General features: G+C 37.6%; 4 protein-coding genes and 1 non-coding gene across 7 annotated transcripts; 3 read left to right on the top strand and 2 right to left on the bottom strand.

Moving 5' to 3' along the window:
• Nucleotides 1-23437: 23437 nt before the first annotated feature.
• On the top strand, nucleotides 23438-40119 carry LOC122076652 (mediator of RNA polymerase II transcription subunit 17). The gene is made up of 8 exons (XM_042642064.1): nucleotides 23438-23634; nucleotides 23727-23916; nucleotides 24324-24437; nucleotides 31919-32004; nucleotides 37810-38206; nucleotides 38286-38759; nucleotides 38847-39167; nucleotides 39655-40119. Exons 1-8 carry the CDS (start codon nucleotides 23546-23548, stop codon nucleotides 39979-39981), a joined length of 1998 nt encoding a protein of 665 aa, XP_042497998.1. The 5' UTR covers nucleotides 23438-23545; the 3' UTR covers nucleotides 39982-40119.
• A 2828-nt stretch (nucleotides 40120-42947) lies between these two features.
• Nucleotides 42948-48587, top strand: LOC122075704. The gene is made up of 4 exons (XM_042640841.1): nucleotides 42948-44157; nucleotides 47585-47749; nucleotides 47860-47911; nucleotides 48002-48587. The coding sequence occupies exons 1-4, from the start codon at nucleotides 43901-43903 to the stop codon at nucleotides 48089-48091; spliced, it is 564 nt and encodes a 187-aa protein (XP_042496775.1). The 5' UTR covers nucleotides 42948-43900; the 3' UTR covers nucleotides 48092-48587.
• A 1869-nt stretch (nucleotides 48588-50456) lies between these two features.
• On the bottom strand, nucleotides 50457-50528 carry TRNAM-CAU. The gene has a single exon. It is a non-coding gene; the product is annotated as a tRNA-Met (tRNA).
• An 8203-nt stretch (nucleotides 50529-58731) lies between these two features.
• Nucleotides 58732-63302, top strand: LOC122076963 (F-box/kelch-repeat protein At1g55270-like). Of its 3 annotated transcripts, none has more exons than XM_042642643.1 (3): nucleotides 58732-59597; nucleotides 61806-62571; nucleotides 62677-63302. In XM_042642643.1, exons 1-3 carry the CDS (start codon nucleotides 59571-59573, stop codon nucleotides 63063-63065), a joined length of 1182 nt encoding a protein of 393 aa, XP_042498577.1. In that variant the 5' UTR covers nucleotides 58732-59570; the 3' UTR covers nucleotides 63066-63302. The 3 variants fall into 3 exon arrangements, with proteins under 3 accessions (XP_042498577.1, XP_042498576.1, XP_042498575.1); XM_042642642.1 differs by having other exon boundaries at nucleotides 58745-59253; nucleotides 59335-59597; nucleotides 61806-63302; XM_042642641.1 differs by having other exon boundaries at nucleotides 58745-59597; nucleotides 61806-63302.
• Nucleotides 63303-64475: 1173 nt separating this feature from the next.
• LOC122075801 (probable ethanolamine kinase) lies at nucleotides 64476-69628 on the bottom strand. Its single transcript, XM_042640971.1, has 11 exons — nucleotides 69237-69628; nucleotides 68927-69018; nucleotides 68545-68651; nucleotides 68190-68295; nucleotides 67295-67417; nucleotides 67050-67141; nucleotides 66290-66374; nucleotides 65703-65808; nucleotides 65529-65595; nucleotides 64923-65015; nucleotides 64476-64841 (listed from the first exon to the last, which is right to left on the bottom strand). The coding sequence occupies exons 1-11, from the start codon at nucleotides 69368-69370 to the stop codon at nucleotides 64713-64715; spliced, it is 1134 nt and encodes a 377-aa protein (XP_042496905.1). The 5' UTR covers nucleotides 69371-69628; the 3' UTR covers nucleotides 64476-64712.
• Between the last annotated feature and the right edge of the window lie 2461 nt (nucleotides 69629-72089).

Genomic DNA, 72089 nt, shown 5'->3' with positions numbered 1-72089 from the left:
TCACCTTCTCTCAGCCACTTAATCCTTGGCTTTTCGCGTCATAATTTTTCTTGAAGAAGAACCACCTAATTCAGATCATCTTTAACCTGCAACTCCTGACTGAAAAGATCATCATCGAGACCATTGGCCTTAATGGAATGCTGGATGGATGGAAGAGTTGCCATTCTGCTACCAACCTCTACATCAATCATGGGAAAAATCAATATAGCCCAGTCCCAAATTTCCTTCTTCTTGAAGACCCATTTGCAACCAATAATTTTCTTCTCTGTTCTCGGCTTCACAAGCTCCCAAGTCTGATTTTTATGAAGAGATTCCATCTCCTCATTCATGGCAATCAACCATTTTGTAGAATCAATTGAAGCAACAGCTTCAGAATATGTTGCAGGCTCACTATTTTCAATTGTATCTACAACAGACAATGCATGAGCAACAAATTCAGCATGCCCATACTTTTGTGGTTGTCTAATATTCCTCCTTGGTCTATCCTTGGCAATGTTGTACCGCTCTTCTTCTTGATTCTCTTAAGCATCATCTCCTTTAGTAAAAGTAGGCAACTGGACTAAAGTAGATTGTGCTTTGTTTGAAGATGAACCACCAATTTTAAACTCTACCATCTCTCTAGATTTTTCTTGACCTTCATCACAATGAATATGAGCTTCTTTTTTAGGATGCAACATAGCAGATTCATCAAAAGTAACATCTCTGCTAATAAGAAATTTTAGAGATTTTGGATCAGGACACCACAACCTATATCCTTTCACTCCAGATCTATACCCAAGAAAAATGCATTTCTTAGCCCTAGGTTCCAACTTCCCTTCATTTACATGTGTATAAGCAGGATATCCAAATACTTTTAAATTTGAGTAGTCTGCAGGTTTACCTGATCAAACTTCTTCTGGAGTCTTGCACTCAATAGCTGTGCAAGGAGATCTGTTCATCAACAAGGTTGCTGTGTTAACTACTTCTGCCCAGAACTCCTTGCCCAATCCTGCATTTCATAACATACACATTGCCTTTTCTAATAAGGTTCTATTCATACGCTCTGCCAATCCATTCTACTGGGGTGTTTTAACGATTGTATGGTGTCTTGCAATACCTTCATTTTTGCAGAACTCATTAAAGTCACCTTCACAAAACTCTAGGCCATTATCGGTTCTCAACCTTTTAATTTGTTTCCCGGTCTGCTTCTCAAGCAAATTCTTCCACTGTTTGAAAGTGACAAATACTTCATTTTTGTGCTTCAAGAAATAGATCCAAACCTTCCTAGAGAAATCATCAATGAAAGTAAGTAAGTATCTTGCACCAGCCCCCTTTGAAGCAACCCTAGAGGGCCCCCATAGGTCTGAATGAATGTAGTCCAAAGTTTTCTTGGTCCTGTGAATAGCAGTACTGAAACTAATTCTTTTCTGCTTCCCAAACACACAATGCTCACAGAACTCCATTGCTCCTGTACTCTGACCACACAATAAGCCCCTTTTACTTAATGATGTCATCCCTCTTTCACTCATATGGCCTAACCTCATGTGCCATAAATTTGTGACATCTGATTCAGACATAGATGATGAAGCTGCTGCAACGGACCCAGTGACTGTAGTACCCTGCAACACATACAAACTGCCAACCTTGATTCCTTTCATCAATAAGAGAACTCCCTTACTGATCTTCATGACTCCACCTTCAGCTGTATACTTACACCCATTTGAATCAAGAGTGCCTAAACTGATGAGATTCTTCTTCAAATCAGGGACATGCCTGACATTGGACAAGGTTCTGACAATGCCATCATACATCTTGATATTGATCGTTCTCATTCCAATAGTCTTACAAGAAGCATTATTTCCCATCAACACAACTCCACCTCGAACTGATTCGTATGTGGAGAACCATTCACGATTGGGACACATATGGTAGGAGCAACCAGAGTCAAGAATCCATTCATCCTGTGATCTAACTTTATCATCAGTCACCAAAAGCATATCAGACCCACTCTCATCTTCAGCAATACTGGCTTCTGCAGAATCATCTCTTTTCTGTTGATTTTGAGCACCACCACCTGCTTTCTGCTTATTTAAAAGCTTATAGCATTCAGATTTAATATGCCCATTTTTCTTACAGTAATTGCAGGTTAAATCTTGTGCTTAGATTTTGATCTAGCCTTCTTTTTGTCACCATATGAACCCCTTTCATTCGTTCTCCCTCTAGCTACCAAACCAACACCATCAGATTTATTGGTAGTTGTCAACTCATCATCAATCTTCTGCTTGCTTTGCAGATTCGTTTTGACATCCTCAATAGAGATTGTCTCTCTACCATAAATCATGGTATCCCTAAAGTGCTTATAAGATGGAGGCAGAGAACATAACAATAATAGGGCCAAATCTTCATCGTCTATTTTAACATCTATCATTTTCAAATCAGTAACAATAGAATTGAACTCAGATATATGGGATTTAATAGAAGTACCTTCACCCATATGAAGGGTATACAGTTGTTGCTTCAATCTCAACCTATTGGTGATGGATTTGGTGAGGTAGAGGTTCTCTAACTTCACCCATAACTCTGCAGCCGTTTTCTCTGAGAGAACTTCCTGTAGAACATCATTCGAAAGACACAACTGAATAGCTGAAAGGGCTTTATCATCCAAATCGCTCCAATCATCATCGGACATAGTTGCAGGTTTCTTCGCCTTCCCAAATAGGGTTTTCTTCAAACCCTGCTGCGTGAGAACAACCATCATTCGAACCTGCCATAAACTGAAACTGATGTTGCCGTCAAACCTATCAATATCGTATTTCGTTGAAGCCATGGATCGAAGTAACCAAGAGCTCTGATACCAGTTTGTTAGATCAAACACCAAGAAACACGAATAAAGAGAGACAATAGAATCGTACGACACAGAGATTTAACGAGATTCACACACCAGGGTGGTGTGCTACGTCCTCGGGCGAAGAAGAAGATGATTCACTATGCAGAAGAGAGATTACACCCTAGCAGCGGCGAGGAAGAACTCGCCCTGAAACCCTAGCTTCGTGAAAACCCTAGAATACAATGACTCTCAACAAGCAACAGTACATTATATATATATACTCCAAATAGCGGTTCGACCCATCGGGTCACGGTCGATCCGGTCGAACCATACCGCCGCACCCCCATACGAGATCAGTGATGGGCTAGGCCCAAGCCCTCTGCTTCCATCACAGATCTCAGAAAAATTCCCATTCGGGTCGCCACCAAAATATGTCGGATCGGGTCAATCTTCAAAACGGGTCAAGAATTCGAGACAAACTTAACAATAAGTCCTTGCATTCATATCAAATTCTTAAAAATTTTAATCATCTATTACAAATATGATCAAATCTGTTTCAAATAAAACTTGACATGCGAGGAGAGGGCTTTTAAAAACTACATGTCCATAAAACTTTAGTCCAATCCAATCCTTAACATGACAATAACATGCATTTGACCATAACTTAGTTATGTGGATCATTAGACTGGAACACCTTCTCTCACTAATTATTATTGACACACTTTGATAGAATAGATTTATTTAAGTGTTAATGGATATAATAAAAGGGGAAGGGGTTTGTCCGTTGGTGGACTATGGAGATTTAAGGGCAAAATAAGGGGAGCAGACCAACAAAAAAAAAAAAGTGGGGAGGGGGGGATATATTGACTCTTCATCAAATAGGAGATGGGGAGAAATATTCGATTTCGATGGTCAAGGGCCCAATTAGCTAATCAGTGGATCAAAAAACTTTCTTCCTAATAAGGGAAAATATTTTCTTAATGTGTTCATCTCTCTCATCCTCACATCAAAAGATCTCGATATCCTCCTATAAGTCATACTATTTTACGACATCTCATTGATGTATTTTTTTATGGCATTTGATCAGAAAATCTACTCCTAAATATTGAATAGAACATTATTCTTGAACCAAATACACAAGCAATTTCTTTTCTTTCTTTCTTTCTTTTTCAAATAGAGACACATTTTTATGTTCTTTTTTAATAAAAAAAAATACAACACATGTAGCTGTCACATTCTAAATCTCAAGAAAAAAAAAGTGGTGCCCATTGAAGGACTCACTGATCTTCCATGGATATATTAGAGTTACTAAGGAAATTTCATCCTTATCTCCTCCACAAGATTCAAACCTTTACTTCTTCTAGATTTCATGATAAGTGTTACATTTTCATGATAAGTCCCAAGATATTGTGGACCAATTATTTTGGATTTACATCACATGGCATCCGCCAATAGCCAATATCTCATATATTATCTAAGGGACAGTAACAGATAAGCTTTTACTTCCCAAATTCAATAAAACCAATTTTAATTAGAAGCCCCAATGAATGATGACTGTTTGCTCTGTATGATTATATAGAATAGAATATGGTGGGGCCGGGGTGGGGGGAAGATGGGAAGCACCCATCACTTTGGAGACGAATCACTCTTTGATTGGTTGGCAGTGGGTCTTAAAAGGACACATTTGGCCCAACCCTCAGAAGCAGTACCAAACCACAGATAAATCATATCACCCTCCTCAGGAGACTTGGGATATGGATTATTAGGCCATTAGGGCATGCGGGAGGATTAGGATAAGGTGGTCCCACAAGGCCTGGCTGGAGCTGATATGTCTCCAAATCTGTTACGTGACAGCTTAGAAAAATGATTAATAAGAGGACAATCAAGTATCTCAGAACTCCACGTGGCAAAGAAAACCTCCACTTGAATCGGGATCCTTTCCTAATTATTGATCGTATTGATTTAATGGTTGTGCTTTTACCAACAAGAACAAAGATCATTAAATTGGTGTTTGGACACATTTTGATGGTCCAAATAGTTATGGGCCGACCTGAACATTTAACGCTCAGAAACTGAAAATTTTCAAAAGCCTTACACAATAAAATTGACCCGGTCCGGCCCCAAGATTTTCTCCTTTCCTAAAAAGAATGAGAAAGTTTTTCAAAACTATCCAAATCCAGCAGGAGAACTACCAATAATGTACTCTTGACTTTATCATATTATGATTATCTAAAAGATTACCATTTTTTACTCTAAATAATAATCACTTTATGCCTTTTTGTTTTTCTTTGAGGAGGTGGGGTGTGTAGGGGTGACAATACTCAATACCTAACGCGAATTCATGAAATCGATAAAAATTGATGAAAAAAACTTGGATCAAACCAAATCAATCTTTATTTGATTTTTATTTATTTTATTAAGGTATGTTAGGAGCCATGACACTGATTGAAAATCAGATCACATCGAACATAATGATATCTTGATAGAAAATCAAACTGATAAAAACATGATTAAGAAGTGAATTTGATTATCGATTGTAGAAAAGTATGAAAATTTTGTTATTTATTGAAACTTTAGCAATGAAAACTCTGAAATAACCTAGAGGGGGGGTGAATAGGTTATACTAGTGGAATTTAACTCTTTTTGATGTATAGGTCACAAGTGTGACTAAGTTAAAAGCGATTCTGAATAAATAAGATAATAACACCCACAACACAAGATTTATAGTGGTTCAACTCAATTTAAGTCTAGTCCACTCCCTACAAGAATCCTCTTGTAAGGTATTCCACTAGTTTTCCCTTTCAGTACGATAGGTAGGGAAGAAAACCTTTACAATCTTTTTCACAGATAAGAATATCCTTACAAATCTCCTTTACAGGCGGAGAGACACATTTACAATCTCCTTTGCAGGTAGAGATGCACCTTACACTCTTTTAAGGATAAGAGGATCCTTACAATCTCTTAAGGATGAGAGGGTCCTTACACAAGCCTAAGTACAGTCTAGACTTAATGTAAAATAGAAAATGGACAAGTGGAATAAAAGAGAATTACCTCCGGTGTGGTGCAAATGAAATATGCAATGATGATACAATGAATGCACATTTTGAAATCTTCTTGATGTTTGTAATGTAAATGCCAAGATGTAGATGAAGACTTGTAGATGGTCTTGAGTTCCTCTTGAATATAAAATAAAGAACTTGAACTCAAGAAATGGTGTAGACCAATTCTCACTTCTAATGCTCAAATAATGCTTCTCTGAAGTTGAGATTAATTGTTAATTAATGAGTAGTATTAGAGGTATTTATAGGTGAGCTTAGTGAAGCATTTTAGGTAGGAAATCAAGCTCTAACGGACGTATTCTGGGTTTACCGATCGACCGCTATCGGTAGCCGATCGATCGCCAAGAGCCGTTGTAGGAAAAAAATAGCCGTTGGAGTACTTCCAGACAGGCACCAGTCGACCGGGACTTTCAGCCGGTTGACCGCCTATGGTCTCGGACAGGTCCGGTCGACCGGGGCTTCCAGCCGGTCGACCGCCAATATGACATACTCTGTTTTGACAGAATGCTGTCATACTGACCAGTCGTCAGTGTTTTGACCATAACTTTTTGGTCCGACCTTGGATTGACTTAAGATTAATTGCGTTGGAATCACAACTCAATTTCCTACAACTTCTATGAGGTTTCATCTCCTGATACCAACTCTAAGATTATCCAAAATACCCTTAAGTCAGGTTAATGTGGTTTTCACAGAATTTCACTAGAACATATTTTTCCTAATATGTTCCTCACCACTTAGAGACTTTTCATACTTGGTCAAGGTATGCTCTATGGTCATTCTAGTATGATGCAATGCACATGCATGTGGTGAGTGCACATATATATATATATATATATGTGAAAGTTACAAATTATATTAAAAATGACCAATCTATCCTAGTGGTCTTCTTCTTCACTTGAACCTTCCACTCTTTGGCACTTTATCTTCTTTTCTTCTTGTTTGCAATTCCATGTCTTTAAGCTTCATGTCTTGACATCTTGAAGCTTAAATTCTTATGATATCTTCTTCAAGCATTGATGCCAACTCGTTGATACTCTTCATTTGATGACTTCAATCTTCATTTCTTCATTTCATTCACCAAATTCGACCTTTGATATGAAGTCTCTACAAAACAATACTTAAAGGAAAATTGTGACATATCTTCATATGTTTGTTATCATCAAAACCAACTATAGGAGTGTGGGCATATCCCTAACAATCTCCCCCTTTTTGATGATGACAAACAGATGATTCTCAAATAAAATATATAATCAATTATCAATAAGTTGGAGAATCATTTCACAGTTTCTCCCCCTTTGTCAACAGCAAAAAGTGGGGTATTAAAAATCTCTATATTGTCTTTTTCCTATTGTAACCTTAACAAGGAGTGTGGGCAAAATAAGCATGTAGTCAAGACTAAAAGGGTATGCTTATAAAAATAAGCATGTAGTCAAGACTAAAACATGCTCCCCCTAAGCATATGCATCATGTAAAAAAATACATTCAAAAAACGAGTATTAAGGTGAAGTTCCCCCTAAAAATATGTAATAGATGTCAATAAAGCTAACATACATTCAAGCAAGATAGATCATTAAAAATTCTAAGATGGTTGATGATGCCAATCATTGCCAATTTTGACAAACATTCTACTATTTTAAATCTTCCAGCAAATATATCTATCAGAGAACCTTTTGGAGTAGGATATTTCATCCCTTCTCTAATGATATCAAAACAACTATCAATGCATCATCCATCTTTTACTTTGGCTTTTTAAGTCAATAGAATCAAACATATATTGGTCTCCATAATCTCATGGGTCCATCCATGTTACAATCAAAATATCCCTTCGGTTTCGAAACCCTTTTGGGTGTGTGAGGTCTAAATGGTGTGTATGCCCTTTGTGAATCATATATTTCATAATGTGCAGGTGGCCTATAAGATTTAAAATCTCTTTGAGTCTTATATGGTCTATAAAGTGGATAAGACCTTTGATGTGTTTGTGGCCAATAGGGAGCATGTGGTCTAAAATCCCTTTGAGATTTGAAATTCCTTTGAGGTCTATCATGCCTCTTGGAGGGAGTGTAATAATACGCATAATGGATGTTATTCCTTTTTGGAACTTGCCTTTGGTCATAATGGAGATTTCTTCTCTTTGGAGAAACTACATTTTCTTTTTCTTTCCCTTGAGGTGAGGTTCCACCATCATAGCCAAGTCCTTCTTTGTTTTGAGGACTTTTGCATTGGGATTCTAATAATGTATCCAAAGTCTTTTGACCTCTAGTAACTGTATGAAATATGGTAGTTAACTTTGAGTTATTCTCCTCAAGTTCATACATTTTAGATGTCAAGGATTCTATCCTCTTGTTGAGGGAAAGAACATTCTTTTCCAAATTAGACTTTTCAGTCTCAAGTTTCAAGCTTTCTTCATATAAAGCTTCAAAAGCTTGTTGAAGATCATCATCATTAGATTTATTATTTGAAGTATCTAAATAATGAGATTGAGAACTTACCTCTTGTTCTTTGTCTCCATGAGCCATTAAGGCAAGGTTTGTGATTTCATCGGAGTCACTTTCATTTTCATCCGATGAGACTTCCTTATCATTCTCCTCTTCACTTTCTTCATCTAATTCTTTGGATGCTTTGAAAGCAATGAATTTGGAATGTGCTTTCTTGAATTCTTCATAGAGATCCTTTTCATGGGTAAGAAGTGAGCCCATTAATTCATATAGACTTATCTCGTTCAAGTCTTGGGCTTCATTGATAGCAGTTGTCTTTAGTTTCCACTTGGTAGGTAGTGACCTAAGAATTTTCCTGGCCATCTCAGAGTTGGTATAAGTTTTACCAAGTCTTTTCAAGGAATTTACAATATTAGTAAATCTAGTAAACATGTCAGAAATATTTTCATATTCATGCATTTGAAATAATTCATATTCTTGTATAAGCATGCCTACTTTTCTTTCTCTTACCTCTGTAGTACCTTCATGTGTTACTACAAGTGTGTCCCAAATTTCTTTGGCGTTTTCACACATACTTACTCTATTGAATTCTTCCTCATTTAAAGCACATTGGAGGTAGGTGAGAGCCCTAAAATTGTATTGAAGAAGTACTAGATCATCAGCTGTCAATTCTGATTCATCCTTTGGCACCATCTTTCCATTTACAATTTTGGTGATGACATATGGTCCTCTTTCTATAGTTCTCCAAACAAGAAAATTATATCCATAAATAAAATTCTTAAATCTACATTTTCAGAATGAGAAGTTTTCTCCATTAAAGTATGGAGGCCTAGATGCATCCATTCCTTCAGGTGGTCGATTAAATGTAATCATGATCTTTGACTCACTTTAAGACAATTTAGTCTTATATATTGAGCTTCCGCTCTGATACCAATTGAAATAACCTAGAGGGGGGGTGAATAGGTTATACTAGTGGAATTTAACTCTTTTTGATGTATAGGTCACAAGTGTGACTATAAGTTAAAAGCGATGCTGAATAAATAAGATAACAACACCCACAACACAAGATTTATAGTGGTTCAACTCAATTTGAGTCTAGTCCACTCCCTACAAGAATCCTCTTGTAAGGTATTCCACTAGTTTTCCCTTTCAGTACGATAGATAGGGAAGAACACTTTTACAATCTTTTTCACGGATAAGAGTATCCTTACAAATCTCCTTTATAGGCAGAGAGGCACCTTTACAATCTCCTTTATAGGCAGAGAGGCACCTTTACAATCTCCTTTGCAGGTAGAGATGCACCTTACAATCTCTTTTAAGGTAGAGAGGCACCTTACACTCTTTTAAGAATAAGAGGATCCTTACAATCTCTTAAGGATGAGAGGGTCCTTACACAAGCCTAAGTACAGTCTAGACTTAATGTAAAATAGAAAATGGAGAAGTGGAATAAAAGAGAATTACCTCCAGTGTGGTGCAAATGAAATATGCAATGATGATACAATGAATGCACCTTTTGAAATCTTCTTGATGTTTGTAATGTAAATGCCAAGATGTAGATGAAGACTTGTAGATGGTCTTGAGTTCCTCTTGAATGTAAAATAAAGAAATGGTATAGACCAATTCTCACTTCTAATGCTCAAATAATGCTTCTCTGAAGTTGAGATTAATTGTTAATTAATGAGTAGTATTAGAGGTATTTATAGGTGAGCTTAGTGAAGCATTTTAGGTAGGAAATCAAGCTCTAACGGACGTATTCTGGGTCTACCGGTCGACCGCTATCGGTAGCCGATCGACCGCCAAGAGCCGTTGTAGGAAAAAAATAGCCATTGGAGTACTTCCAGACAGGCACCGATCGACTGGGACTTTCAGCCGGTCGACCGCCTATGGTCTCGGACAGGTCCGATCGACCGGGGATTCCAGCCGGTCGACCGCCAATATGACATACTCTGTTTTGGCAAAATACTGTCATACTGACCAGTCGTTAGTGTTTTGACCATAACTTTTTGGTCCGACCTTGGATTGACTTGAGATTAGTTGCGTTGGAATCACAAATCAATTTCCTACAACTTCTATGAAGGTTTCATCTCCTGATACCAACTCTAAGATTATCCAAAATACCCTTAAGTCAGGTTAATGTGGTTTTCACAGAATTTCACTAGAACATATTTTTCCTAATATGTTCCTCACCACTTCGAGACTTTTCATACTTGGTCAAGGTATACTCTATGGTCATTCTAGTATGATGCAATGCACATGCATGTGGTGAGTGCATATATATATATATATATGTGGAAGTTACAAATTATATTAAAAATGACCAATCTATCCTAGTGGTCTTCTTCTTCACTTGAACCTTCCACTCTTTGGCACTTTATCTTCTTTTCTTCTTGTTTGCAATTCCATGTCTTTAAGCTTCATGTCTTGACATCTTAAAGCTTAAATTCTTATGATATCTTCTTCAAGCATTGATGCCAACTCGTTGATGCTCTTCATTTGATGACTTCAATTTTCATTTCTTCATTTCACTCACCAAATTCGACCTTTGATATGAAGTCTCTACAAAACAATACTTAAAGGAAAATTGTGACATACCTTCATATGTTTGTTATCATCAAAACCAACTATAGGAGTGTGGGCATATCCTTAACAAACTCATATCAATTTCTTACTTAGAAAGCCAAATGATATACGAAAGAAACACATATCCTTAGGGATGAATCACAATAGAGCTTAAGTGATTTAGACTTCGACTAGAAGTGTCGATTATGAAGTAAGAAGATCACTTAGCAGGTATTTTCTCATGCATTTTCATTCATCAATTTCAAATCAGTAGATGGTTTATAAGGCAATTCTAACTGTTAAATAGATTTCTAATAATAATAATAATAAATTAATTAATAAATAAATAAATAATAAAAAATAAAATATACCATTAAATAGATAGATTGAGAATAACCAAGTGGGTTGGTTAATATTATCAAGTATATATTAAATATTTTCTTGGTTGTCCAAATCTTAATAAAAATCCACATGTGGATTATGTGACATAGGCATATGGTATAATGCTTTATGACTAAACTAAGCATAAGTCAATGATTATTAATTAATTAAACTGCCATGTGACAGTTATTAGGACCTTAACCTTTATTTTCCCCTTTTCTTTTGGAAAGTGGGTGGGTGGGTGGGTGGTCGGTAGGATAAGTAAGATGATTAGTGATTCGGTGTGAAGATTAGATATGATCCTAGCTACTGTTTGCCTGCCGCGTATTTCATTAACAAATACATTAATTTTCCATTCTTATTTAAGGTTTATATCTATCATGATTTCTAATCTTATTTAAATGGTTGTCTTATCTACCAAAATAATAATAATGATAATGATAATGATAATCTATCATAATAGTAGTAATAGTTTGTGTATTTTTTTATTTAAAATTTCAAAATTGACTAGAAATAAGGTGAATACTCATTCGTGGGTTGCCAAGTTGGTTAGGGTGAATTGAGGATTGTGTGGACAGGCGCACGGTCCCACGTTCGATTCTCTATCTGTGCATCTATGATTTAAGTAGAGACCGTGATGGTGGATTGTTACGCTGGTCTTCTCAAGAATTAATTGAAGTGTGTGTAAGCTGGACCAAACACCTTGACTAACAAACATTCACACAAGAAAAAAAAAAGAATAGAAAAGATCATGAGAGGCTTGCACAATAAACAACTATATTGCAATTCAACTTGTATTATAATTGTGGCAAGATTATTTGCTAAACCCTAACTTAAGGGGAAGGGCCATGTTAATAAGCCACCCTCACCCTTTGGATACTTGATGAGCCACAACAAGAGGGAGCACCTTGTTGGGTCTTGGCTGACGCTGAGAAGGGGGTGAATCAGTGTGTCCAAAAGACACTGAGAGGGGGGTGAATCAGTGTGTCCAAAAACTTTCCCTCAGCTAGTTCTTTACTAGGTCATTGGCTGATGTGACTCACTTTCAGTCACAATCTATTGATACTGCCTAAAGCTACTATGTGAACTATTGATAACTCTCGTTGCTGCACGAAGCTTACTCACATAACCTATATTGCTGCTGAGAGCTGACTCACAAACCCTACACAACAATCATTATCATATACACATAGTCGTATGTACATCCACACTGCACCACCAAGTGGTCAGGTCTACCAGATGTACATACCCATCTTACGGGCATGTACTCCAATCCACAATACAATACTAGCATGCACAATCACAATACAAGAAATACGTGCTTCGATCTGTTGTCTACATGCACGGAATAATGCCCACTCTCTGACTTAGCATTTACTCAACACTAATTATGACTGCATCACAGCCAAGGGAACACGTTCTCAATTTTCACCCTTGATTTACAAAAGTTAGGTCTTCACCCAAATCTTTCCAGAATAATCTGAGAAGCCACACCCATAGCAGATATGTTTAGGTAGTGGTAACTACTAAGGAACACACTGTCCCTATGTCCAGTACCCACTGAACACCAATTACATAGATAAGGTTGGGCTTATAACAATGCCTTGCAATGATATCCCACATAGCATAGGTCTATAGCAATATGACCTAGCTAAGCATACAATGGAAATTCAGTAAATCAACAGCGCAGGTCAATGAGTGTAGAATAGCTTACAACCCTGTAATGTCTCTGATCACTGGTTTCCAAAAATGGGACCGAGAACTCTAATGGTCCGCTGGAATCTTCAATCTCCCCTAAGTTGATGAAGAAATTGAAATCTTCAAGTGCACTATGGAACCTGAATCAGTCTGTGTCTGAAACACTCTGGCAGTAAGTGTGTGATACAGATACTCTCCCTCTTCTTTACCTCTCTTTCTTTTCTTTTCTTTTCCTTCCTTCTTTCCTTTCCTTTCCTTCTTCCTCCTTCTCTTCTCTCTTCCCTTTTCTTGGCTATCACCAATGAAACTTATTGCTTTGGCTTCCAGCAGCTTCCCAAGTCTCTAATGGAGGTTATGGATCAAGTACAAGAGATTATAGTTTTTGCATTCAAAGCCTAAGTCTTCTTCGAGTTTACACCCAAATATTCAGCCACTTCTACAATTCTCCTCTTCATTTTCTTCCCTTAGACATGTAGAACTTGGAGTGATGAAGAATCTTCAACTTGAATCACTCAAATCGGAGTTGGGATGAGGGAGATATGGCTATTTGAAGTAGGGTTAACCAGAAAGCTAGAAATAGAATCTTCAGAGGTTGGCATAGGCCACACCAGCGGTATGCGCAATAGAGGGGCAGATATGGCCGTAGATCTCATCAAAAGGAATCTCATAATTTGAGCCATTCGATTTAAATAACGGACAGTAAATACAAACCGTAGATCTAGGATCTAATGACGTCATGCTGATGCATGATGTCAACGCTTGCATCAGCGGTCAGAATTGTTGTTGACATCTTGGTTCAATTGACGAGATTCACAGTGGATTGTTAGGTACGTCTCATAAAGTAAAGGTGGCATCCAGCCCCTGGATTAAGATCCTCAGATCTGGGTAAAACCAGATCTCATGAGATCATGGAAAATGGCATCTATCCATGCCCCTCTTTGCATGTGCGTAATACCGTAGCGCACCTTGATCCTATGCTGCACTAGCATATGGTTCTTGATAAATCCGACCAATGGTAGAGCTCGTGCAAGCATATTAAGTTTTTGATCCAGTGCCAAATTGTGTGCACTCTCAGATGGGAATCAAGCTTACGTGGCTCACTTGACCCGTCCATTAAGGATCTTTCTGATTCTTTTAAATAGCAGTTAAGCCTTTGCTCCCATAAACTTTAATGCCAGAAACCTTTTATCAACTCAGACCTTTAAAATCTTAAAATTACACAAAAACCCCCTGAAATTTCAAAATTAAAATCCAGAAATTCCACCCAACACCGAGAGCATCTGTTGATTTTCTGATTAGGATTTTTGAACCGACTTCACGGAAACACATGTAACTTTTTTATGCGATTTTCGATCGAGACGAAACGAAGTGCGTTGGAACCATGACTAGACGCTCTACAACTTTTCAGAAGACCCGATCATCTGAATCAACCATGTAAAAAGACCAAAATATCCATACACCTTTCTAATGATGCATCTTCCTCATATAGAATCAGAATGTGATGAAATCAGAACCGTTGGAAGGATCAGATTTTTCATATCGTTATATGGAGAAAACTTCTTTTAAAAAATTCATCTTCTATATCGAAAGTGCCCCCGAATTCCATAAATGCCATAACTTCTTCATACAGTATCGGAACGCGACGAAATCAAACGCATTGGACTAGATAAATTACAATCTATCTTTTTCATGAGAAACAGTCTTCCAAAAATATTTTTTCACTGTCGAAAATACCCCCGAGTATAAATAGGCCAATTTTACCAGTTTTGACCCAGAAACCCACACCACCTACTAAGGATGTATCAAACCACTCCATGTATACCATGTGGCTCTATTATCTCATAGGTGACACTGGACACTACCATGTCGTCATTTCCATCCACGTCACCCAAACTGGCCATGTCATCGCCGTCACGTGGTCTGATTGCCAACAAGGACAACCATAAACAACACACCTACCCTTCAACTTTATAGCAATTTAACTTGTATCAAAATTGTGGTAAGACTATTTGCTAAACTCTAGATTAAGGGGAAAGGCCCTGTTAACAAGCTATCCTTACCCTTTTGGATACTTGATGAGCTACAATAAGATACAACACCTACCTTAGCCCTGACTCTAAAAGCCCTATAACAACGACCCCTATGACGTCAATGGGCATATCCTAAGCGCAGCCCTAGGCATTTTTGGGTTACCTTCGTCCTCAATGTAATGTAAGGCCAATGAACCGCTTACCATGCTTATGGAAAAATGGTTTTTCTTCAAAGAGAATAGTTCATCCACCATTCTAAGGTTCACAAACTCCTATAGGATTTTAATATGTTTTCAAAATACCCTACCAATATCCCTCACCCCATCTGGAGCTCCGAGGTGAATGAATTACTGTAGCCTTAGTAAAAACTCGGTCCATTTTTTATATCAAACAGCCGAGGCTATATTTTTTTCAACTTGTGCTTGGAGAACCTAAGCCCTCCTCAACCCCCCGGCCAACTTCTTCTAGGCTTGGGTTTAGGTTTTCATTTTGTGGGCTGGGCTAGGATTCTATGTAGAAGGCTGACTTGACTGAATTAAGTGGGCTATTGGCATAGTCTTATATACACCAGATATGAAGTGGCAATTTCTCCCTATTTAACAATTTTTAAATATTTCTCAAAAGTTTCTCATATGTTTAGCTATTTTTGAAATTTTTTTTAGATATTTACTTCATAATGTGACTTACTCCATTAAAACTTGTCATATGGCAGATAGTTAGGCCTTCCTAGGTGGACCAATCAAGAAACCAAGGCCCATTGTATGCCATGTGCCGTGCGTGTTGCTACTTGATGTTGGATATGTATGTCCATCAAACCCGATTTATTAATGTTTATTTTCATTTATTCTGCCAACACTTGATACTTCCCCCACTGGCCATGCTAGGAACTCAGCTAGCTTGAAATTTGCAGAGTAGATGCAGTCCTTGAACATGATTGCTTTGATTCCACAAATTTTTTTTTTTTTTATCAAAGTTTTAAGATTGATTAGTGTCTTGAAAAAAGAAAAAGAAAAAAAAGCCACTTTAATTAAGGGAATGAGTTACCCTTAACCATGGGGAAGGAAAGTAAGCCTTTCATTTCACCTATGGCTATCATTCCACTTCGATGATTGTTTTAAAATAGTTGAAGGCATTTCAGACCTCCAACATCTCAGAGTGAAGGAACAATTAACTATGACGGTAGATTCATGGGTGAATCCTTCACCATTAGTGAAAGAAAATTTTTGCCTTAATGTGTTTAATTCTTGAATGGCTTCTAAACCTACGGGCTAAAACGTAGTTGAGACTTGAGAGTTGAGACCTATAGTGCCTAAGTGCCAAGGTTAGGAACACGCTGGCCAATACAGGTTATTACTTATAAGGGCCTTATCCTGGTCCGACCCAATTCCAGCCCTAGTTAGGCTTACAAATATGTCAAACTTAGGCTGGCCCTGAATTCACTTTCCCGGGGCTTTTAGTGGGCAGTGGGCTTGGTCTCCTGGGTCTGGGCTGAATCTGCACACATAAGTCGAAGCCCAAGTCCATTGGAACAAGCAGGATATGGCCATCGGCCCATCAGGAAGCCATACTGGAGCTTCCTACTTCTAGTGGCCATTCTCTTCTTAAATGTATGTTAGCAACCTCTCTTCACAGGAAATACCTTTGTTGCCCTCCGATGTAAGAAACCACACCTTATTGGTATGCTCTTCTATGCCACTCGCTAAAAGAATGATTTCTCAAACAACATATAGAAACCAGGACATATGCTTCATCAAGTGCGACGGATATTGCACACCCCTAAAAACGTATCATAATTTTTCGAAAAGATGAGACCATAACTGTCCTTTCCGTCACCTAGAAATGCATCATTATTTCCTTAGAAAGATGATGATATAGGGCCACAAATTTACTTGCCTTATCTATTTATCCCACTTAAACCTACAATCATTTAGAGCGTAAGGGCAAAAGCTTTATTTCCTCTAGGTTAAATGGGGAAGGAGTGTGGATTCTTCGTAGTGCAATGAGTATTTCGTGGTTAGGAGCATCAGGGCACACACTCCAAGGTGCTCTTAGTCGTCTGGATCCTCATTGCACCGGTGCAATTCAGTAGAGGATATATTTTTTTTTCATACAATGGACAGGATAAAGACAAATATATTATCTCGACCTTAACTATTTGTATAATGACTAATATAATATATATGCATTTCATACATCGTACATATGCTAATATAATGTACATTTCGATTATTAACATCATCCTTAATTGAAGTGCATAGGCTGAGGTGGGATCTCCAAACGGCCAGTTTGGACCTCTGTTAGTTAAAACGGGAACGGCAAAAAAACATTGTTCGGTACGAGCATGTTTTAAACGGATCAAAACGTGAACGGGACGGTCAAAAATACGGTCAAATACGGTAAAAACGGGAAAAAATAAAAAACGGACGATACGTGTTTTAAACGTTTATATTTAAATAATACGGTATCAAAAAAACGGCAATATATAGACATAAATTGGCATAATAATTCTCTAAATACCTAGATAACAATAAAAAAAAATAGCCCCGTTTTAAACGTTTCTATTTTAAAACGTTTATATTTTTCAAAATCCGTTTTTTTACTGTCAAAAAAACGGGACGGCGTTTAAAACGGCAAAAAAACTTTCAATAGCCCCGTTCCCGTTTTTTACCGAATTTCTGTGAAAAATTCGGCAAACGGCGTTTAAAACGGCAAAAAAACGGGACGCCGTTTTAAATTCGTTTTAAACGCGAATTAACTAACTAGGGGTATGACCGAAGATATCTTCAACATCAGAAGCTAATTGTTGAAGGAGATTTTTTTGGGGATGGTCTTCTAGTTCAAGGGCAGGCAGTTAAGTAGTTGGGTAGCATAACTTTAAGGAAGGTTGAAGGTCAAGTGACCCCTTATTGGCCCTTTGTGAATCTCTATCTGGCTCCCATATAGGTCTTGTGTAAAAAAACAAAAGGAGAAAGTTTTCTTATCAATACCTAATTGCACAATATGGCGATCCATATTAGTTCTATACCATGTCAATACCATATTGGTGAAACAGTTCAAAGAAAAGGGTAGCTCAGTTGGCAATGACCAGCTCCTCATAGTAAAGAGGAAAAGATTTCAATTCTCCTTGGGGCCTACCTATTAAGTGCTCGATCTTTCCAACATAAATGAACAAAACTCCTTGAAACCCCGCCCCATCCCTTAAATGAGCAAGCGATATAGAGGAACACACCAATGAGTTGCAACAAAATGGTTTCATACATGAAAGGGCAACGACTACCAAGGTTATTTCATGTGAAGAGGAGAGAGATAGAGAGAGTGTGCTAGTATACTCTTCCTTCATAATTCAGAAACCCTTCACCCGTTGTTGGTTAAATTTCAAATAAAAAAAAAAAAGTTAGATATATTAAAAGTATATTATGAAAATTTACCAGGATGCCACTAACCTCTTCTATTATTACATTTAGGTTTCTATGAAAATTTATATTTTGGGATTATGTTAGGGTGCTTAAGCACCTACAGCCCTCGGTTGCCTTTTCAATGTCAAACTATGCTTATTCCTACTTCAAGCTACCTGCATCGCATCATCAATATCTTTGTAGAGCAACACCAAATTTTATTATGGGGAAGCTAATGGAAAACCAAAGCTTCACTAGATCTCATGAAAGCGTTTATGTCTTTCAAAGGAGAAAGGAGGACTGGGGTTTAGAGACCCTTCATTTCACAACAGGGCCCTTTTGTCAAAGGTGGTGTGGTGCTTATGGACTGAACCAGATGCTTTTTGGGCCAAGCTTCTTTATTCTATTTATTTTTTCAAATAGTGATTTCCTCTCTGCTACGATTAGAAATAACCCAAGTTAGGCATGGAGAAGCATTCTAGATGGGAGGGAGGTGTTGAAAATGGGTTTAATCTGATGTATCAGTCAAGGAAATAAAATTGATATTTGGCAACATCCATGGATTCCCTCTCTTCCAGGTTACCGAGTTCAAACTCTCCAACTCCAAATTATGAGTTCAAGAAAGTCTCTTAGCTTATTGATCATAACAATCAGGTTTAGAAACAAGATCTCCTTGGTCCTCTTTTCATCTCTACTGAAATAGCTGAGATTTTGAAAATCCAACTTCCTTTGTTCCCACGAGAAGATTTTCAAACTTGGGGCGCTTCTTGAAATGGGATTTTTTTAGTACAATCAGCTTACCACTTGTTGTCCAATGTAGAAGCTGAAAAGATGTGCTTAAAGCGTCATCTTCCTCTCCTAAACTTTGGCAGCAAGTTCTGGAACAGGTTTGGAAGCAAATTTAGAATTGCAACTCTCTCTCTCTCTCAAAAATAAAATCTTTTCTTTAGAGAGCTTGTGCTGAGGGCCTTGCTTCTTCGGTAAATGTCCAGTGAAGAGATATCTCAGTTGATCCCCATTGTGCGTGATGTGTTAATATCCAAGAATCTACTTCCCGTATTTTTTCTTACCGTTTTGCACATTGTGGCTTGGTAGTAGTTTGTCTTACAAAGCCCCAGAAGGTGATGAGGTTTCCTTCATGACTGGATTGATATCTGGAAAGTGTTTTCTTCAAGGGGTAAGGATACTAACAAGGAGATAATATCCCTATGTTCGTTTATCTGTTGGCAATTGTTGCCAGCTTGAAATGATTTTCTATTTAGAAAGCAAGTGTGGTAGCTATTGGAGGTCATTTGATTAGTAGAAAAACAATTTAAGGAGTTTTATCAATCCATCTCCCCTCGTCATTGATCAGTTCCTATAGTTAGAGCCTCGTTAACTGTCTCTCTACCTCATCAATGGGATCTCCTGCCTGCATATTTCTATAATATAAATTGTGACACGAGTCTCCTCCATAGGTTGATGCAAGGAGGTATAGGTTTTATCATTCGTGATTATCAAGGGCATCCTCGTTTTGCCATCTTTAATCTTGTTCAATTTCAAATGGCTTTAGTGGGCGAAGCTTTTGCAATTCGCTCAGCTCTTTTAAAAGTTATTTCTGAAAATATTTCTTATATTATGTTGGAGTGTGACAACAACTACATGGTGACCTTCCTGCAGCATGGAATCTCATCAGCCTTTTGACTATCAAGCCCATTTTAGAGAATATTTGCATTTGAAATCCTCTTTTGAATCTTGTATTTTTTTTTTCTTTCATTTCTAAGGAGCCAAACAATTTAGCCGAGTCTCTAGCAAGGAGGGCTCTGTCTATGACTGATCTGACAGTTTGGCTCATTTCCGATCCTTGGATCCAAGTCTTGTGAATAAATCTATACTTTAAAAAAAAAAAAAAAAAAAATCTCCTTTGGGCGGAGAAGTCATTTTTCTTTGTTACAATCAACTGGAGCCAATTAATTTTCAAGCTATTTTCTTTAGAGCCCAAGCCATTAATAATGTGGAGTTAGCTCAGAAGGCAACGAATGGGCAGGTAGGATGGGGTCGAGAAAGTAAAAGAAAACAATGGATTAATAATCATTATCCTAACATAACCTAACCTAACCTTAGAATAAATCTACCACAAAAATCACTAAAACAGACAAGGTTGGCAACTTAACTAGGAAACAAGAAAACAAAAGCAGGATCTGAATGATCTTGAAATCCATAGGTATATCAAATTAATCAATTATCAATACAGGTAGGTGATAGTGGGAACTAAATTCCAAATCATCCATGCATTGACCTGAAATCGTTGTGAACCAGTTGGAGTTCCAAACCACCATGGCCAGTGGTAAGGCCATTTGATCTTTTTCATTTTGGGTAAAGGTAATCTAATTATTCAATCACCATGACATTGACCAATTAATTGTTAGGATTCTATAGTGATATGGGGCTAGTCCCACACTAGTTTTTTTTTTTTTTTAAATCCCATGTTAGTTATGAAAGGAATTTAATGTGGGTTGATATAAACACCTTACGAATTTGGTATGTACAAAATCAACAAGAAAAAAAATTATATAAGAGACAAGAGATTTATGTGGTTTACCAAAATCGCCTACATTCAAAAAGTGAGGCCAAACTTCCATTACTCAGAAAAACCCATTGTGCATTTCTTTTAAAGTGTCTCTTGGTTGCTACATCTTTTGGAGATTCAATCTTGTTAATGATTCTTTTTACTATCTTAGAAGACCCAATTTTCATGAACACTTCAACCGCTTGAAGATTTTTCACTTTCGCCACATTAGTGGACAATCCAACTAGACAACTGAACCAGCCAATCAATCAGTCTAAATAAAATCTATCTTAGCTAGCATCAAGTTCCTTCATTTTATAAGTCAGTTTCTAAGGCTGAGTTCTCTCGAGGAACGTACTAGTGATATCAAAGCAGTCGATCCTTGGTCCCAACCCCTATGCAGAATGGGTGACCTAGTGCAACAGTAAAGTTGTAAGAAAGGTATATTATAGAAGAGATTTTGACGTGAGTTGATATGATATTGGCTTCCCTCATCTTATAAGCCTATCTAGAGAGAGTTGAAACTTTTTTTTTGGGTAAATAGAAGTCTATTGATTTGCACGTGTGAGACACATGGAAGATGAATTACAAAGATCCAACAACTACGGAATGGAACTCCGCCAGACTTTCGTACATTGTGTGGACAAGGCTTTCCAGTCTAGAAAGTCTGCAACCGAGTTGAGCCTTTGAAATAGAAAGAAGTGATAGGCAGTCAAAATCCAATCCGAACCATTTGGATGGTAGGCCTTAACAAGTTGGAATCATGGATTGAGGAATCTGTATCATATTGATCATATCTGCAAATAAGTATTGATATTTCCGATGACCAATATTCGAAATTGATACATATCAAAGATGTAGTGGTGATACAGTAAAAAAAGGTGGGGTTTTTTTGGCCAGAAACACTTTTTTGTACTAGAATCAGCCTGATTCGGTCGCTTCACATATGTATCAGCGGAGACGAATACCATGAACTAGAGCCATGGGACCGTTTCCTTATATCTTTAATGGGAGAGTGTTTCCTATGACACCAGTGTAAGAAGGAATATGTAGAGCACAACAATGGCTTTGCAGATAACAGAATCATCTACATTGGACCATGGTGATCCACATGGTCAGATAAAGAGTACATAGAAAAATACGAAATTAAAAAAAAAAAAAAAAAAATTCCACGTGGGTGGGAAATCGTATTACAGGGTTGTGGGAAAGTTTTTCCTCATCTTTAATATGAGATAAGCACACACATGACAAGTTCAGGTTCAGGGTTGGCCTCCAAATCCTCTGCATCTCATGCAGTGTTGCAGTAAGCATCCGGTGGATGAGAGCCCTTTTGAGTGTGCCGGGATGCTCACTGCACCAGTGCAATGACTGCAAAGGATGTGGATTCCTGGGAGTGTCCTACACTTCATGGGCTTTTTGGTGTGGGCTTCAAAATTCTACAAGATCCATTACCTCCCAGCATTCCCCATCACTGGGCTGAGTCTATAAACTTGTACATTAGGCCCACTAAAATAAAATCTCTCCATATTCTTGGTTTCTAAGGCATTGATGCTGATGGGCATCTTAGATAGATCGTAAGAGTGCAATTGTACATTACAATTCTATGTTTGGCTGTCTGGATTCTGGAGAGTTAAAGGAAGAATATAATTTTGTAAAGGTTTAAGTTTTCCTTCACCCAGCATGAAGAGAGATTGATTTTTATTATTATTATTATTATTATTATTATTATTATTATTATTATTATTATTATTATTATTATTATTATTATTATTATTATTATTATTTTCTGTTTCTGGGTAGAGAGCAGAGATCATATGTGAGGGCCACAATCAAGAAAATGGAATAAATAAATAAATAAGATTTATAGGAAGGAAAGAAAAAAAAAAAAAAAGGTCTCCAGAATTTGTCATGGCTTCCACGATGCCTATTCACAATAGGAAGTGAAACTGGCAGTAACGAAGGCCATCAAACTACTAAGAGCTTACACGGAGTTCAAAGCCCATGCCCCGTGGATCCTCTCCAGCATGCTAATATGTCCCGTGGATCAAAATACTTTAAATTTATAATGAAATCATGATTTATCATTGTAAAACAAAGATAACTAATATTAAAATCAATGGATAACTAATTATCAAGAAGATAATTAATATTGAAATCATAAAATGAACCCTATTTTCAAATCATTCCTTTAACTATCCAACTAATTTTGTATAATGAACATCAAGATTAATAAAATCATTTTTACAATTTACATCTCAATTTTTCTATTCATAACAAAAATGAATTTTCAATCTTCCATCTTCGGTTTCTCTCCCAAGAACCTTGGTCCTTAGCCATGGCGGAGGACAAGAAGAAGATAAGTGAACAGGCAATGGCACTAAGTGAGGGGTTGTCCCAATCTATTTCCTATTTTACCCATATCGTTTTCCATTATTCTGAAGATTCCTCTGTCCCTATCCAATTAATCTTGAGAATATCATGGGTAAATTTGTCTTTTGAAATGACTTAGGGGTTCTGGAATTTGCACTACGAATTCCAACTCTTATGTCGGGCTCTCGTCCTGCTTCAGTGTTCGAGCTCCCAAGTTCCCAGCTCGCTGCTCGCGAATTCTAAATCTCTGAAGAAAGCGAAGAGATGGAAGGAGACATGGAGATCTCGCTCGATAAGCTCCCAATCAAACGACTTGACGCTATTGAAGAGAATGGACTGGAAAGATTTCCTCCGTATGACTCTTCTTCCCTGTTTTTGTTCTCGCATTGATTCTTTCTTGTTTCGTTGTTTTCCGCGTAATTTTGATTTCTGTTCTTCGTTGCAGTGATGTAGATCACGACGAGAAGTGGGTTTCCTTGATTCGGCGTATCGACTTTGCTTGGGCAGTAGAGAAAGACTCCAAGAAGCAGAAGACTTCCAAGGACGCTTCGACTCCGTGGCCATGGCAGAGCTTGGTGGACAATTTGAAGTTGGCTCATCAAGAGCTCTCTGTCATTATTGATCTCATAAACACGGTATGGCCGATTTGTTTATTTGATTGCTATTCATTTGTTTAATCTCGGTTTGCATTAGAATTTCTCATGAATTCGAAGATTTCATGTTTCAAATTTACTGGAGATAAAGGAAAGTTCTCTAGGGAGTACGGTTCCGTAGTTAACTGATGGGAAATGAATTAGCATTTTCTCTGGGAGAATGTAGAGTTTCAGGCTAGATCCCCCCGGACTTTTTTTTTAATTGATTTAGGTTTTAAGTTCTACTTTAAGTTTTAAAATGTTGGAAATTGGAGTTCTGAAGAAAGTTCAGTGTCTGAATTGAGTTTCGAATTGTCAAATATTTCACAATATTTATATAGATAAATACTTCTGTAAGCATGTAAAATTGTGATGTTTTTTATAATTTATCATTTGACATTTTTTCGTAGGTGGAAGCTAATGATGCAGTTACTGTGGCTGGCATGACCAGGCCTAAGCAGTTGCCAAATGAAATTCTGTCTGACCTTGCTGTATCTGCGGCAACTAAACTACAATGCTTCCGGGTGCACTTCCCTTGCATATTAATAGTGGCATACTTTTCTAATTCTTTTTGTTGTGTTTAATATATTGAAGGTTAGAAATACGCTTTAAAATCTTAAGCAGAATTTCAGGTGCGTTCAAAATTTCTTAAACAATTGAAAGTTGGAGACTAATATATGAGAACTTTGTATTAATATGACATTTGATTGTCTTGTAAAATTTCTTGTCAACTTATTATCACATACTCCTTGAAAGGCATGAAAAATAGACCCTTATGTTAATAACAAGATCATATCAGTCGATTGCATAAAAATTTAGTGTTTGCTGTGCATTGCGTGGTAGGATCTCTCTCTAGCTGTGGATGGTTATTTAGATTCTAATGAAGCTTCCTGCTACTGGACTTAAATATCTCTATTTTAGACTTAGTCTATCATAAAAAATTAAGGGAATGTACTTATCAAAAAGGAAAGGGAAAGGAAAAAAAACAACGAGATGTGGACCCTCTCCTTTACCTTATAACCTAAAAGATGACAAAAAAAATATAATTTGAGGTTTTCTCTTCACTTTGTCAATACTCTAATTGTTTGAGTATAAATGTATGATACTAATTAGAAGATAAATCTTCTTTCTGCATGTAGCTACATCTTGTGGCATATTATCTATAGAATGAGATGTTACATGCTACAATTAGTGTCTAGTGTCAAAATTAAGACACTTTGTGGCCAAGTCCGTTCCACTTCCACTTGTGAGATGAAAGAGTATGTCTTCAGGCTCTCAAATCTCCTTAGAATGATTAGGGTTCTTGCATTCAGTTTGAACATTTTTTTTTCATGGAACATGAATCTGCCAACCCCCTTTGTTGTAGCTAAGAAAAGATTGGTAGGCCTAGTTTGATTCAACGTTTGAGTATGCCATTGAAGTCCTTTTGTTGTTTCTTTGTGTATGAAGTTAATTGCTTTCTGTTGTCTCTGTAAGCCTTTGTTGATATATGCATAGGCTTCAACCGTTGAAGTGCTGATTGCCAACCATTTCCTTGCTCTTGGTTCTCTTAGGGCCCATTTGTTTAGAGGGGATTTGCTAGGGTGGGATAGTTGCACGAACTATTCCACCCCAATGTGATTTGAGACTGTTTGGTTTTTGGGGGTGGGATTTTGGGTTGACAGCCATTGAACATCACTTTTTGCTTGTCGGCTTATGTGGCACTGTATTTCTCCCACCCCAACCCCTCCCAAAGTCCTACCAATTTGGTGGGACTTTGATCGAAAACTTGTGGGAAAACGGTTGAAGATGACCAAGCATTGCCTTTATGAACTACGGGCCACCCCTGCCGCTGCCACTTACCGCTGCCAACTTGCCATTGTTACATTTCCATATTTCAACAAATTTCTAGCATAAACGAAGGCTGCCGAAGAAGATGCCCTTCCAATGGAGGTCATGACGGCCACAGATCAATGCATTACAGCAGAGAGTGCTTCAGGAATAATATCAGTTGCTACAAGCATGTTCTCTGACCATTTTGGAACATTTGTTTTCAGCCCCTTGCATGTAACCCTGATCATAACCTTACTTGTCTTTAGACCTCCCATCTTCACCTTCACCTTCGTAACCACCCTTATTCAGATCCGACTTCAATGACGATGCCAACAAGTCCAGATTTTCACCGATACTTGACACCGTCCCCTTCAAAACGGCTGTGTTTTGGTTTCGTGGGTAAACACTAGAAAAATTTCATTGCTGACATCGATGTCGCTGGAGCTCATGGTCACATCGGTTGGGTCGTAAATGAAAATGAGCTTCTTGTTTGGGTTTCGAGTGACGACCGTGAGATCGAAGAAGAAGACGATGTCGACTGTGTGCTCCGGCAACTCTTTCCTTCTCTCCATCTCTTTCCTTCAACCAAACGAATATAAGAATGGGAGAATGGGAAAGTTATGGGATAATTTATCTTTTCTAGAGCAACCAAATGCTCCTAGGGTGGGAAAGATTAACTTTACCTCACTTTTACTTCCCTTGCTTTTCACCCCACTAACATGTGGGTTCCATACTGACAACATTCCCACCTCCAACTCCCCTCTAAACAAACAACCCTCAATAAAATCTTTTATTGGTTTTGTTTGTGAACCACACAGTGATGCACTAGCACTTGATTGGTTGGACCAGCATGACCGGTTTTGGAAACGCAAACCCAGAAGGAATCGGTCCAACCTGTCTCTTTGGTTCAATGAGGGTTGGAAGTAGTTTAGTTAGTCTTTGTGTCTTCTATTTATGTTTTAAGTTGGATACATGGGAATATGAGATAAGAGTTAGATTGCAAGTTAGTCTTAGAGCTAGTTAGGAGTCTTGTTTGTTTTTCGTTATATAATTAATTGCATGTACCCAACATTAGAAGAGAGATTTGAATAGAGAGTGAAATTGTTTTGTTGGTTGCTGCCAAGAGCTGTGAGCGCGTGACTCTTTCTCCCTGCAAATCTAAGTTCATTCTCAGATATCTTCCCTTCTCTAACTGGCCCTCCACTAATTTGGTATCGGAGCCAAATTTTCCTCTCGTCTTCTTCTTCTGGTTATTCGTCCTCTTTTTAGGTTCATCCCACTTCTCTCATTTGGACTTTATTTCTTCTCTTATTCTTCCGCATCTCATACGGATATTCTGTTATGTTATTTTCCTGCTATGAGTGAACTTTTCAAACCTCAAGAGATTCGTCCACTTACTCTTTTTTGTCTCTATTCATCTTCAAACTAGAAGCATAAACCATCGTACCCTGGGTGACTGGAGCTCTAGAAGATCAAAGTTGAAGGTGACCTTTGTCATGGGTTCTACACTGAAATAGGGGCCTACTTCTCCTTCTTCCGCCAGATTTTTTGTCAAAAGATTTTCTTTGATTTGAATATGGTGAATCACTCCTTTGTTAATTGGAGTTGATAGATCCGTGAATTTGGAACATTATCCCAAATTTCATAAAACCTCCAACGAAGGATTTCTTCATGAAGAGTTGTTATTTTTCCACCAATGAAAAAAGGAGAGAAGAGTTTCAGAGTTGGGAAATGGACTTGAGCGTATTTGGTTCCCGTCAAATCCCTGCTCTCCAGTGTACAAGAATCTGGAGTTGGAGTCCTAGTCAATCTCGAATGCTGTCCAGCTTATCCGCCATTGTTTTTCCCCCCTTAGAGGTCGAAGACAGCCCAACTTCTCACCCCACAATAAGTTCTCGTTGACCGTCTTGACAACAGGATTCAGGGGTGGAAGTCTAAGCTGCTTTCCCAAGCGGGAGGCACCACACTCATTAAAGCCTTTTCCTTCTTCTCCAGATTTACCCTCTTTTTTCCCCTTATTCTAGTCTATCATTTTTTCTCACTTATACTTGACACTCCTCTTGTGTTTTATAGTTGGACTTCCCGTAATCACGGTACTGCCAGCTTATTTATTTTGACTTTTAGTTTATTTACGATTGTCCCATTATTGTTATAAACTTCACTTTATTTCCAAGGTTTACCATTAACTCTTTGATTTGAGTATTCTCTTATCCGAGTGGGCCCAAGTGAACCCTAATAGAGTTTTCAAACCCCGGGATTGCCATCAATTTGGAGATTCTATTTATATCTTAACCTTGGTCGCCAATAGTGAGATTCTCCAACAACTCAACTCCAATAAAGGTGAAACTGATACAAAAATTGACACCCTCACTGAACGTGTCGATACCCTCACCAGAGATGTCAGTTCCATCCATATTGTGATGACCTCCATGCAAGCTTCTATTAATTGACTGATGACTTTTTGATAAAGAAAAGAGTCCCATGCAATATTGGGATTCTTCCAACTCCATCCCACAGAATCCACCTCGTGGTACACCACCACCACCACCACCATATGGAGTTGGTAAATTTTATGATTATGTAGCTAAAAGAGTAGTGAAGGTAGACGTCTTCGATTTTTATAGGGATAACAACCTAGAATGATACCTTGATTGAGCTCATTTGGAGATCTTTTCAGATGGTACAGGTTGATTGAGGCCTGAAAGATCTTATTTGCAAAGGCTAAGCTGAAAGGCACGACTCGAGTCTGGTGGATCAAGCACCAACAATAGAATTGGGCTCGAGCAATTAGTTTAGTCAATACTTGGGATGAGATTATCGAAGCCATGAACCGGGGATCCTTGCCTACCAACTACAAGCAGTGTATGCACATCAAGTTTGCACAGTTGAAACTAGAAAGCATGATAGTTGAGGAGTACGTCGCCGAGTTTTATTATTACCCACTTGATTTGATTTGAAGTGGGATGAAGAGGTATTGGTGGCATAGTTCTACAATGGTTTGCACCCTTAGATCAGTATTGCAGTAGTATCCAGTCGACTGCCTACAATAGTGGATGTTTTACAAGTGGGCATATCAAGTAGAAGAAAGTTTGAAACATCCATACACTCGAAGGAATTTTATAAATACTTTTCCTAGGGGTGAGAGTTCCGGTCAACAACAGTCTTCTCCCCAGGAAAGGTCATTCAACAAACCACATACTACTGGTTCATCTACGACATCTTCATGACCTAATCGACCATATTCTCCACCTCGACGTGGTTCCAATAGACCTCCTGTGATGCTAAAGGTTGTCATTTAGTGTTTTACATGCAAGGGGTATAAACAAGGATTAAAGTATCGGTATCGGTCGTCGTATCGGTGGGTCAAAATTAAGATACGTATCGGAGGGTATCGTATCGTATCGGAGATACACTAAGATACGCTAAAGATACACACATAAATGGATAGAAAACATTTTTTTAAACACTTTTGCATAAAGAATTTGTTAAAAAAAGCTATTGATAACATGTATTATGCATAAACACTAAATTAAGGGTATCGTATTAAGAATTCAAGGTCTGTAGTTGTCCCATAAATGTAAAATTCTTGTTCCCAATCTTGATTTCTACTTTAGTTAGAGATAAATATGGTTGACAGCAATTTTGGAACAAAAACCCTTCAAAAAATCGTTTTTTTTTTTTTTCTGAAAAATTACCCATATTGGCCATTATATGACCGTAGCACCGATACGTATCGATACTCACCGATACGTACCAATATATATATATATATATCGATACTCACCGATACGTGTTGATATATACCGATACGTACCATCGATACATACCGATACGTATACCGATCGATACATACCGATACTCACCGATACGTACCAATACATACCGAAACGTACATTTTACCTCAATTTTATATTTTTCATAGAGTCGTATCGAGGCATGTCGTATCGTATCGATGTGTATTAGTGGTGTATTGATGCATATCGGTATGTATTGTAGTATATATATCGATACGAAATGATTTAAAAAATTCAATGTATCGTATCGGTGTGTATCGTATCGACCGACTAAATTTAAGATACGTATCGGAGGGTATCGTATCGGTATCGGAGATACTTAAAACCATGGGTACAAACATATTAGTATATAGTGTCCCAACCATTTGGTAGCTTACATTGATAAGGATTCTTTTATATCATATGTTCCATAAGAGCACTTAGGTTTTGAGACGGTTTATTTGAAGGCGGAACGTGAGCTGGGTGAAGTCAACGACAATGACAGTGATATGGAGCGACACCCCTGTTATGTTCTTCGCCTTGTTTTGACCACTCAGAAGGTCACTAAGGATGAAGGTTGGCATCGGAATAGTATATTCAAAGCCCGCGTGAAGAGCAATGACCAATTATGTAGCATGGTGATCGATGGAGTTAGTTGTACTAATGCCATCTTTGAAGATGTTTGTAAGTTGGGATTGTAGACAAAGCCACATCCAACTCTCTACAAAGTTCTGTGGGTGAACAACACTAATCTTGAGATTATCGATTGGTGTTTGCTCACCTACTCTATTGGTGGATTCATGGATACAATACAATGTGACGTCCTCCCTCTGAAAGTGTATCATATTCTTCTTGGTTGACTGTGGCTATTTGATAAAAAGGTATATCGTTATTGTAGGTATGTGAATACCTACTACTTCAAGCACGACAACAAAGCAATGGAGTTTCTTCACGCTAAAGATCTCTCCGATATTAAGCTAAAAAAGTTTGTGGGATTGTTCCTCTTATAGTGTGTTGACTCAGATGGCCTCCTTAGTCCTCCAAACTCAACGGAGTCGAGTTCTTTTCAGAGGAGGAAAATTGATGCAATAGCACTTGATTGGTTGGATCAGCATGACCAGCCTTGGAAAGCTGAACCCAGATTGAACTGGTCCAACCAGGATTTTTGTTCCAATAAGGGTTGGAAGTAGTTTAGTTAGTCTTTATGTCTTTGATTCATGTGAACATGAGATAAGAGTTGGATTGCAAGTTAGTCTTAGGGTCTAATTAGGTGTCTTGTTTGTTTTTCTTTATATAATTGCATGTACCCGATGTTAGAAGAGAGATTTGAATAGAGAATGTGAGTGTTTTGTTGGTTGTTGCCAAGAGTTGTGAGCGTGTGACTCTTTCCCCCTGCAAATCAGAGGTCCTTCTCAGATTTCTTCCTTTCCTTAACTGGCCTTCCACCACCCTGCTAAGCTTAGCTTGATGGCACTTTTATCTGCCAAATGGAAGCTCACTTAGTGCTCAAATCTTGTGAAAGGTTTTCCACATCACTCTTAGTTCATTGAGAAAGTTTCAGCATGAAGGCGTAATGGTAATGGCACTCGGCATAGTAAAGCTTTGAAAATGGTTAAAAGATCTGTAACTGAAAATCAGTTGGAGAATAGTTTGTGCTCCATCCAGATGTGTATAGTCGTTAACTATGAGATTCATTTTTTCTTTGTATCAAAGGGAAAAAAAAAATGTAATTGTCTCATTAGGCCTGATAAACTCAGGTGTGCATGTTCTTAGCTGACATTTGTGATTCCTGTTGTAGTGAATAGCTATTGTTCATTCCAATGTCTTATAGACTGAAGCAGGAAATTTAGACCACTCAAACTGCATTTTGTCAGACCATCCTGCACCATCCCCAGGACTAGACCTAGGTCAAGATTTGTTGAACTAACAATGGATTTACTGATTTTGATTTTATTTGAACTGGACTGACCATCAATAAATGGTTGAATCACTCAGTTGAAAAACTTAAATTTTCTTCAGAAAGTAGGGACAATACAGCTTGGACAGAGGCTGTCAAGTTGTTAAAACAACGAAGATACTGTTAGCATGCCCATTGATTAATGTGTAATTTTTCCTTAAATGTACTGTCACAATCTGAAAATTTTGGACTGTGATGCGAGACCACTCACTGCCTGGCCACAGCAGTTCTAGGTCCAGTCAGTTTTTATAACATTGACTGTAGATTGGAGAAGATTTTTTATTTATTTTGTAGTTTGTAATAGTTAATATGTTAGAATTCATGACATGGCCTTGACTGGAAATTGACTTTCCCAGTTACAATTTAATGGTTTTTCCAATAAATTTTTTCCTTGGCTTAATGAAATGCATTGTGTTTAGCTACTTATTACCTCTCGGCTCTTCTTGTTATTTTATATCTGTAGCATCTTGGGAGATACTTTAAGCAGTCTGCCAATGCTTTGGAGCAGCAAGTTGCTAGGGAAGCAAGATTTTATGGTGCTCTTATCAGGTGAGTGAGTCTTTTAAGTTATAACCCTGTTGAACTTAACACCTTGTCATTAGGTTACAAAATAGGTGTTCCAAAAATCAGTGTTGGACTCCTACCAAAAAAAAATTCAGTGTTGGACATGTCTTTTCATCTCTTGTATCAGGGCCAATATATTTTGCTTGTTAGTTTTGTTTTTTCTTGCTTTCAGGCATCATCTTAGATTCTTGATGTATATCTATTACACATGAACTGGTGCCATATGGATTCCATTCTGATCAAATAAGATTTAAAGAACAATAAACATCCACAGGAATAGAATCACAGTGACTAAAAGTTAAATAGAAACAGACCAGAATGAAGTTGAATCAATAACTGAACATCCAACACACTTGGATTGGGGCTGAATATTAGATAGAACGGTGCTTAGAACCTATAGAATGCATACTCCATAGATCAGTTTGATCTGACGGTTGGATCAGTCAAATCTGATGATGAATAAATTTAGTAACTATAAGGGCGGAAAATAGAAACTAAATAGAAACAATGATAACTTCTAAACCAAAGGTCAGATGTCCTCCCAATTCTGTCAAAGAGGTGCTTACAGAGAACATCTGGTCAAAAAAGTGGGCCACATCCGATGGCTGGAATTGCAGAAACTACATGGCCAAACCAGAATCTAGAACAGGAAAAAATGAGAACCGCAGTTGCTGTATTGCATTAAAACTTGGACAAAACAAGGTAATCAATGTCTGAGATAATGACAGTAGGAAAGACGGGTTCAAGTATGTATTAAGACCTGCAAAACTGAGGTTCAAATCACCTCTAAATCTCCCATGCAAGGCTTGTTGCATCTGCTGGAAAATTAAGAAGATGGAAGAGAGGTATAAAATAGAAACTAGACTATATCGAAGGAGCGGATCAATGAAGGTCTTGCATCCTCAAAGTTTGAGATGAAACTGCTGGTGAGAATGGAGTTGTGTGGACTTGAAGTTGACTGCAGTAGGAGACCAAACTAGCTGTGCCACAGGGATGGAGAAGTCTTCAGTCACCAGCTGCTGTGGTTGGAACAATTGAGTGCCGTTCAATTAACAAATGGCAGCAACAACAGAGGATGGACGGCTTAATACCACACTGCTGGAAACTTGTTGCAGGTTTAACAATATAGAAGCTAATAAGAAGCAGGATAGAAGAGAAAGGGGAAGGAAGGAGGGGGATATGACGAAGGCCTCTCACCTATGGCCTTGGTCAGTCTCTCACTATCATAGGTCATCAAGGTTTCAAGAATTGGTGAATCAGACTAGGAATCACCTGAATCAGATCGGAATCAGTGGTCACTGATCTCAATTGTCAATGAGTTGATATGGCCCATTCCTGGATAAAATCACCAGAATCGTTGAAATATTCATCGAATATGCTGTTTCTAGGGCTATTTCAGACCGATTCAAACCGATTCTGATCTAATTCAGATAGGAATCGGCGTTGACCGCTTCAGTCGCCAATTATGCGTTTTAAAACCCTATTGGTCTGCAAGAACATCTGCCTTGATGTCATCTTTCAAACCGCTGATGAAGCAGCTCACCTGTTAATTGCGTGAGCAGGAGGCTAAGATTTTTTCAAACTTAGCCTAGTAGTCCCAAATCAATCCCATCTGTTGGAGTTTCGCTAACTCACCGAAGAAGTCTTGGAATCATGTAGGGCCAAACCGAGCATGGATTCTAATGTAGGACTAGATTTGAAAACTCAAACTAGACCCAAACTGCAGGAACTTTTAGTCAAAAGAACAAACAAGTACCCAATACACACCAGCAATAAGTCCAACAGAGCAGTAACAAATCAGCAGGCTATTGATCTCAACAGCCAGTATCGATTAGGACAAAACAAGGATAATCATAATAAAGCAAGCCAGTGATGGAATAAGGCTTCAAATAATTCAGATCAACAGATTAATATGCAGCAGAGGCTCAACAACTGACAGAGACTGAAATAAACCCATCGAGTTCAGTTCTGGTCATGACAGGTCACTAAAAGACAAGAATATGGTGATTTGTGATATATCACTAATGGCTGGGCAGAATCAGGCCTACCTTGGATCGATCCTTAAGGGGGTACAGGGGAACAATCAACCAAAGTTTGGGAACCAGCCGATGGCTGGAACTAGTACCAACAGAAAGTGCCGATTGGCTCTGTTTTCAGGAATTCTGGGCAGGGAATCAATAGTATAAATACCTGATTCGATGGCAGCAGTACAACCTTGAAACAACTTGAATACCAACTTGAAAGATAATAAGAAAGCTTGAAGAAAAGCCTCCTGGACTTCACGCCGCAAGGAGTCACTTGGATCAAGCACCAAACTCAGCACTTTGATCAAACACAAAGCAATCTCAGCAGAGACATGGCAGTGACAACAGTTTTTTGTTTGTATAAATCATGGGCTCAAAGTGAGACCCCTTTTCTTTATCTATAATGATGGGGGAGTGTTTACAAATAATAGAAACTCTGAAGTTACTAAAAACTGAGTTACTAAAACTACTGACATGTAGTTACTAAACACTGGAAATGTAAACAACTGAAATTAGAAACTAAAAATGACTGAAAATTAGAAACTAAATATCCCCATCTAAAAAGGAAACTAATGAAAAAGGAAACAAATCAGTGAATCCCGTATGCAACCTTAGAAACCCTAGTTTAGGTCCATAAAAAGTGATATACTACACTCAAAACACATGGGATCAAGGGCTCAACATCTATGGAACCCAACCCTAGGTTTATTTCTAATAAAACAAGTCTATTTTGGTGATTAATTTGCATCAGATTCCCTCACAAAATCCTTGCCACATTATATCAACCTCATCTTGCTTGTACAACTAGGCATCTCCGTTGAGATGAAAGGATGCCAGTGCCACATTTTCTTCATCGGGTGCTTGATGAAATTGGAAAAATTGTTCAACCCTGCAGGTCCAGTTTTTCGTGTATTCTTTGTGGTTACATTGTTACAATGGGAAAAATCCTGCTTGACCAATTTTGATGCAAAGGAATGTTGTGGGTTGACGTGCGCAAAGGTGGGTTTTGGTGGGAAGCTCGGATTGCATCAGGATATTGCGAAGTAGATCTAGAATTTTCACTTACCTCAGGATCGATTGCATGGTTGCTGGTTGACCTTTTCTTCTCAAAGAATTCGGACAGCTTGGTCAAGAGGTGTTGTTGCCCATCGAGTTTGGATAAGATCTGCTTCTGCCCTTCATTGAGCAAACTAACTTCATCTTCAAGCCGGTCTATGCGCTTGTCCATTCCTTTGCTCTGATACCAGTCTAGAATGTACACGGTTTCCTTTTTACCTATTGTGAATAGGCTGTAATGAAGGTGAGCTGGAGCGAGAGTGATAGAATTTGAGAGAAAATAGGGTGAGTCTTACCCAGGAAACTCTGCCTCTACACAAGTAGAGTATTTCGACTAAAAGACTCCCTCTCCATATTATCTTTATTTGTTTAAGTAAATACAACATAGTTAATATAACTAACCCACTTAACACATCCACTAGTCCCAATCCCTAGTCTCCCATGGAATCCCACTACTTCCGCACTCCCATACATAGATAACTACTCCCCTATATAGGTAACTAACACCATACATAGATAACCACCTACAAAATTACAAAACTCCCTGCCAAACATATCAGCCACATAGCACCTCGTCACCCGAAGGATGGAGCTCGACTTGAGAGGGTGAGGCATGCGCGCTTGCGTGTAACAAAAACACCCAGCTTCTCTATAATGGTGAATCTTCTGTTTTTATCTGGTTACTTTCCAACTTTCCGATTCCCTTGCTCTGACCATCATTATCTTCTTCTCTGGACCTTATTCAGATTGGATACAAGAAATTTTACTTCTTCCTTGTTTGAAGCATTCTTGGTGGCTCTGTACCTCCTCACCATATCCCTAACCACCATCCTTTGCCACCTATTCCGTCTTCAGCTGGGCATTTGGTTTCTTAGCCCTTCTCACTGCACTGCCTCCTCCACCGATTTGGTTGATCATGCCATCGTAATGGCATTTGGGTAGAGCCATAGCAGTAATTTCTCAGCCTTGGCTTTGCATTTGCAACAATGTGAGAACAAGAAGCCCACAGTTTCATAAGAAACCAGGAACCCCCGACTTTCCAATTTTCTACATTTTACAAATCTGAGAGGGTGGCTCGGCTTTTGATGGGAGTTGGGGTTCATTGAATTGATATTTTCTTTTGGTCTTTTATTGCCATCAAAACTCATTGGACAGTCAGCACATCCCATGGATTTTTTTCTTGATGATCACATCACATGGTATTGATGGGTCGGGGACCTCCCAAGCACTCACTAGCCTAATAATAGACATCAGTTCTGAAATCTAATTTATATATGGATGAAGATGCTAATCTGACAGTTACGATCAAGAAAAATGATTGGAGTGGTTCAGATCATAGTTGTCACGGCGACAAGGCGAACCAAGGCGGTGGAGGGTTGTCTAAGCAATTAGGCGAGAAGGCGCACGCCTTGAGGCGAACAAGGCGACCAATTGTTTTTTTTTTATTTTCCCTATTTTCTAACATTATTTAGTAAGCTATATATACCTTGTATCATAAAAAATCAAGATTAAGCAACATCAAGTCATTAAAAATCAACATTTAGTCATATTAAATCATAAAAAATTAACATTAAGTCATATTAAGTTATAAAAAAATCAAAATTTAGAGAAATGCTCTGGTTCTATAATAAGTTTGACTGGTCAAATGATATTATTTTTACATGAGACTTTTTGTCTCAGTTATAATATAAAACCAGCTTTCCAACAAGTCTAAGATTACTTAAATCTGAGTTATAATGACAAATTTATGCTCCGGTCAAACTTATTTTTAAGTGCGCGAATGCTATTAAAATCGCCTGAATGAAAATAATTTTATGGATATCAAAACAAAAAATTATTTTACCGGACTTTTGGTTTTTAGCAATGTTTTAACACGATAGAATTTATAAAATTTTCATAATTGAGAAAAACTCCGGCATTTAAAAATTGAAAATCGCCCCTATAACCAAAATCCAGTTTTTCTTCTTGGACTGGGGGGTTGACTTTTTATCCTTTTGGAGTTTGTTTTTTAAACTATTTTTATTGGATTCAAATAGGGGGTATTTGGTTATTTATGAATAATATCTTAAGTAAATGAAATAACAAAGCATTTACTTAAATGATATTTGGCATAAGTAAGTGCCAAAACACAAGGTGGCATGCAGTGCAATAAGGCGACTGTCGCCTAGGCCCCAGGCAAACCACCTGGACGCCTAGTCGTCGCCTAGGCGACGCCTTGACAACGATGGTTCAGATTGGTTGGGCCTCTGGATTCCTCTTATCTTAAGAGTTTTTCTTACCCCTTAATCCGTGAACTAGCCTCTTCTCATCTACATACTCTTATTCTGTTTGTTGAATGATTTTGCATGCCTGTTCCAAAAGTAAATATATGTGCGTATTTTTACTCCCAAACTTAGACACTTGCTGTATTATTGCCATTTGCTTTCTTATGCTGAATTTTTTAAATTATTATTGAAGTCTAGGTCCGTTTAATACCTGCCCGTACATATTTTTTTTGCTGTACCCAAACTTACTATGTGTGCACATGCTGAGCAGCTGAGATCCTTTAAACCTTGGTAATGCTTTGGTTGTGTGACTTGCCAATTTTAGGCATATAAACTGTTCCGAGGGTTTTATTGCCTAACATGCTAGCACTTCTTCTTTGCTTTTCATGCAACAATTTGTCTTCGAAAACTTCCCTTATATGCCTTACTTTCTAAGAAGCTGATAGATTGCAGCAGAACTGGAAAGTTAAACGACAGCGCTTGGCAATTCCCACAGCAGGCAGCGAAGGCTTCACAATTGACTTGTTTGATAATTCATTATCGGATCCAACGGCTATAGTTCGTCCATCTAATATATCCACAGTACGTGTTGATCATGACTCAGCTGGAATGCTGGCTATACACTTCCCTCCAAAGTGTTGTCATTCTATGAATTTTGGGTTTCTTGGTGGCCATTCAGGTTACAAACCGAAGAAACCCAATAAAATCAAAATCTATGACTCAGGTGAGAATCCTTTGAGAGAAGCAAAGAAAGAGATTATGAGTGATGAAGACGTCGATGAAAGTGTTAAAGAAACTCATTCGGTTCTTCGTGAAGTTCATCAAGCAATCTTTGATGAGCAGGTAAGGTTCAGTGGTTCTTCCTCCTTTCCATGCCTGTCCAAGCTGTATTTTGACTGATTGACGGATGATCTCCCTCCAGGTGTTTGATTTGGTGAATCGTGAAGCTTTTAACCCAACTTCTGGAGTTAATGTGACTGGTATAAGAGAAAACTATCTACAGTTGGGCATAGGTCAAGGTGCCTCAGTTTTTATTTCACTTGTGCCTTCTGGGCAAGATGCAGATCAAACAGCAGAGAATGCAATTGCCGATAATATGGAAACTGCAGTCTTATCTTCCGACTCACTTGAGGGGGTGAAGGCAGCTGGAAACAAGCAGGATTCCTTGAAATGGAAGCAGAGATTCCATAATCCAATCAGTTATGAAATTTATCTGCAACAGATTCTCCATGAAAATGTTTTTGTGAGAGCAAAGGATAGACGCCCATCTACTGCTAGAACTCAAGGATCTGGTCAGCCTTTGGCAGCAGATGGATTTGGTCTTCTGGGTCATTTTTGTATGACTTTGGCTCATAGAATCTTTTCAAACAAAGTTCTGGCAGAGCTAGAAATTCTGGTATCACCAAGTTTTATTGTTTTTATTAATTAAAAAGGAGAGATAATCTTCATAGTCTCCTAACTAATTTTGTCCCCATACATGCAGGCCAGTAGGGTGCCTTATCTCCATTTGTTATCTCATCCTACTTGGCATTCTCGGACTTCTTCATGGTCACTGTCTATGAAGGTTCCTCAGTCCATTCTTCATGCTGGCCGTCGAACCAGACCTTCAGATGTTCAAAGCACGAAGAATGTTGTCAGGTCACAGTTTCAGACTAAGGTCGTGGTGAATGATGACCGGATCAGTGTAGAAGGGGAGGGTGCACCAAATGTTGTTGGCTTGTTTAAGGGCAGTTCTGAGAATCTCTGCTCAATGAACAGTTATGGATTCAATTTGCCAGATCTTCCTGTGGTCCTCCTGCAGCAAGTATGTCTCTTCCTATTTGATACTCTGATGGTGAATTTTTAAAATTTATTCTATCTTTCATATAAATAGGATTCTGTTGTCTGCTGAAGTATTTAGGTTGTGGTCCAGCTGTTAACTAATTTGTAGAGAGAAGGGGGATGTATAATTTCCCTTGAAATGGAAAAAAGAGGAAAAACTTGACAGTCAATGTTCTTGAATTTCTTTTCTAAGCCTAGAAGTATTGTCATTTGCTTGTTTGGGAGGTATAGACGAGATACATTGTAGTGCATCCAATAATAGCCCGAATCAGTAGTCTTTCTGTAACCCTACCATTATTCTTGTCAGCCTGCATTTGATGCTTGCGCACTTGCACAGAACCATTTGGATAGCTTTGGAATTCAGTCAAAGAAAATAACCCATGCTGTTTGTTGCATGCTGACACAAATTTTAATTTCCTATGCAGTAAACATTCTGATTCTAAGTTTTCAGTAATGGGCTTTTGTGACAGGTTGCAAGTCAAGTTATTCGTTGGCTTCATGAGGAAGCTCTTATGGTGGGAATGAAGGCGAGCCGAGATTTTCTATGCTTGTCTTTTGAGCTGGATCAAGGTGAGATCTTGGGCCTACTGCCACATGTGGATCCTGAAGATACACATGGGGGCATCTCATGGTGGTTGGTTATGGAGGATGGGATGATGGAAGAGAGCAAGCTTCAGATGGATTTCTCCATGGGTGGATCTGAAAATAGGAGATACTTAGGGCACTTATCTTTGGAAGCATTGTATTCTACATTAATGGCTTTTTTGACCTTGTGTAATAGTGGTGGGAACCATTGATTCTTCAAGGAATGAGGTACGGGAGCAGGGGAAGAAGGGCAAGATTTTTTTTCCTTCCTAAAGAGTGATTTTCTTGTAATCAGGAAAGTTTGTCTACTGCTGTTATTCTAAAGAAAAAAAAAATCTTATTTTCCTTTCTTTGTTTTGGTTACACTTCTCTTCACCAGTCTTGGAGGCTTGACTGCTTTGGTTGAACATGTTAGATCAAACACCAAGAAACACGAATAATAAAGAGACAACAGATCCGTACGACACAGAAATTTAACGAGGTTCACACACCAGGGTGGTGTGCTACATCCTCGGGCGAAGAAGAAGATGATTCACTATGCAGATGAGAGATTACACCCTAGCAGCGGTAAGGAAAAACTCGTCCTGAAACCCTAGCTACGTGAAAAACTCTAGAATACAATGATTTTCTCAACAAGCAACAGTATATTATATATACTCCAAATATGTGGGTCGACCCATCGGGTCGCGGTCGATCCGGTTGAACCATACCCCCGCACCCCCATACGAGATCAGTGATGGGCTCGGGGCTTGGGCCTCTCGGCCCAATCCCTCTGTTTCCATCACAGATCTCAGAAAATTTTCCATTCGGGTCACCACCAAAATATGTCGGATCGGATCAATCTTCAAAACGGATCAAGAATTTGAGACAAACTTAACAGAACAGATTGTGATGTTGAGTTTATCTACTTGGTTTGCAAGCAGACTGGTCTCTACCTCTTAGTTTTAACTGGCAAATCTATTATTTCTGAGGAGCCCAAGTCCCTAACAATCTTTGTTAAAAAAAAGAGTATTTTAAGAAAAGTGGACCCTTGATTACAGGAAGAAAAGCCAGAGAAGAAGCAATCTAAAACGTGCTGACCTCAAATTTTTTTTAAATGTGACACCACGTCTATTAGTTGTAATGCAACAAGATTACTCTTTAGATGGTTGTTCTTTCAAATAAAGCTCAAAGGTTTGACTACTGGGTTGGTTCTGAGTAATCTATACTGTTCCTCACCGATTCTGGTCTCAAAATCTACACATAACCTTTAGTTTTTCTTTGTAATTACTATTCCAGTCGGTTCGTTATTGGTCTTTTGGTTCCAGACCCATTGGAAAACCCTAAAGAACCATTTCATCCCATTTAACATCGGTCTAAAAGTCAACACCCAGAACATCCCATTTAGTAAGGGGAATGGATCAGTTTCAGAGCAGTTCACAATTCTGCTCATATATTGACATCCATACCCTTTTGAAACTTTGTAGAGTAGCATCTTTAAAACCCTAGAAATTCTACACAATAAGGTTTTTTACCATTTGATACATTTTTTTCTCTAAGTTGAGTTTGATACTAATATCGATATGGATAGGCTATTCAAGATAGAAAAACACACCATTTTCTTGGACAAGTGTTTTCTGTCCCAAACGCAAGAGTGCACGTATCTAGGATGGGCATGGTGGTTATTTCGCACCCCTTATGTCTATTGCACAACGACTGCTTCCAGACAAAAAACTTTGTTTTTGAACTATACAATAAATCTGTATTAACACCCATATCAACCGAAACAAAAACCATACCTAGAATGGCACTTGCAATGCTACTCTATTAATGAATCACTATGCCACAAATAGAATATGAGGAATACTCATCTTTTTTTTTTTTTGGTAGAAATATTTAAGTTCAACATTTTTGAACCATAATGACTCCAAATCAGGATAAAAAATAGTTAGTGGTCCAGTGGAGCATTAGAGCTTAACAATTTTACAGATTTTTTTTTTTTTAATTTTTTTTTACAGATCTATGACAAACCATTGTCCATAACTGAGGCCCATTGTTTCTACCCAAAAAGAAAAACTAAGGCCTATTGGGATTTGGGAAATCAAATGGTGTATGTATCGGATATGAATGTCAATCTTTTGATAGACATTCTTTTGAATTATGTTTCTTTCTGAAAAATCATTTGGTTGCCTTAAGGCTAGTACATGTTTCTCACGGTTGAGATATTGGCTTCCTTAGAGAACGTCTTTCCGCTTTCTCCTTTTATGCTAGGTGGTAAAAAGGTTGTTCAAATCTGAGTTTAAGTGTTAAGGTAAACTCAGATTTTGAACACATCCTTTGTAATATGGTCATTCATGGGAAGTAGGATGCTCACTTATGAGGGTCATCCTAGTGGAACCAAACTACTCTGTTAAGTTTGTCTCGAATTCTTGACTCGTTTTGAAGATTGACCCTATCCAACATATTTTGGTGGCGACTAGAATGAAAATTTTTCTGAGATCTATGATGGAAGCAGAGGGGTTGGGCCGATAGGCCCAAGCCCGGAGCCCATCATTGATCTCGTATGGGGGTGCGGGGGTATGGTTCACCGGATCAACCGAAACCCGATGGGTCGACTAGCGATTTAGAGTATATATAATGTATTGTTGCTTGTTGAGAAAGTCATTGCATTTTGGGGGTTTTTCGAGCTAGGGTTTCAGAGCGAGTTTTTCCTTAGCGCTGTTAGGGTGTAATTTTTCTTCTGCATAGTAAATCATCTTCTTTTTCGCCCGAGGACATAGCACACCACCCTGGTGTATAAACCTCGTTAAATCTCTGTGTCGTACCGATCTATTGTCTCTTTATTATTTGTGTTTCTTGGTGTTTGATCTTACAAACTCCAAAAATTAAGAATTATCATTCTAATGAATGTCATCCCAAAGATTTACCAAACCAAATACCCCTAAATCTCTCTCTCTCTCTTCTCATATGTTTTAAGATTCTTTGAGAAGATGGACAGCCATGCAAAGGGGGTGGCAGAGGATCCAAGACAGTTAAGCGTAAGATAACCTCTTTACTGCACCGTTACTTGTCAAACTTAAACCCCAAGACAAGTAAGCTAAAATGGGTTGTTATCTCCGTGTCACACAATCCAGTAATCCTGTTAAGAGTGGAGATATAATATAATCGTAATATATATTAAATATGGATTAGGACTAAATATCCTCTGATGTTCCAAAGTAGCATGGAAGATTCCTATGTATGTGGCCTAATGGAACACGAAACGAATCCTCCTGCCAACTACCTGCAAATCTTTCCAGTTTCCAAACTCGTTCCGTTCGTTTAAGGGATTCTTCTCCCTCTCCTCTTCCTATAAGATAACAGATTCTCACCGGCAGACCCCAACAGTCAACCCTTGTCATCATCATCTTCTTCTTCGTCGTTCCCTTGTTCTTTTGTATTTGATTTTTTTTTTTTTTTTTTTTTGTTTGGGGGTTTTTGTGAAGGCTGTTGATTCCAATATTTGATGGAATTGAGAACTTAAAAGAATTTGTAAGATACATAGGGAATGATCATACCTGTAAAGAAGAAAATCTCAATCGATAGGTGGTTTTAGAGGGGTGGAAGCATTGGGGTTGCAGAGGTTTCGCCGGCCGTTGATGATGGGTTCGTTGAGAAATAGTTGATTTGGATCTCAGATTCGCTGTCGTCGGAAGAATGTGTGATATGGGTTTTGTAAGAAGATCGAAACTTTTGTGTACCTTGGAGTTGCAGAGATTTCATTGGCCTTGAGATAATCTTTTCCTCTTGATGGGTCGGTGGAGAATTTTTACTATTGGGAATTTGGGCTTCCGGAGACGGTGAAAGGCGATTTGTTGGGTATTGGGAATTCGTTTTTTCTTTCAGAGAGATTCTTTTTCCTTTTTTTTTTGGTAGATTATACTGTTTGGTCTTTTATTCTGAGAGCTTAGCTGGCTTTTGTTGGCGATTCTTTTACTAGGGTTTAGAATCTTAGATGTAGAGGATAAGGTTGAGATTGGGAATATTGATGGAGATTTAGTGGTGAGAATTTGAAATTCTAACGTAATCACAAATATACTTGGTGGTTTTTTGGTTGGTGACGGATTACATCATTCGTGTTCTTTGTGTAGTTCTATTCCATTGTTTGTGAAAATGTCGGGTGGGACACCAGTTGCTGGTGGATTAATGAGACAGAGACACAGTCAGGGATATGCCTCTAGTGGAGATGACCTAGAGGACGATGCCTGCTCAAGATTTCAGCAGACGTCTCCTCAAATCCCTAAAGCCAGGACATGGACTGAGGTTGTGGAGAATATTCTTTGGATTGCCTCTGCTGCATTCATTATCTACTTTGGTGATCGACATTCTAATCTCATATATCTTCTATGGCGGGATGATAGGATTAGGAGGTAAGAACATTATTCCAATTTCTTGATCTGTGTTCTGTTGTTGTTCTTTCTATTTCTCATTCTTCATTTGATTTGTGCTCTATAATATGAAGTTAGTGATGTTTGTTTTTCATCAATTCATGTATAATGGAAGACTGCCTTTCCTTTTTTTTTTTTACTCAATTTGATTGCAATAAAGATTACGATGAAGACATCTCTTCACTGCTATTCATACTTTCTTAATTTGGAACAAGGCATAATTTTTATCCTTTTCCTCAAAGTATATTCTATTGTTATTTGTTTAACTATGTATATGCCCATGTCTTTTAGTTAGTCTGTGTTTTGTGTATGTGTATTATATATTTGGTCATAAAGCCTCTTGTTGAGGGTGTGGTAAACAGTAAATTTTGTCTTGATGATCCCTTTTTTCTTTGTATCCCCTATTTCGGTGTAGTTAATTTTCATGGTGTATACTAATCTTCTACAGTGTTGAAACTGATGGAATATTGCCCTCTAATAAGATATTAAGGTAAAAGAACCAATTTGAAATTCAATCACATTTAAATGGGGAATTTGTATTGGTACTGTAGAAACTGAAACCTATAACAATGCCGAAAATGAATGGAAATAGCAAACAAACAATCACACAATGCAACACAAAAATTTACTTGGTTTGCCAAGATTGCCTACGTCCATGGTGAGAAGAGAATTGCTTCACTAACAAAGAAAAATAGAGTTACAGCGACTCTTTCTCACGCCTTCTCAGTTACAGAGAAAAAAACCCCTTGTTATAAATCGTATAGCTGTTACAACACTTCTTGTTTGCACTTTACTCTTCAGTGGAGTCAAGCAGCTTACATAGAAAAAAAAAGGTCTTTACCTCAAAGGTTTTATGGCTAGGGTAGGGGTGGATTGTGAGAAGCAGAAAAACCATAAAAAATGACGATTGTTTGTGGAGGTTTCCACAGAAAGACCCCTTGGTTCTGGCAAACGGATCACAATTACAGGTACCTGGGAGCATACCGATGGAATGAACGAAATACGAACACTAAAAATAATATAGTCATAGATCTTATGTTGTAACTTGATCATGAGCAAATATGTTGATGTTGTTTGCACCCACGAAGTATGGAAAGTGCCAAACTCATTGGGAACTACCCAGGGGTTTACAGCGAAACATATACATGTCCACTTTACACCCAAATTACCCTAAACCCTACAGGCTTTTAATGGCCCTTCAGAATCAGATCTCAAACCCATGCGAATACAAGACATCCTACCTCGAACAGGTACACAGTCACACACCACTATATTTGGGGGTGGGGGTGGGGGGGGGGGTGGGATAAGAGAGATCATGTGAGCCTAAGTTTACATTTTAGCTGACTTGACTTAGCTATCAAACTACTATAGCCATCTAATTTTTGGTACTTACGGTTAGAGTCAGAAACAGCCTCTCCGTGAAGCGGAGGTAAGGCTGCGTACATTATGACCCTCCCCAGACCCTGGCAGAATTAAATAGCTTAGAAACAGAAGAACCAGGAATTAATTCTATTCCGGAATGAATGATAAATATAGCTGGAGTAATGTTGAATCTGGTGACGTCATAATTTTTCTTGCAGCATCATACAATGTAGGGGTACATTGTCATCATGGACTGGTAGTCTAGGGTTTCTATCTATTCTGAAGTGGGACTTGCAAATGTGACACTTGGTCTTCAGCACAGGACACCCAAATGTCGGATCTGCTTTGAGTTGAAGATGGACAGAGTTTCATGCTCTTTGACTAGAATTGTAAAAGGCTATGGATGCAGTAAAATTAAGGAGCTACCAAGGCATACCAATGGGCTATCCACCAAGCAAACTTAACTGATTGCACAGTTGTAGTCCTCAAAGGGCTTTTCTTCTGTATAGGACCCTAAGTCCAACTCAACGGTCAGTTCTGCATCGAGCCAGATGGTATGAAGATAATCAGATCAGAAGTGGATAATGACAGAATATAGGAAGTGATAACATTTGTTAGATTGGAAGTGGATAATGAGTGGTAAATTTTTTGTAAAATCAGGATAGGAAATAAGAAATAAAGGAATCAGGAAGAGAAAAAAAGAATAAAAATGAGAAAAGAATTATAAATCAGCAGATATAGTTTAATGAGAGCAATGTGCAACTACATATCGTGGTAGTTACTTACTTTTAAGGGCAAAGTTAATTATCTTTAGGATTATAAGAAATAAAACGAATCAGAGGAAAAAAGAATAGAAATGAGAAAAGAATTATAAATCAGCTGCTATAGTTTAATGAAAGCAATGTGCAACTACAAATCCTGGTAGTTACTTTAAGGATAAAGTTAATTATCTTTAGGATTGTACGCACTTGGCAACTAGTTTTTTAGGACATTTAAAACTTCAAACTGATTAATGGAGAACCCTTAGGGAAGGGAGGGGAAATCAGGGTAGAGAGGGGGAAAAACGGAGAATCACACTCAACACATTCATTCAATAATCAAATCACTCTCTAAATCTTCAATCGATTACAACCAATATATAGGAAAATAGGAACATGAAATTAGAAACTTAACTGAAATGGAAACTAGCCTAAACTAGGAAACAACTATAAAAAGGAAACCAAAGCAAAGAAGTAAATCCTACTCCTACGTTCAAGTCTGGAAAATAAAAGCATGAAATAAAATACTAAGTAAACTACTAATTTTATTTCCAACCCTTGTTGGACCAAAACCCTGGGCTGGACCGGTTCTTCTTGGCTCTCGGCTTCCAAAGCCGGTCATGCTGGTCCTACCAAGAAAGGGCAGCCGTATCTGCATCACTGATAATTTGATTTGAGTAGTTAACCATCAAAGAAATAAACTATATCAGCTGAACTTCTTATAACAGTTCTCTTTAATGACTTACCTAGGTTTGAAATTTTGGATTTGAACCCCTTTTCGATTTCTGTCAAAACCAAAATATTTCGGAGAAATTTCGGTCCATTTCAACATGCAATTTTGATAGTCATGTTGTGTTTCAGTTTCAGTCAAAACGAAGATATTTTGAGAAATTTCGAACTATGCAAGTTATGCTAGGCTGCTGACTGGGGAATTGCCTTCCTTCTCTAAAAACTATTCTGCACTGTAGTCCATCTTACAATAAATACGATTCTCCCAATGGGGGAAAAGACAACCTGTAGGCTGCAGTAGACAACCAAATCACTGAAATCCCTCTTGAAGAATGCGTCTGCATCAGTTGTGAAATTTGACTTTCAGTCAGCCAATACAAAGTTCCATCCAACAATTGAGCAGTCTAGCTTCATGGCAATATGTCACAAATGTTAAAGATCCCTGTATGTACGTGTTAAAAAGTGAAGGCCTGGACTGCCAATCTATATATCCATTACTTGACAGAGATGAATTGTTATCTGATATGGTCAAAACTTAACTGCCTTTGTTGTTCTTGTAGGTGGCCTTTATATCTTGGACTGGCGAGTAATTTTTTGAACATTGGGATCATATTTTATACAAGTCTTCTGGGATGGGGTTTCAGGAAATCTGAAGAGAAATTGGAAATGTTGACTCCATCTGCTGCGCCTGTTGTGGCTGTACTTGGCCTTCTCTCCTATTGCTTGTAAGACAAGTCAAACTTTCTGTTCCATCTGTCCCTGTTTTCTTATCACTGTATGCTCTAATTCCCTAGGCCGTAGAAGCCCCTGCTGAAATTTTACCCTCCTTTTGTAGGTGGTGCTTTGCTTTGTGGCCAATTTGGAGTTTTCTGACCCTCCCTCTTCTGGTATAGGGTACCCTATTTTGGCTTATCATACAATATCTGTATAGCATGTAGCATTTATATTCTAACCACTGATTATTATATTTGTTGCAGTTCTCATTGTTTATGGCTTGCATGGTTATATCTCCATATTTGATGATTGGAAGATTGAGGCCTCAAGTGGATACACTTCGTACAGATTAAGCTTTTCTCAATGTTGAAATCGTAGAGCTGTGATGGCATGAAGTTGAGTAGAGAATTTTCTCTTGAAAAGCAGATGGGTGGTGGCGTCAGTCGCAGGACTAATGAATTCTTAATGTTCTGGTGATTGCCTTTCTCTGATGATGATGAAGATGCCAATGAAGTCAATTATACTACACATAGTAGATTTGTATCATGACATGTTAAACAAACAGATGCCAACGAGGTTTGCTTCTGAATAGGCTTTGAAAGGTAGATCCTCAGTGTTTCATTACTTCTTCAGGCAGAACTGAAAATTACCAAAGAAGTGAAACATGTTTTGTATTTTGGCAGTGGGAATGCATGCTGAGGTTTTTTAGTGTATTGTTTTGTACACAGTCCATCCTCATCAGATGTGGTAGCCCGTCCTTTGGTCTTTGAACAATTTTGGAGATTCATATCATGGACTTCTGAGTTGTATTCTTTGTCTACTTAGTTGAAATTGTTGATTTTTATGACCTTTCCCCTGCTCAAAAAGCTGTCTCTGGAGCCTGGACCATTATAAATCACACAAGGACACTAAAGAGAAAAATTTCAAGGGTATTTCTAAGCTAACAGGTTTGAGACTTATATTATCTGAAGACCTTCAGAAAGCCTGGTTAAATGTGTGAAATTTTCAACTGCAATACATATACTAACACCTGCATGTGAGTGGCATCAAGGAGGTAAGAGGAGTTGAACTTAAAATCATACACTTCCTGAGGCGAAGGTCCTTGCCAAGTCCGCTACCTTCTTAGGGTTATTATGGGCATTTGCTTATTCTGGGTACCCCTCTTTTTAGTATTCCATACTCGATATAGCCATATAGGTAAGCTCAGAAATTTCTTCCATTAACCCATTGTTTCAGATCAATCAAAGTCCTTTACAAAACACCCAGAATAAGCAAATGCACATAATAAAAGAGGGGTACACAACGTGGAAAATCTCTCCCCTAAAACTTTGAGTCTATGTTTACTCAAAACTCCCCTGCTCTCTTCTCTTCTTTCCTCCCACAGCCCGTTCCTGTGGCACCCCATTCCCGCAGACTCTCTCCTGCATTTGTCCCCCGTCCCTCCAACTCTCACCCCACCGCCACCTCTAGGTAAGTTCAGAAGTTTCTTCCACCACCCCTTCCTGCAAAAACCAGAGAGGAAATTTCCACTTCAGTGGCGGCCCTACCAGGGCACCCTTGTTCTTCCATTTGGAGAAGTAATGTGGTGAATCTGACCTTTGGGAGCTTTCACAAAAAAAATTAAATTAAATAAATAAATCTGACCTTTGGATATTTAACTTGTTAAAATTCAATCATTTACCTTCACATATAATGTCATATCTTCTCCTGTATGCCACACCTTAGAACTTACATGAGTTCACTCAACTTGCTTGCCACATGATAGTTACATGAGTTCACTCAATTCGCTTGCCACATGATAGATCAAATGAGGCTAGAAGTTCCAGGCTTTTTATTTGGCAAACGTTACTTGAATAGGACGTTCTAACCCAAATATTTGCTACATGGTAATTGAAAGGAGCCTAATTTCGTGTAAAGGTAGACTTCACACTCTAAAGTCCCTTATTTACATGTCAATTTTCAATTCAAACAAAGTTTGTCAAGTAACAAGAGAATGCTTGGGATTTCTCGAGAAATTTAATAATTCATTTCGCATATATGGGAGGATGATGATTGAACTCAACTTTGAATTTGACAAGTAATTAATTGAAGAGTCGTTATATTTCACTTTGAAATGCTTACCTGATTGTCTATCACATGGATTATGGTTTCAAAAATTGGATTGGAATCGGTGAAATCACCCGGATCATATCGGTGTCGATTGAGATTGATCCCAAATCTTAAACTGATCAACTGATACAACCCAAGGACAAAAAAAAAAAAAAAGTTAATAAAATTGATTTATTTATTTATTGGAGCGGAGGATAAAGAATGCTACACTTTCTGGTGTAGGAAACACTGACATAATATAGTGTGACTTACCCCAGCCCACCATGCATTGAAGATGATCCTACACGCCCTCCCATTGACCCACACCCACACATGGCAAATACTAAAAATCTGAGTCATTTATCACGCTCTGATCACGGTGGTATAGGAAATCTGAGCCATTAATCACGCCGTAAAGATTTCAATGAGCCATTAAGATTCCAATACTAGAAATCTGAGCCATTAATCACGCTTTGATAACGCTGGTAATGGAAATCTGATGCATTAATCACGCCGTAAAGATTTCAATGAGCCATTAGGATTCCAATACTAGAAATCTGAGCCATTAATCACGCGATAAAGCAATTCTCTAATACCCAAAAAAAAATAAAGTAAGAAAAAGTGTTTTAATATCAGAGGGAGGTTTCGATCCTCCGACCTGTGGGTTATGGGCCCACCACGCTTCCGCTGCGCCACTCTGATTCATATGTCATTGTTGGTGTAAAATTTTATTAAATATAAAATCATATTAATGAGAACAGATTATAACATTAATCAAGGTTTTTATCCTAGGTAGATTGGCTGGGGCCGCTGGGCATGGGTTACACTCTGGCTTGGCAAAGGGTTGTGATAAGAAATGTTCAATTTTTTGTGCTTATGGTACGATTAAATGATCATTTTCCGATAATTCATCCAACTCAAGGATAGCTATAATGTCTTGAAGCTCTTTGTAATGTTATAAAGTTGCTAACTCTTTGCGTTGTTTCATAAGTTCCTCCTAACGATCTAAGGTTGGAGCATAATTGCCGTTGAATCTAAAGGATCTACTACTACTGGATAGATACTTTTGACAGCAAATCCTCTTGATAGTATGGTAGTAGCGTCCAATAATTTCAACCCATATTGATCCAAGTGGTTCAACTATATGGTTCATACGCTTGATTAATTCAATTGGAAATTTTTTTTTTTTTTGGGTAAAAAATATGCCATTGAACTGAAACTTTTGGAGGACCCTTCCATATAGTAATATGTTCAAGCTTATCATTACAAATAGTATATGAAAAAAATAAATAAATAAATAAGACACACTATATAATAGATACTATGTGGATTAGAGATTATTATTATTATTAGTACATTCTAGGCACCAAAAAGTTCCAATTTATTTAAAGTTTATTACCTTATATTGGTATTAGAAGACACCAGTTCAATTATGAGTTTTTTTTTTTTCTTGGGTGAACAGTAAATCATTTTTAAATTACAATATGTATAGATAAAAGTATCTAAATATGATTATCAACATATATATATATATATATATATATATCATACTACTATATAAAAGTACGTACTCCTTGTCTTTGGTATACTTTTTCAAAATGACAAAAAAAAACATTTATATCTATAATAAAAAATTCCTAAATGACCAAAAAACACTGGAAAAAATCCCCAAATGACAAAAAACCCCTCAAAATGGAATATGAAACAAATATCATGATAAATTCTCTATAATTCTTTCTCTCTCTAAACGTAGAGGAGAAATGGGGAGAGTGGAGTATTAAAAAGGCATATAATTATAAACCCTAAATCCACTCATCCTCTCACCCCTAAAAATGGAAGATAAATCAAATAATAATAATAAACTCTATAATTCTCACTCTCTCCCTCTCTAAACGTGGAAGAGAAAGGGGTGAGTGGAGTATTAAAAAGACATATAATTATAAACTCTAAACCCACTCATCCTCTTACCTCTCAAAATGGAAGATAAAACAAATAATAATAATAAACTATATAATTCTTACTCTCTCTCTCTCTCTCTCTAAACGTGGAAGAGAAAGGGGAAGAGTGGAGAGAGAAATAGAGAGAATTATGGAGAATGAGGATGGAATGAACAATTATGGAGAGAGATATATCAAAATAATAATAATAATAATAAACTCTCCATAATTCTCTCTATCTCTCTCTCTCTCTCTCTCTCTCTCTAAACGTGTAGGAGAAAGGAGAGAGTAATAATTAATTATAATTATTAATTAATTAAATACTAAAAATGATTAAAAAAAAGGCATATAATATTCCCCCTTAAATCTCTCTCTCTCTCTCTCTCTCTCTCTCTCTCTCTCTCTCTCTCTCTCTCTCTCTCTCTCTCTCTCTCTCTCTCTTATCCTCTTTGAAAAAAAAAACGTGGAGCACAATGGAGGGAGATTCTCCATAGAAATAATTATAAATAATTATGAAAATATTAAAAAGGTAAATATAGAGAGAAATATACCATAAAAAAACCAATAAATAATAATAATAAACTATATAATTCTTACTCTCTCTCTCTAAACGTGGAGGATAAAGGGAGAGAGTGGAGAGAGAAGTAGAGAGAATTATGGAGAATGGGGATGGAATGAACAATTATGGAGAGAGAGATATCAAAATAATAATAATAATAATAATAATAAACTCTCTATAATTCTCTATTCTCTCTCTCTCTCTCTCTCTCTCTCTCTCTCTAAACGTGTAGGAGAAAGGAGAGAGAGTAATAATTAATTATAATTATTAATTAATTAAATATTAAAAAGGATTTAAATAAAAAGGCATATAAGATTCCTTCCTTAAATCTCTCTCTCTCTCTCTCTCTCTCTCTCTCTCATCTTCTTTGAAAAAAAAAACGTGGAGCACAATGGAGGGAGATTCTCCATAGAGAGAATTTTAAATAATTATGGAAATATTAAAAAGGTAAATATAGAGAAAGATATATCATAAAAAAAATGGATAAATAATAATAATAAACTATATAATTCTTACTCTCTCTCTCTCTCTCTCTAAACGTGGAGGAGAAAGGGGGAGAGTGGAGAGAGAAATAAAGAGAATTATGGAGAATGGGGATGGAATGAACAATTATGGAGAGAGATATAACAAAAAAATAATAATAATAATAATACTCTCCATAATTCTCTATTTCTCTCTCTCTCTCTCTCTCTCTCTAAATGTGTAGGAAAAAGGAGAGAGTAATAATTAATTAATTAAATACTAAAAAGGATTAAAAAAAAGGCATATAAGATTTCTTCCTTAAATCTCTCACTCTCTCTCTCTCTTATCCTCTTTGAAAAAAAAAACGTGGAGCACAATGGAGGGAGATTTTCCATAAAGAGAATTATAAATAATTATGAAAATATTAAAAAGATAAATATAGAGAGAGATATACCATAAAAAAATCGATATATAATAATAAAAAAATATATAATTCTTACTCTCTCTCTCTTTCTAAACGTGGAGGAGAAAGGGGGAGAGTGGAGAGAGAAATAGAGAAAATTATGGAGAATGGGAATAGAATGAGCAATTATGGAGAGAGATATATCAAAATAATAATAATAATAATAATAATAATAATAATAATAATAATAATAATAATAATAAACTCTCCATAATTCTCTATTTCTCTCTCTCTCTCTCTCTAAACGAGTAGGAGAAAGGAGAGAGTAATAATTAATTATAATTATTAATTAATTAAATACTAAAAAGAATTTAAAAAAAAAAGGCATATATAGAGAGATATATCATAAAAAAAAAAAACCCTCCTAAAATCTCTCATTCCATCCCTTACAAAATCTAAACATGGAGGAAAGGGGTATTTTCTATCTATAATTCTTTTTCTCTCACTCACTCGCTCTAAACATGGAGGAGAAATGAGTATCATTAATTATAATTATTACATATTAAAGGGATAAAAAAAAATAGGCACAAAATTATGGAGGGATTTATTGCATAAAAATGTATCTTTCAATGATCTTTTATCGACTTTAAAGGTTTTTACTGCATGTAATTCTTCCTTATATATACACAGAGAAGACAAAAAAATCAACTACAATATCTTAGGATTTTTTAATTTTTTGTCTCTTACAACAATAGCTCAAAATATTTGCACTCAATCTTTCTCTTATCCTATTTATTAGTTAAAAAAACGCTTCCCTCTCCTTCATTAGAAAATAGAATCTCTCTCCCCCCATGTATTTATTAATTTTTTCAGACGTTTCTTATTTTATTTATCAGTAAATAAAATCTCCCCTTTTCTCTCCCCTTTATTAGAAAGCAAAATCTTCCCTCTTCTCTCTCCTTCATTAGGAAATGTTCCTCTCCCCCCCCCCAAGTATTTACTACGTCTCTTATCTTATTTGTTAGTAAATAAAATCTTCCCTCTTCTCTCCCCTTTATTAGGTAACAAAATCAGGGAGTTGCGTCTCCTCTTTGGTCTTCTCTTCCAAAGCCCACAATCTGCTCTAAGAGAGTTCCAAGAGCTCCCTTTCTCTGTTATTTCTCTAGCTCCAAGTAAGCTATTGTAAGGTTTCTTATACAGTTCTTTAGTTTTTTCTTTTCCTATCCAATGATTTAATTTAAGGTATTCATCTTCGCTCCTTGATCCTATAATGCACTTCTTTTCTTCTAAAATTTGTTTGTTTGTTTTTTTTTTTTTTTTTTTTTTTTTTTTAATCTCAATTTTTATTTTTAATCCATACTTTTTAAATGTTCGATTTTCTTCGTTCATTTATGGGTTTATCGTATCTAATGTTGGGTTAATCCTCTAACTTGTCTCAAGTATGAAAGGACCTCAAGGCTTCATAATCTTTGATCGATTAAAGAAGTCTTTAAGGATTTCAGATGAAGGCACGTTGGGACAATCAAGGCTCTCACCACTGGTTGGGTTTTGTTTCGTTGCTTCTCTCATTCTTATTTTGAGGATTTTTTGCTTCGTAGGTTTTGATGTTTATGTTGTTTTTCTTTTGCAGATGTTAAGAAATTCTTTAAATAATGTGATCCTCGTGAGTTCTGTTTCTTATATGGGATTGGCGGGGTTTTGGTTTTAAAAAAGTAATAGTGACTACGATATTAATTTGGTTTATGGATGTTGTTAAATTATATATTTGAGTATTTGAGGGTTGCAATTACTAAGGTTTCACTTTAGAGTTGGTTGGATATTAGATTCAGAGATATCTCTAATTCTATCTCTTATTTTATTTTCATGTAATCTGACCAACTCTTACTTCTCTTTGAGTCCTAAGTTCCCAACAACCGCCGCTTAATTGGAGATTCAATTGAGCACATAAGACTTACATTAGATGCTCTAGTAATTTCTAATGGACAAACTTTTTATACTGGATGCATGTGATTGCCTCTAGATTTGTTTGAAAAAAAAAATGGCTACATTAATACCAAGAATTAATATGTTCTACAAGTCTCTCAATCATGTTCAATTGATTTTCTATTTTTGTGATATGCTCTCTTACATGAAAGCATTACATTGTTGTTCTTATGAACCTTATAAGAAAATCATTTTTTATTACACAATGATGAAATTAGTGATTGTAATTGCATTATCGTTAACAAGATTCTGAACTCCAGATTTCTCTGGTTGTAACCAAGGCTATAGAAAGAGCTTAAAAGGAAAGTGCGTCAATGTCGTTCCCTCTTCAGAGACTCCAAGATTGTTTTCATCCACATTCAAAGTTCCTAAACTAAAAAACCCATCCTTGATAGCTTGTAACTAAATCTCTTAGAGAGAGAGACAGAGAGACATTTTACTAAAGAGAGGCCTCTCTCTTACCATTGATTATCTAAAAATATGTTGTAATTGTCTATCATTATTTGAAATTTAATAGTTATCTTAAATTATTAATTGCTTCAATGGATATCATATATGATAGAAATACATCTTTCTCTCTTTCACTCAAATGTCCTTTTACTAGTATATATATATATATATATATATATATAAAAATATAAGCCCACATATATAGGTACATGCATCTTAATAGTAAAATTTGAAGTACAAAAAATACGACGCAAACTTTTCAAAATGGTTCATTTTGATAAACTTATCAAAGTTATCCAAATATTTGTCATGTGACAGAGTTGATGGGCCCAAATTTTATGGAAGGGCAAACCTCAATATCTCCTACTCTCATTTAAAATTTTTGCCCTCTGAAGTTTGTCAAGTGACAAATAGAGATTTAAAAATTCAGGATAAAATGAGATTGCACAATAGTGGTTGAAGTACTGAACGGATAGAGATACATATCAATACATATAAGAATATTTGATTAAATTAGACTTGAAATTTGATAGATAGCTAGATACATACCATCTGTCATCATTTCAAGTGGCGCAATGAGGATGTGCCACTTTGACAAGATTATCAGAAGTAGCACGTCCTTCTCTCTCCAGGGGTTAGAGTCTAGACTCTAGACTTTGTGGCTTGGAATTTAAGTGGGGTGTGGGGCATATCCCAGTGGGGGAACATGCCTTGCCATGGCCAGAGATGCTCAATCTTCAAGGAATTCATGGTCATATTCTGTGCAATTTAGCTTTTGAAGAAGTTGTAACTTGTCTCAATGACGTGGCTTGACATACATGACCACTCAAATATTTTTCTAGTGTCTTGTATATCTTGTCTCCACAGAGCTGAAACAGATGAACAGAGGAAGACTTTCTCAAATGAATAAACAAATATCCTTTCTTTAACAAGACCCCTTGGTTTAACAATTCTGATGCCTTGTGGTGATTATTCAACTTTCTTCCACTGGTCTTTCTTGACCACATTGTGCATTGCAGGATGAGATGTGCTGATCTGAACCCTCCCTTCTTCATGTTCATTGACTCTTTCTCAATCCATCTCCTCCACAAGAAAATTAGTCCATAGCCATTGTCCATTGTCTCCAAGTTTGAGAAGGACAACATCACTGCAGGCAAAAGTGGGACCCAAAAAAAAAAAAAAATGGAAAAGGAAAAGGAAAAGTAGCCTAGTGCTTTATGAATGTAACATGTGGAACTGTTCAAAATTTCCTTCTGCATGAATAAGAAAGATTGACTATCCATAGCATGAAAAGCAGGGCACTGAAAATATGACCTGTTCTGTCAATTCAATCCAAAATGCCTTAGAAATATAAAGTTAGTCTAAGTAAGGTACTCTCTTCATGGATGTTGATGGGCCTAAAGCCTAATGAACAATGTCTCCATTATGGAAGATGAATATAGAAAGACCTTCCAGGAATAAAACCAGTCCCCTGTGGAGAACCTTCAGTCTAGAATGTTGAGTTCAGAATCTTAATGTCTTCATATGCTTGAGGAGCTCTCTTCACCTAATACCTTAAAGTTTTTTATTAGACCCTCTCACATGGAAGAATGTAAAAGTGTTTGCATAGTTCAGATTTGATAGAAAATATTTACTGGTAGAGAGCAGTCACTTGGAACAAATATTATTATCTTGTAAGTGAACATGAACTCTCTCAGTTGTGAGGGAATCAAGATGATGATAATTATTTTAGATGCTTTGTCATATTTATTTGTATCATTTGGTACTGGAGTCATGAAATTGACTTTAGTCCCTCTACTTTAACAAATGATTGCACTGTAATCCAGCTATAAAGGAAATAAAGTTACCCTGTAATGCAAAGGAGGTCCTGCATGCCTTGTTATCTCTGGGGTCATGACTCATGACTCATGATTCAAAAATCAAAACAGAGAGAGAGAGAGAGAGTGGTGTTATGTCATTGTAGTGGTCAATTGCCCACTATACTCACATTATGAGAAAGAATTATTGAAAGTGTCAAGTACTCAAGTAACAGTGATATTTATTAACAAGTACCAAAATAAAAGTGAAGGCTTACCTTAGATCCGTGGTGAGTCTGGTGACTGATGGGTGAACTCTTCAACCATGTGAATGAAATTTTTTTCCTTTTTGGAAAAAGAAAACCACATTCAGTACAGATTAAGTTTTCCTTCACCCTTGGAGTAGAGAAATCTCTTCTCTACTCTACTGGTGATGTGGCCATTTGATTGGATTCTTGCATCATCATTAAACTCTCACATCCATTGTACATTGTGAAAAAAAAAAAAAAAAACCCTATGCTAGTTTGGAGAGTTAGGTGTCCTCAGATGTGGAGATTCCCTCTTCACTATGAGTATAGGGAAACTCGAGTACATTGTGCTGTGAAGAAAATGGAAGATGTGGAGATTCCCTCCTTGGTTCGGAAGGCCATGCCTCTACCGAGCGAGACCTCTTGGTCATTATCCACTCCTTGGCAATCTGATATCTGTATGTCTGATGCTTTGCACTCAGCTCGCACTAATGGATAACCTTTCTTTCCACACACACAAAAAAGATAAAAAATAAAAATAAAAAATAAAAAATAAAAAATGAAAGATAAATTATCAAACTCCTAACAGTGCTCTTGACCCCTATGTAGGTCTACAATGCAATGGCCAATAGCCCTTGAAGTTATGAAAAAAAAAATATGACAGAACCAACAGATCAGGAAATTCTTGTCTCAAGCTATTCCTCACCATGAGAGTAATTAAAAGTTACAGACTCCCCTACCTTCCATACCATTTTGCCACCTCAAAAATTGTATATCATGATTCAATCACATTTGTTTTGGCTCTTGAGGATCAGTCATCAATTTCTTGAGTGATAAAAAAGCACTCAAGTGGAGTAGGCAACTAACTATGTGGGTCCTTTGGCTTGAGAATTTAAATCAATCAGAATTCAGAAAAAGCACCCAGTTTGGTGGAGTTGTGGGCCTCTGGATCTGCATACAAGATCTGAAGACTCTCTGAATTGATTTTAAAAATATATTTTCCAAGTTAAAGACCTAAGCATCATTTGAATTTTGAACTCTTTTTTCTTTCTCTCCCAATTTAATTTTCTATATTTATGAGTCGGCATGGTAGATTTGTCCTTAACTGTTGTCCCACTCTCTCCCTCCTACTCCAAAGTCCAACAACAACTATTTTCCAATCAATTTTTTCAGTTTTTGTTCCTCCTTTCACAATAAGACGAGCAGGAAAGTTTAAAGCAAACATCACACTTTCTTGATTCCCCTCTTTCTCTCTCTATTAATGGTTTAGGTTCGCTTTTGTCTTTCAGTGAGGTACCCGTTTCTTGTTATAAACTCTCTAGCATTTGTTAGGTTACGCCATTGAGGTCATGGGCCCTTTACTGCACCGAAAATTAATGCAATGTCTCTCTCTTTCAACCTCTATCTCTGCAACTTTTTAGTTCTCGCCCCCTGTTTAGCATTTCTGTTCTGGGTTCCTCTGGAGCAGAGAATTTGGGAGTGTGCGTTTTGATATCTGGAGTAGAAAACCCAACATTCTTTCGGTATTTTGGATATGGGTTTCTGATTTGGGAGATGGGTTCGAAAGATGGAGGATGGGGGTTTTTAGGGTAAGTCTTGCAACGTTGCTCTTCAGGGAACACTGGGTTTCGTTTCTGGGTGTTTGTGAAATGGATTTTTTCATTTTGTAGGTGAAGTTTAGATGGGAGAGTTGGTGGGATTGGGTTTCTATTTCTTCTGAGTTGGATTCTTATTTGTGAAGAGGGTGACCTTGGAGATGGAGTTGCAGTTACGATTTTTCTGATACGTACTCTGTGTTCGCTCTTTTAAGTTCATTTGCGAGAGGTATAGTTGATCTACGAGGTTGATTGTGAAGGTGGAGCGATGGGTCATTCTGTCAGATTGATGAACTTTTGAATGAGGGGATATGGAGAGAGGGATTCAACCACCATTGGTAAGTTGATTTCTTTCTCTTTTCTGCAATTATATTTTCAGTTTGGATCCTAGTTCTGTGGATGATCTCTTAAGTGCATTTTCTTTTTAGAGCTTCTGAGCTCCTTTAATATTCTGATTATCTGTAATTTTTATTGTTGATCTTTTCTATACAATTTATTACGTTTTTATTCTATGCAATTCATGCCTTCCTCCTCTTCATTCTCCAATTTTTAACTATTATAAGTCTTTGATTGCGTCAAAATAAGGGTTGGAATTAGCAGAGATAGAAAATCAAGTAGGGATGAGTATACTGCTTCAGTGGGAAATTCTGCATCCGATCTGGTTGTGCTCATTAATGGTTTTCAGAGATTAGCTCGCCTGTATTCATCTCATAGTTCAAGTATATGCAATCGTTCACCACTGATTCTGATCCGAATTGGATCAGTCTCGGTCAGAATTGGCCTAGAGTCCGGTGGAATCAGCCTGAACCCTAGAAATTGGAATTGAAAGAAGAAGCAAATATACCCAAAAATCTATGATTTTTTTGAAGTTTCTAATTCAATAAACTTGGGAATCTTGACTTAGTCTACTGACCTAGATCTTACTGACTGCATAAAGGTAAAGTTGGCAATGAATACCCTGATTTTTTTTATTTTTTATTTTTGGAGGGGGGTGGTATTCTGATACCATGAGAAATTGTCCTTGTCATATAGACTCAACACCATCAGTTTAATCTGTATGACTACATAGCTCTTTACAGGAAGCAGAATATTTGATTTTGAACAACCATCTCTTAAAGTTGAATCCTGTCATTAGGGCTTTCGAGGAAGCCTGAGATATATTGGGCCACTACTTCATTACTACCATAGTATGTTTAGCTGTCAACTTACTTATATCTTCACTAGTCATCACCAAATCAACTACTTGCCTTAGAGGGCAGAAAATCTAAGTAGCTGTCCTACATCATTTCAAAGTCATATTGGCACCAATTTTTCTAAGTTGCCTCCAATGTTGTAAAGGGGCCGGTTGGAAGTTGGAACAGAAAATTGGACTGTGGTCAGATCATCTGGACCACAAACCTTATGAATGGTCAGCAGTTTGTGGTCCTAGGAGGGTTGAGTTTGGAGTCTGTGCTAACCTTTGTTTTTTCTTTTTTGCACAAAATGGTCGCTCCCAAGACTTGAACCCTGACATATGACCTGGCAGCCCGAACCTTTTACCATTGCTCTGAGCAATGCCCCCTATTTTTAGGTCTACTGTTGGGCCAGGAAATTGGGTCATTGGGACTACCAACCACTAGGCCTGAATCATTCAACACCCCATTGGTCACAGGACGTTGGAAACTGCATGCTGTAGCTTTGTCCCTATGGCTGTTTTTTTTTTCACCATAAAATATTTTACTGGATAATCATAATTATTTATGAGGACAAAGTGGATAGCAGGGAGTCATTTTTGTAGGGAAGAGGAGATGAACATTTGAATATGATTGAGTGAAGGGAAATAATCCAACCATATGATGGGGTGAAGTCCTCCATGAGTGTCAGGAGTATCAATGATCAAGATACCATCACAAAGTGGGAAATCATCCTGGATTTTGAAATGGATGTTGTTCTACAACTTTTTGTATTGCATTTCAGTAAAATATTGAAATGGATAGTGTTGTGTACTTGTCCTCCCAAGACTGCATGTAAAATAGATTCCTGGTGTGCAAAAGTCACATTCATGAATTTTCCTGTATTTATGCACATGATCAGCAGGTGCTTTATTATTCAGAGGAATTCAATGCTGAGGTGCATTGAGATTCTTTATCAATTATTTCTGGGAAAGTAAGTGTTTTTAGATTATTATGATAAAACTGACTATGCTCAACTGTAAGACCTAATATTTCGTTAATCTCTCTATTATACTCCACTGTGAATCTGCATTTTTCTTTTCTTTTATTTTACTTGTTTACGTCATCAAATAGCAGAACATTATATTTGCCATTTCTTGCTACAAGTCTTAGAAGCCAATAGTCACCTTGTGTGTGTCAAATACAGATACTAGTCTTATTTTGTTTTGAGTTACCTGTTTGACATAACTCAAATCCTTTAATAGAGTTGTTACCTTTTCTAGAAGTTATCATATTGAATTGCCGTAGCGGAAGCCTCGTGCACTAGGTTGCTCCTTTTCATTATATTGAATTTCTGTCTTGGGAGTCCCAAAGACTAACTAATGGCATCCACAGGTTGATACCACTGCGTGTTTCTGTAGAGTAGACGCAGGCCTCAAAACTGTTGCTGGGGCAAAGAAATTTGTTCCAGGAGCAAAGCTCTGCCTTCAGCCCGACATCAAACCATCCATTCATCCTTCCAAGCACAAGACAGCTCGTGGAGAAAGGAGTCGGAATGAATCCCCTCTGCTTCCTGGGCTACCTGATGACCTGGCGATTGCTTGCTTGATCCGGGTCCCACGAATTGAGCACCAAAAGCTACGGCTAGTTTGCAAGAGATGGTATCGTCTCCTTGCTGGGAACTTCTTTTACTCCCTTCGCAAGAGCCTTGGGATTGCAGAAGAATGGATCTATGTGATAAAGAGAGACCGAGATGGGAAGATCTCGTGGCACGCCTTTGACCCCATATACCAGCTGTGGCAGCCCCTCCCTCCTATCCCTGGAGAATACTCTGAGGCCCTTGGCTTTGGGTGTGCTGTTCTCAGTGGCTGTCACCTTTACTTATTTGGAGGTAAGGACCCACTGAAAGGGTCAATGAGACGAGTCATTTTTTACAGTGCCCGGACAAATAAATGGCACCGTGCTCCTGATATGCTACGTCGAAGGCATTTATTTGGTTCGTGTGTTATAAACAACTGCTTGTATGTGGCTGGTGGGGAGAGTGAGGGGGTTCATCGGTTCTTGAGATCTGCTGAGGTTTATGATCCTAACAGGAATAGGTGGTCCTTCATTGCTGAAATGAGCACTGCTATGGTACCGTTCATTGGGGTTGTCTACGAGGGTAAGTGGTTCTTGAAGGGGCTGGGTTCTCATCGCCAGGTGGTGAGTGAAGTCTACAACCCTGAGACTGACATTTGGTACTCAGTCTATAATGGAATGCTTGCAGGCTGGCGGAATCCAAGCACCACCTTGAATGGGAAGCTCTATGCTTTGGACTGCAAGGATGGGTGCAAGCTGAGAATCTATGATGAGACTACTGATTCTTGGAGCAAGCATGTTGACAGCAAAATGCACCAGGGGAATTCGCGGGCCTCGGAAGCTGCGGCACTTGTCCCTCTCAATGGCAAGTTGTGTATCATCCGTAACAACATGAGCATTTCTCTTGTGGATCTCTCAAAGTCCATCAATTTACAAGCTGGTGATGGAGATCAGCTGTGGGAGACTATTGCAGGGAAAGGACAGTTTAAGAATATGATCACAAACCTCTGGTCAAGCCTTGCAGGTCGTAACCGCCTGAAAAGCCACATTCTTCATTGCCAGGTTCTTCAAGCTTAAGAAACCCAGATTCCACTTGAACATTGACTTGAAGAGCCAAAAGCATCCTTCATATGAGAGCTATATGACTTGCACCATTTTGGAGTTGTGTGAAATGTGAAAAATATATATATGGAAACTGCAAAATTGATGGAGATCTCCCCTGTAAGCATGTTTTTACCTACAATAGTCTTACAATATAAACAGTAATAGTATATTTCCATATGTTAATACAAGGAGTCTTGTTATCTAATGTAATACCTTGAGCATCCTATCAACCTGACAACCAAAGGCACTAGTAGGCAATCGATTCACTAATACTGATTGTGCCAATCAATCAATTTTTATGCAGCCCAATACTAATGATACTGAAAACTTTGGGATCCAACGTTTTTCAAAATAAAGAAAAAAAGGCAACAGATTGCTGCCTGGTTGCATAGCCCTTGCATCAGGGTGAGGGCCAGTGAGAACACGTAAAGGGGTATATACATGGATGGAAGTTTTTCTTTCACTGGGAGTTTGGGGTGTTAATTTTGTGGTACATGTGTCTGGGTGTAGGGGTGTAGAACAGGAATTTTTCTTCTTCCCCAAAAAAGGAAAAAATGTTAAAAAAACTTTTTTGGGAAGATCTTGAGTTGACCTCTGGGTAGAAATGGGCTAGGAATAGGTAGGTATCTGATGGATCAGTTGCCAATGATCTGATATAAGTCTTAAAATAAAGGACCCAACACATCTACCTTGGCTACCCTGGCTTGAATCGCCCCATTTTTTATGAAGAAATGTTTGGGTTGCCTTGATTTATCCCTGGAAGTCGACATTAATATAAGCTTACATGGGCACACAGCATACATAGAGTGTAATCTGAGCATTCTCAATATTGGCTAGACATCAAATTTCGTGGTCAATGACAGACCATTGATAAGATAACTTCCCTTTGTTTCTTCAAAGGCCCAAATTTTTCAAAAAAAAAAAATGACTTAGAATTTTTAAAGCACCACTCTTATCATGTTTTGAGATACAATTACTTGCAAAATTTAGTGCTAACCAAAATACTGACTAATATAGCCAAAAGTTGATAGAATGTGACTTCTGACCAATTCAACCATTGAATATGTAAGGTAAACCTGGATTCAATCTATAAAATTTCATCTATTGTCAACCATTTTGCATGTTTAGCATCATCTGAAAACTCAGGAGATTCAGGACTAAAATTATGAACAGGTTACAGTCAACCAGTCAGCTCAGTTTCAGGCGAAGAGCAGTTATCTTAAGAGTTTTTTTATTCGAATTATCTTAAGAGTTTTAACACCATCTTTTCCAAATGAAACACATTAAACAGTCAACTGACTGCTCCATCAAGGAATTAGGCATTAAATTTGGCCAAAAATGGAGAACAGAATCATTTGTCAGGAGACGAGCAAAAGCAATCACTAAATTTTGAAAACTGGATCATATTTCAACTTTCATGTTTCAGGATTACAGAAAAAAGAATGAGGAGACGTAAAACACATGAAATACGTCAAATCTGTGTTTAATTTTCTTCTGACAATTAGCTACAAAAGTATATTAAAAGCAATCTATCTTAAGATTCTAAAGGGTCTTCTACAACTTCACAACAGGAAGAGGTTACATTCTCTTGTCGGCAGTGGCAGCAGAGACATGGAGAATTCACCCAGACCCAGATCGTGTAAGGTATGATCGTGCCAATGAGAAACATGCCTCCTTCCGCCTTTTGCATTCGCCGTAGCGCAGGAAGAAATAACCTAAATAATCAAAATCGATTGGAGACATCTTTGCCTACAAAGAGCACAGAGAACAGTATAAGACTGAAATTGGATCAGTGTAGCATCTTGGAGCTGATGGAACACTGGAGATTACCTGGATTAGTGCCCATAGAGCCCAATATAAGTGTGATGCTAACATGTAGGAATTTGCCTCAACATACAGTGCTTCAAGATCTTCATCAGACACCTGGTGGTCAAAAAGCTTGCATCTATCAGAAAAAACTAGGGGGGTGGGGGGAGAAGACAGGCAGAGAACTTCAGACTGAATTTCTTTTTATAGTATGTCTCAGAGCGTGGAAGGCTGATTAGGTTGCAAATGGAAGATTTAACTCTAATCCCAAATAGATTACTTGATTCGGTGTGCCATGCTGTGTATGAGTTCAAGTGTGTCCCTGACCTCCAAATCTTAGCGTAAAACAAATAAATTCAAATTCACAATTACCTATTAATGTCTAAGTTTATTTGTTCTCAAGTAAGTAAACATACGGGCACAGGCAAATAAGCAATCGGAGTTCGAAATTCTCAGTATTGCTCATGGAAGCAAAGAAGGGGCTCAGTCATCACCACTTGATTGTGTGCAAAGGTTACAGAAACAGAAAGCAAGAATCACTCAGAAGTTTTGAACCCCAATGGCGACCGTACATATAAATGTTCAATACAAATCTGAAGTGTTAAGTTGCTAATAATTCAACTTGCTTACCTCCTGAGGCTTCTCAGGCTGCAAATAATGCCTAAAGAAATGATATTGAGCATCCTTATCAGGATAACTACATTAAAACAACAGATCCAACAATCAGGACCCTGTTTTTCAACCTTGAGTATACTTTTAAGACTAAAAAAAAAAAACAGAATATATAGAGAAAAGAAGACGTACAAGCTGTAGTCACAATCAAAGCCTGCATATTCATTGAAGTGATTTCCAATGTCATAGCCTCTATAGCTGTATGACCCGTACTCAAAATCAATGAAGTAAAGTTTCTCTGCAAGTACATTAATTTAGAAACAAGAAACAGAAGAAACTATTTACAAATTAACCAGAAAAAAAAATGATAATGGGTAATTTGACAAAGGTACCCAAAGATGAAGCATAAGGATATTCTATGAATGATTCTAGACCATAAAGATCAGAGTAGATTTTCATGCAGGAGATGTACCAGGTAGAATCCATTGAATTCATTATGCAAAGGCCTCAGAATATATGACAGGAACCTAAATGACATAAATAAGAAAAAGAAAGAAACGTAGGGGAGCGGGGGAGAAGAAGACCGACAAAAACAGACTGTAAAGATACTATATTACATTGTTTCTGAAGTTGCATTTAGAAAGAAAAACAAAGGAAAAAGAACAAATTACAAAATACTCGATCAGCTTCATATTGTAACATAAAAATAGGAAGCTAGCTAAAATTTCAATCAAAAACCACAAAAATTTCATGTAGTGAAGAATGGGGAGTATGACCACCTTCATCTTCATTGAGCATCAAGTTTCCAGACAGCAAGTCATTGTGAGCAAACACCACGGGTGCATTGAGAAGGTCAGTCAGATCCTGTTGAATAATCCCACATCATAAACTCATTATCCCTTAAATAGGAGCAAAGCTCTTAAGAAGCTACAAGCCTAAAACTTAAAAATAGATAAGCATTCAATGATCACAATTTACATCAACAATCCAATTGGTTCTATTATGTTTGACCAAGACAGTATGCGGCATCCAACTTATTTTAATCACAATGTTTACATTTCCCCATTTTCATTGGCATCTGGATTCCGACTCCAGTAATGGCATGTACAGTGATGAGGTATAGTGAAGATTAGTCACCACGAGATAACCGCAAAAGAGAATCTTTATTATGAGAACTAAACCATAACTGATGTGAGGATGAAATTGGTCATCCTCCCACATAATGAAATGATGAAAAGTGTAGTTTTGAATGGTCACACAAAATGTTAGGAAAGCTGCAAAGTTATCAGTTTTTCATATCTCGTTTGCCGTGATTTCCCTCTAGATACAAGAAGGATGAAATTGTTATATTGCCATCAGTGATGCTTGCCAAACTCTTCCCATTATCTTGGTTCATTTATCGGTGAGAAAGAGATTATTTTTAAGTAAATAACCAAATTAAATTCAACAGAGGGAACAATAATGCAATTTAGGATACCTTGAATTCAGACGTGCATTATGAACAATTCCAGCAAGTACAACAATTAAAGTAAAGGTTACCTTGAGTTCAACCACTGCATTGTTAACTTCTTCAAAAGAAATGGTGTCATACTTTTGCTGCTTCTCGCTATCCTCGAATTTAAGAACAGAGGCTGCAACCGAGAGTGGCAACTTAAATAAGAAACACGTGCAATTTCAAGAATCTCCCTTCTCACCCTCCTCTCCAGAAACGTTGACTTAAGAAAAGCAACAACTTTTTCTTAGATGAATACTACAAAAGAAACCAGCATTAGCCAAGAAGGAACCTTTCTCTAGGAACTTGAAGATGTCATTCCACAGTTGGGGTTCTTGAGAACCAGGAATCTGCACTTGATGGAATTTTCGAAGTTGCCTTGCAATTTCAGAAGCCAGCTTTGGCTTTCTCATGTCTGCCAACAAATAAGAGAAAAGATTCATGTAAACAGATATCCTGTTGGAAATTTGAGAATGCATACAATTGTGTTTGCACAGGCTCCACTTTCTGTCTGTTTACTCCTTGACTCTTGTGAAAGCAATGCTTTTAGTTCCATTTGGCAGAATGGGAAGCAGCTCAAACATGCAAAAGCCTCACAAGAAATTAACCATTGTATCTCACTTAGACATCCCTTGCCACTCAAATGGAACAGAAAAAAGTTGTTGACTAACTGGCAAACAAATTTGAATATTAACAAAAACTTAGGAGTATGGCATCTGATTTTGACAAAACTTTGGCGTCTAAATTTAACTTTAGTTGCATATGGAATGAGCTGGTGCCCAGAAGCAATGGTTCTGAAATAAATCAGGAAGAACAGTAGCTCAGAAGCATCTAGAATCACATTGTATAACCATATAGACATTTTTATTTTCCAAAATCTTCAAAAGAATAAAATCAAATTTTCTTTACTTATTTATAACTCAAAAGAGCCTGAAACAAAGATGGAGAACGTTGAAGGAAGCCCCAAGGAACTGCTGGGAGATAAGGTGGTTTCAGAAAGAAACAAGTGATGGCATCGGAGCAGAAGTTTCAACAGAAAAGAGTGAATCCTATAGGTTTCGTCTGTCGTTTCTCACTAACTTTTTAATTGAAGGAATAATTCAGTAGCTAAGGAAATTAAGATCTGTTACAGCAGCTAAAGAACAGATTTCAGGGCAAAGAATATCCATTATTTGTTCATCATATACCTGAAGGAGAAAGGGTAAGCGCATCAATGAAAGATTGCACCATGCCGTTTCCAAATACTCCAAGTAACCTGGCTCCAAATCCCGCGGCTGAGAGGAATTTAATGGCCTAAACAAATGAGTGGTTAGTAATTCTAAGTGAAGATGGACAACCACAGGGTCGTCAAAAAAACATAAGAAATAAATTCGCTTACAAAGAAGCTTCCATGAATAGCATCAAATTTTATTTTTGAGAGGAATGTCACCAACAGGCATAGCAGGGAGAAAGACAGGAATTGTACAAATCAACAGATTATCAGATAATGATGACCTGGTCACTTTGAAATATCCAAGTTTTAACAGGAACAGAGGAACCCACCTGTAATTCCCGTGGTCGATCGATCACATATTCAGTGTTTGGTCCATACAGTCGAACAGTAAGGGAAACTTCAGGTCCATTGTCTTCTCTCACAGATACCTTTAGAACTGCAAGATCAGATAACAAACTGCACTTATATTCTGATTTCAAAAAGGAAGAGATGAACTCACAAGACATTGGATTGAGGCCAACTGAAGTTTATCATCAAAGTAGAGAAAACCACATGTAAAAGCGAGATTAAAACTTCTGGTTCCATAAAAAAAGATTACTTAAGGTTGAATTCAAACAATAATTAACTACCACAGCATACTGTAACCCTAATACGCTAATCAAGCTCTCCATGGAAAAAACTTAACAGCGGAGGTGTGTAAAATTCACTCACGGAGATTTGTGATGCCACCAGAAACTGTCTCAACCAAGAAACAAGATTCATCCAATTGCGACCAATTCTTGAATAGATCCTTGCATAACCCTCTAGTGGAAATGAAACAAAAAACCAAACTGTCAGCTCCTTTCTAGCTAAAGTAGATGCGAACAGAAGCTAGAAATTCAAATTTAACAAAACAAATAAACGTTTTGTCAATGAAAAATCCAAAACCAAACAATTGAAAATATAAGCAATCCAATTAAACAACTAGAATGATAAAATTACAGTGAGAGTATGCAAAAGGGGGTAGAAGCAGATAACGAACATGATTTGTGGTTTCATTCGAGGAAGAGGTAGGCTGATGTCTACAGCAAGAGATGAAGATGGAATATCTGAAATGCCATTTTCTTGAGCTTCCTCTGCAACTTCTGTGGCATCCCAGATCTTCGCCGCTCCCATTTTTCTTCCCTCAAATCACCCCCTTCTTTTTCGCTCTCCTTTTCTATTCCAAACTATACTTAAATTAATCACAAGCTTTCAGTGTCCAGATTTTTCGGATTCCAGGGCTTTTGGATGAACAGAGATCGATACAAAGAAGATAACAGAAAGAATCAAAGAAAAGATACTACTAGGTCAAGCTATAACGCACACCTACGCACATAAATCCTTTTGAGGTTTCAGAGATTTCAGAATCATAAGATTGCTTCTTCTCTTGCAGCAAAATCCATAGACATTTATATTTAGAAGTCCCCACGCCGACAGCGCAGGGATCTCCCACGCCAAACCAATCACGTTGTGGAAGGAAACGATAATTCCGTGTCATTTGCAGGGTTTCAAAACTCGGAATCGATAATCGAATCGGTATTGACCCATTCCGATTCAAATCGACCGGTATTAATGGGCTAGATCGTTTAGTGTCAATTCTGGTCAAGATTATTGTTTCAGTTAGGGGGTGTCAATCGGTCGGGCTGGCCAGTCTTGGTCGGGTCTAGCGGGCCTATACCCTTGGACCGTGACCTATCTATTTAAGGAATGAGTCGGTCTCATGTTGGGCTTTATCGGATTTGGACTTTAATCAGTGTTCTTTTAATCGAACTAATTGGGCTATAGTCGGGCTTTAAATAGGTAATGTGCCAATAAAACCTTAAACGGGTCTTAAACCGCATTTAATTATCTTAAATTTAAGATAGTTTAATATATTTTATTAAATCAGCGACAATTTAAATATATATATATATATATATATTAAACTTAATTACATTCAGTAATTAATGAAAATATCAATAAATGCTATTCTATCAAAAAAAAAAAAAAATCAAAATATACATATAAATGGTTCAGCTAAAATTGTCAGACGGAGTCGATTGGGTGTTCATCAGGCTTACTCCTTGCATCGTGTACTACTTATTTATAAACAGATCGAGCATAAACCCGACATATTAACTAATCAATGCAAGCCAAGCCAGTATTTAAACAGTTGTGCTTGATCAGTCTAACCAGTGTGGAATTGAGATTGACACCCCTAATTTCAATAACCCGTGTTGATAAAATATCGGACTCTACTGATACTGATATCATGATATGGATCAATCCAAACACCTCTAAAATATTCTTATTGTTATTAAAAATAGATTTATGAACGTTTTATCCTTAGTCCATATCACTTAGGGGTGCAACAGGGTCCCCATAACTAGGCCCAAATCCGGCCCGACCTTGACTCTGACTCAAGACCATAAAACTTCAACCCTGGCCCTACCCTTCAGGGTTCCCCCCTGATTGGCCCTGATTTTTCAGGGTCGAGCCGGGATGACCCTGATTGACCCTGACTTTAGTTTGCCATCAAGGGCTGAGTATACCCTGACATTGACCTTGCAAAATATGAAACAACTTAAAAATAAAAAACATTCATAATAAAGAGGAGATAAAAAAATACAAAGTTACAAATTTCTTGGTGAAAAAAGCAAGAATTTTTTTTTTTTGTAAAAAAAGCAAGAGAGATCGGTGAAAATATATATTATGAGTTTTGAGGTGTCAATGACTCAATGTCAAACAATATATAAAATTATGTTAAATTTAGGGTTAACATCAGGGTCACAACCAGGGTTAACATCAAGGGTAAAAATCAGGGCCGGGTTCAAGGCGGGCTAGTTGGGCCAAAAACATCAACCCTTACCCGCCTGACCCTGACCCTGACCCTGACCCTGACTTAAGATCAAAAATTTTAGGACTGGCCGGCCCTCAGGGCCAAAAATTTTAGGTTGATACTTGTTCAGGATCAGGCGGGTTCGGGCCGTCAGGGCCAAACTTGCACCCCTAATATCACTATATTGACAAAGGATTGATCCGGAATCGGTATCAGAACTCTTCTTTTTCTCTGTTTTTTGGTAGAAGGTATCAGACCTCTTCGGATATCAATATAGATCGACCGATTCGATACCGATTTTTATATCCATGGTCAAGAGTTTCCTCACACTGTCGGCAATTTCTCCCATTGTCTTCATCGATCAGTTTCTGTTCCTAACTGAAACATTGAGGAATTAATGGGGCCCATGAAGTGATGGATTGACTATATTTGATGATCTGATTGGTATAAAATATGGTAATGTCCAAATGAACATTGGATTGGAATCTTTGTGTCTAGTAGGATCAAACCCTACTGCACCAGTCAGGTCAACCCACGCGTGAAGTCATTGCCTCGAAGTCTCATACGCTTCCGTGGTCCTGTCCGTTGAACCGGTCCAAATGTTAAACTAAACTGTATCATAATTAAGAGTGCCGTGCGGGATTGCCCATGCCCTAATTAAGTTTGGAAGAGTAACTAATTTAGGTTAACTTGTTCCATCAAACTAAGCAACCAAACACAGACCTTGTATGGTCCCTTGCTGGAAAGAGGGGAGGCTAGACCAATGGGAGGTGGACGATTGATTTTGTCATCAGCAGTGATAGAAGAGCATGATTTCAAGAATTGACGAATCAAAATGAGAATCGCCTGATTCAATCAAAATCAACACTCATCGATTTTGATTCTTAACAATTTGATAGGATTGATTCATAGATTAAAAAAAAAAAAACCACGATCATTAGAATATGAAAGGATGGTTTCAAGTATCGACCTTGTAGCGATTGTATCGAATTAGTATCAATTGAGATCGATTCTTGATCTCTGACCAATTTGGAT

Source organism: Macadamia integrifolia, chromosome 4 (genome assembly GCF_013358625.1).
Source record: "Macadamia integrifolia cultivar HAES 741 chromosome 4, SCU_Mint_v3, whole genome shotgun sequence".
Lineage (NCBI taxonomy): Eukaryota > Viridiplantae > Streptophyta > Magnoliopsida > Proteales > Proteaceae > Macadamia > Macadamia integrifolia.
The sequence above is the reverse complement of the archived record's forward strand: the minus strand, read 5'-3'. Positions and strand labels throughout refer to the sequence as shown.

Bases quoted from the DNA above. Each gene is read 5' to 3' on its own strand.
- LOC122076652 (XM_042642064.1), top strand. From the start codon at position 23,546: ATGGAAGGAGACATGGAGATCTCGCTCGATAAGCTCCCAATCAAACGA. The intron at 24,438-31,918 runs GTGCACTTCCCT...TTATATCTGTAG, and splicing joins CTAAACTACAATGCTTCCGG to CATCTTGGGAGATACTTTAA. The intron at 38,207-38,285 runs GTAAGGTTCAGT...ATCTCCCTCCAG, and splicing joins AAGCAATCTTTGATGAGCAG to GTGTTTGATTTGGTGAATCG.
- LOC122075704 (XM_042640841.1), top strand. From the start codon at position 43,901: ATGTCGGGTGGGACACCAGTTGCTGGTGGATTAATGAGACAGAGACAC. The intron at 44,158-47,584 runs GTAAGAACATTA...TTGTTCTTGTAG, and splicing joins CGGGATGATAGGATTAGGAG to GTGGCCTTTATATCTTGGAC. The intron at 47,750-47,859 runs GTAAGACAAGTC...CTCCTTTTGTAG, and splicing joins GGCCTTCTCTCCTATTGCTT to GTGGTGCTTTGCTTTGTGGC.
- LOC122076963 (XM_042642642.1), top strand. From the start codon at position 59,571: ATGGAGAGAGGGATTCAACCACCATTG. The intron at 59,598-61,805 runs GTAAGTTGATTT...TGGCATCCACAG, and splicing joins GAGGGATTCAACCACCATTG to GTTGATACCACTGCGTGTTT.
- LOC122075801 (XM_042640971.1), bottom strand. From the start codon at position 69,370: ATGGGAGCGGCGAAGATCTGGGATGCCACAGAAGTTGCAGAGGAAGCT. The intron at 69,019-69,236 runs GTTCGTTATCTG...CATTTCCACTAG, and splicing joins CGAATGAAACCACAAATCAT to AGGGTTATGCAAGGATCTAT. The intron at 65,596-65,702 runs GTACGTCTTCTT...GTTTTAATGTAG, and splicing joins TTTGATTGTGACTACAGCTT to TTATCCTGATAAGGATGCTC.